Source organism: Alnus glutinosa, chromosome 6 (assembly GCF_958979055.1).
Source record: "Alnus glutinosa chromosome 6, dhAlnGlut1.1, whole genome shotgun sequence".
NCBI lineage: Eukaryota > Viridiplantae > Streptophyta > Magnoliopsida > Fagales > Betulaceae > Alnus > Alnus glutinosa.
The window spans coordinates 29,423,709-29,485,906 of record NC_084891.1 but is presented as its reverse complement, the minus strand read 5'-3'; the positions used below and the strand labels follow the sequence as shown (position 1 = coordinate 29,485,906).

At 36.3% G+C, this 62,198-nt stretch overlaps 7 protein-coding genes across 7 annotated transcripts in view; 3 read left to right on the top strand and 4 right to left on the bottom strand.

Moving 5' to 3' along the window:
- Positions 1–3,195: 3,195 nt before the first annotated feature.
- LOC133871326 (putative disease resistance RPP13-like protein 3) lies at positions 3,196–6,570 on the bottom strand. The gene is made up of 2 exons (XM_062308749.1): positions 3,515–6,570; positions 3,196–3,397 (listed from the first exon to the last, which is right to left on the bottom strand). Exon 1 carries the CDS (start codon positions 6,143–6,145, stop codon positions 3,548–3,550), a length of 2,598 nt encoding a protein of 865 aa, XP_062164733.1. The 5' UTR covers positions 6,146–6,570; the 3' UTR covers positions 3,196–3,397; positions 3,515–3,547.
- Positions 6,571–6,989: 419 nt separating this feature from the next.
- Positions 6,990–9,977, top strand: LOC133871132 (putative late blight resistance protein homolog R1A-10). Its single transcript, XM_062308509.1, has one exon. The coding sequence runs from the start codon at positions 7,132–7,134 to the stop codon at positions 9,751–9,753; it is 2,622 nt and encodes an 873-aa protein (XP_062164493.1). The 5' UTR covers positions 6,990–7,131; the 3' UTR covers positions 9,754–9,977.
- A 4,705-nt stretch (positions 9,978–14,682) lies between these two features.
- LOC133871714 (uncharacterized) lies at positions 14,683–17,086 on the top strand. Its single transcript, XM_062309128.1, has 2 exons — positions 14,683–16,299; positions 16,388–17,086. The coding sequence occupies exons 1-2, from the start codon at positions 14,683–14,685 to the stop codon at positions 17,084–17,086; spliced, it is 2,316 nt and encodes a 771-aa protein (XP_062165112.1).
- A 7,901-nt stretch (positions 17,087–24,987) lies between these two features.
- On the bottom strand, positions 24,988–28,480 carry LOC133871131 (disease resistance protein RPP13-like). Its single transcript, XM_062308508.1, has 2 exons — positions 25,527–28,480; positions 24,988–25,335 (listed from the first exon to the last, which is right to left on the bottom strand). The coding sequence occupies exon 1, from the start codon at positions 28,168–28,170 to the stop codon at positions 25,540–25,542; it is 2,631 nt and encodes an 876-aa protein (XP_062164492.1). The 5' UTR covers positions 28,171–28,480; the 3' UTR covers positions 24,988–25,335; positions 25,527–25,539.
- A 6,094-nt stretch (positions 28,481–34,574) lies between these two features.
- On the bottom strand, positions 34,575–35,122 carry LOC133871712 (uncharacterized). Its single transcript, XM_062309127.1, has 2 exons — positions 34,994–35,122; positions 34,575–34,907 (listed from the first exon to the last, which is right to left on the bottom strand). The coding sequence occupies exons 1-2, from the start codon at positions 35,120–35,122 to the stop codon at positions 34,575–34,577; spliced, it is 462 nt and encodes a 153-aa protein (XP_062165111.1).
- A 7,198-nt stretch (positions 35,123–42,320) lies between these two features.
- On the top strand, positions 42,321–46,153 carry LOC133871711 (putative disease resistance RPP13-like protein 3). Its single transcript, XM_062309126.1, has 2 exons — positions 42,321–44,864; positions 45,883–46,153. Exons 1-2 carry the CDS (start codon positions 42,321–42,323, stop codon positions 45,907–45,909), a joined length of 2,571 nt encoding a protein of 856 aa, XP_062165110.1. The 3' UTR covers positions 45,910–46,153.
- A 15,661-nt stretch (positions 46,154–61,814) lies between these two features.
- The window catches only part of LOC133870258 (catalase isozyme 3-like), a 5,392-nt gene continuing 5,008 nt past the window's right edge, over positions 61,815–62,198 (bottom strand). Inside the window, exon 8 of the mRNA XM_062307343.1 lies at positions 61,815–62,090. Within this exon, the coding sequence (XP_062163327.1) occupies positions 62,031–62,090 (60 nt within the window). The 3' untranslated portion in view covers positions 61,815–62,030. The remainder of the gene's footprint in view (positions 62,091–62,198) is intronic.

The window sequence follows — 62,198 nt, the reverse complement described above, 5'->3', positions numbered from 1 at the left end:
CCAAAAGGACTAGTCAATTTGAAGATTCCTTAGAATTCATTATAAAGCTCAGTTTCACCTAATAACTAGGCAATGTGGGACTTAACACTCATGAATATCTATATAAACTACTCACTCTATGTGAACTATTCATCTCTTCACAATATGAGACCGGAGTGTTACATTAATTCCACGACAAAAGAGATCTGTTTTGAAACAGATTTGTCCATCCATATGATATTCATCATCAATTGCACAAATTAGTGCATATATGCGATTTTGTTGTTGGCATCAAATCTATAACTAAAGACAAATAAAAAAGAAAGACTCACCGTTTTGACCCAAACGGTCTTCGTTTTTTCTCTGGGCACCCAACAAGTCTTTCTTCGTACGTAATTACTTCTTCGGAATACTTCAACGAGAACACAAGTGGCTTCTAAACTGTGTATATTTCTTCCACCGTTCTTTTGGATTATAATTTCTTAAGTAAAATGTGTAATTTTAAACTAAATTGTTAAAAATGAATTGTTTAAAAATTGTATTTTTAAAAAATTATGATTTGAAAACGCAGAAATCTTTATTTTCAAATTGTAGACAATATAGTGTTTTTTTGGAAATTCAAAATTTTAAAAGCAAATCTGCGATTTTAAAGGTCAAACTTCGATTTTGTCAAATGCTTAATTACGTTTTTAAAAATCACTTTTTCAAATTGCATATTTTTAAATCTCTATTTTTAAATCCCATTTTTTGAAATCACAAAACCAAATCAACCCTTATGGCATGTTTGGATGCACTGAACGAAGATTCTGGAAGGAAGAATTAAGAGCATTTGTAGTAAGCTCATCAAAGTTTAATCAAATTTTAGCTAGAAAATTTACTTTTGTTATTTCAGCTACCTACTTTTCAAAAGCTCTAAATACCAAATTCTCTAAATATTCTCTACTTTAAATAAATATTATTTTTTATTAGTTTTAAAATAACCACTTTTCAACCGACCTCCATCGACCCAACTTGTTCTCCTTCTCCAGACCCAACCCTCGACGACCGGCTTCCTGATAACAGCTGGCTTTTCCTCGATGGCCGGCTTTTTCTTGACCTTCGCCGACCCGCGAAAATGAAAGATTAGTTGACTATGGACCTCCTCTGCTACTAGATTCAGCGGAACCCTAATCCCTAGTGACGTGCCTCGGATCGCCGCAATTGTAACACCCGGCCCCGCCGTTGTAACTATCTCCAGACCCAACCCGTTCTCCAGCTTCTCCTCTGTCGATCTTGGCTTTCTTGGCGACTGGAAAGAGACGAAGGAAGTTGGCTTCGTCGAACCCGCGAAAATGGAATTAAAAACAGAAAAATAATAGGAGATGAGAGAAATTGACTCCACTGAAGAGACGAGGCTTTTTGACAATCGGCTGATTTACTGTAGCAATAGAGAGCTTGTTGTGGACGTGTTTTTGAGTAAACTTGACTGATTTTGGTGATTTCGCTGAAGAGACGAGCTTACTACGAATGCTCTAAGAAATCAGGTGACGGTGCTTAGCTTAGGTGCATGAAAAGTGAGTGAAAAGAAAACTGGAAAAGTGAATGAAAAGACGAAAAGTCGGAACAAGTGATTCACTGATTCGTGAAATTATGAATTAGGGTAAAGGGTAAAGATAGGTAAATTATTTTTTTAATATATATATATATATATATCTCGAGCTGGTTACCCGGTTATAATCGGGATTTTAAAAATGTAATAACGGGAATCGGCTCAGGGTGCCCGGTTACCCGAAGCCAATTGGTACTCAGTTGTGGGTTCCTGACCTATTATAACCGGTTGAATTTAAACCCATATGAATTATTGCTTCAATTCATTGTCAATTTGGTGCATCGGCTGTCAAGAAGATAATGGCAGAATATTAGACATATTGGCAAATCTCATTACAAATCATAAAGTAATGTGAATTATTGCTGGCATCAAGACTCAAGATAGTGGGCATGTTCTTCTCTTTTATTTTCACTTTTTCAAAAAATAATCAATTTTAAATTTTTTTTATTTTTTATTTTTTATATCACATTAACAATTTTTTTTTATTACTATTCAAATAAAAAAAAAAAATCCATTACAATATAAGTCTTTTTTTTTTTTTTTTTTTTTTTTTTTTTTTTTTTCATACAAATTCATTTTACTTTATATTACATCAATCACTTTTTACTACTAATTAAAAATTAAATTCAACTCAACAATTTTTACCAAACACCCCAATGATAGAGGAATTGGATCCTCTCCAATTGAGAGGAATTGGAAAGGAGCCAGTTAGTTATACAATAGAGTATTTTTGTAATTTTACATAGTCATATGGGAAAAATATATATTAGCCCTCCAAACTACTACCCTTTCTCCGGATGGCCCCCCGAACTACCAACACTTGCACTCCGACCCCCCAAACTACCACTTTCTGATTTTTTTGCCCCATCCGTCTATTTATACCGTTAATTCTAACAGAAATTGGCCAAAAACCTGAAAATACCCCTCCCTTAACCGTGAGAATTTCAAAGTGTAGGAGGGGTATTTTCGAAATTTTGTTTAGAATTGATAGCATAAATGGACGGATGGAGCCAAAAAAATTAGAAAGTGGTAGTTTGAGGGGCCAGAATCTAAGCATTGATAGTATTAGGAGGTCATCCGGAGAAAGGGTAGTAGTTTGGGGGGCTAATATATATTTTTTCCTAGTCATATAATATAGTCTACCGTAAAATATTGTCACATAATACCTAAGATATTTTTATTAATATATGATAATTTTAATTTTAATTATTATTTGTAAATTAAATTATAAAAATTTGATGACAACAATATTGGTATCAAACTGGAGTGCCCTACAATTGGAGATTTTGCCCAAATTTTCTTGTACGTTGTAATTGGACACCTATTTGTGAGGAGAATTTAAGGTAGAGCACACTACTGATACTCTGCCCTCTTACTCTTGAGTCCTCCAAAAATCCTTCATTCCACGGATTGAGCAGCGGCCGCAACAATTTACTGACAGTGCAGTATTCTACACAAGAGAACCTCCAACCTCTTCATCGACAGAGACACACGAAGAAGAAGACTCATCACAAGATTTATAATAAATATGGAAAAGGCTAGATTTATACAAACTCTTTTACAACTTACTGATATAGTTCTAATCAAATTCTGAAGTAGTTGTAAGTCCAACATTATGCACACTAACATAAGAGAATGGAAGAGAATTCCTTAGATCATAGTCCCTACTTCAACAATCACGGTAACAACAAAGTACGTGAAATCACAAAAAGTTACAAAAGTATGCAAGATTGAATGAGATAGCCTTGAAAAGAAAGAAAAAAAGGAGAGCCTTGCAACAGCTAGCAGTCGAAAGGAACAGAACACCAATTACGTTTCCGTCGAAGTTCTCTGTTATTAGTAATTATAACATTAATTGAAGAGAAGACAAAAGCAAGAGAAATTAGTCGAGAACTTTATCAAGACAAATTGGATTAGAATAGAAAGAAAAAGGTAGAGAAAGTATACCTGCAGCATGCTGGCTCTCTCCGAATGAAGTCATTATTTGATCAGTAGATTAAACCCACGATTCCTCTGCAATTCCTCAAGCATCGGTTTCAAAGATATGTTACTCCCTGACACCTCCACATCTCGCAAGGCATTCAAACTCTGTAGTTCGTCCCGAGGAAGCATTGTCAACTCATTGCATTCTTTGATAGCCAAACACATGAGGAGTGGCATTGCGCCTCTCCCCTGTTCCCAATTTTCAATTTCCAATTTTTCCAATTTCAAAACTTCGAGTACAGGAAACGAATCTGCAATAACTGTGAGTCCAGGAGGGGGTTCTGCATCCACTTCAAGGTTAGAAAGGAAGCAACTTCGTAGTTTGAGTATGTGAAGATTGGGAAGTTGCCCGAGCACCATCATGCCGCCACCCACTCCTAAATACACTTCTCGAAAGGTTATCTTGGTGATTGTCGATGGAAATGAACTTAGAAGTTCTGAACAATTTATAATTTTCAATGTTCGAAGATGAGCTAACCGGTGAAGACTTGCCAAAACATCTATTGCCCCACAGTTGCTCTCATTGGACGCAAACCATATTCCTAATTTCCTTATTGCAGTAGGGGCAATCAGGGGCACATTTTGTAGGTCGAGCGATACAGTGGAAAGGACTTGGAGGTTCCACATAGCTTCAACTTTTGGGTTCAAATCGTGAAGTAAACTCACTGGCCCAGACGTATACAGATTTCTTAAACGGCGCAGCTTCCATATCCCTCTTGGCAGCCGATTGAGAGAAGTACCTCTCATGTCAAGTGTTTCTAGATTCACAAGGTTACAAATGGAATCCGGAATAACTTTCAGTGCATCGGATTCTATACCCAAGTACCTCAAATGAATCAATTTTGATATCATTTTGGGAATAGAATAGAGATCTACATGCTTGAAACTAAGCACTCGAACCAACTCGAAGTTTTCATTGACCCATTTCCAATGGTTTGGATCAAAGCCGCTATATGTATCATCGCCGCGAAACAACAAAGAACGGGCAGATGTAGGGTGAGAGGGGTTAGAAGAAATATATGGATCAATGCTACCCTGTATGGAAAGTCTGCGGGATGCATTCGTGGATAAATTCTTAACATCACGAACCTCAAGAAACTTCTCTTCTACACTCTTAGATATGCAGAAGTCTCGTAGAAGATCATGGACACGACATGTCTTTGCTCTTCCATTTGTCCTTACGCTGGCCATTTGGACCAAGCTTCGATCAATGAGCTCTTTCAAGTAGTCTTCCGCAACTTTTTCTGAACTTACCTTGTGATCAGTGTGTTGTATGAAACCCTCAGCCACCCATAGGTTGATCAGTTGCTTTACAGGGATCTCAAAGTCTTCTGGGTAGACACCAAGATACAAAAAGCACGGTTTTAAGTGCCGAGGTAGGTGGGTGTAGCTCAAGGCCAATATGTCTTTGCATTCACTAAGGTGCCAATTTACATTGCCACAGATTTCAGACCATGTTCGGTGTGTCTTCTCTACTTTTGCTAAAAGGCCCCCTAATACTACAATGGAAAGTGGTAGGCCACGACAACCTATTGCCATTTGTCCCCCCAGTGTTTTTAACTCTCCAGGACAACCCCTTCCTAACGGGAACGCCTTCTTACATAAGAGTCTCCAACTTTCATCGTCTTTAAGAAATGGGAGAAGGTAGGGATCAGAAGACTGCCGTGCATCTAGAGCCACTTTTTTATTGCGGCTAGTGATCAATATTCTGCTTCCATTAAAGTTATCAGGAAATACAGATCTTACCTCATTCCAGACTTCAGAACTCCAGATGTCGTCCATGACTACAAAGTACTTCTTCCCTTGCAAATATTCGGACAGCTTGTTTTGTAACTCATTCTCACTCAAGTATTTGAGCCTCCTTCTCAACTCATCTGATATTGCCATCTCCTTTAAAATTGTAACCAACAGCTCTCTGATTCTGAAATCTTGAGATACGTACACCCATACATGGCAATTAAAGTGCCTCTTGACATGACCACTTTGGTATATTTTCATGGCAAGAGTGGTCTTGCCCAACCCGCCCATTCCGATGATTGAAATGACATCGAGCTTAGGATTCCTTCGATCAGTAAGTTGCGTCACCAATGTCTTCCAGTGGTGAACGAAGCCCACCACGTTATCTTCCTCAACTTCTCTCCTACGTCTGTTCAGTGACTTCTCTCGATCCGCCACATCTACTTTTCTGGCTTCAGTTCTTTCAATGTCGTACCTTTCTCTATTGTTGTAGATTTTATTCAATTCTCTGTTTATGGCTTCGATCTTCATTGCAACATGATGAAGCATATTTGCGTGGGTAACGCTATGGAATATCTTCCCCACCGTGCTCCTCCTCTTGTGTTTTGCAACGTTGAGGATGAATGTGTCAATAACATCGTGAGCCTCGTGAGCAACGTCCCTGATTTGGCTGACTACCTCCCTCACTATTGCATGCTCGTTCCGTTCCCCTTCTGAGTTCTCAAGGAAGATATTTATCAGATTGAGCTCCCTTTGAAGTGACTTGACTTGATCCTCCACTCCACGAAGGAAATTTGCTTCTTGTGCGAGTACCTCGGGCAAGTACTGTAGGAGGAAAGTAACAGGATTGTCTCCCATTTTTGCTTATCTTCGCTCCCTTAAATGTCTTTCAAACTCACAGATTAACCTGTGTTTTTTTCCCCATTAATTGTTGGGGAGGTGATGGCCGGGAGGGAGAGGAAAGAGAGAAAGGGAGGATGAAAGGAAACTGATTGATCAAGTCCGCGGGTAAAACACCATTTTTTACGTTTCGATCTTGGAAAGCCACTCAAAACTTTTCTTGGGCTTTTTCTTTTTGTTAGTTGAGGTGGTGGTAATGGATAGGGGAGAAAGAGATTAAGAGGGAAGGAAGGAAAAGTGGAAGAACTCAGTTCAGAAATTACAAATTACAATGACCGGTGGGTATGAAGAAAAACTTGTTGGTTGCTCATAGAGAGGACTCGTGGGTCAATAATTACGATGACTTTTTGAAGAAGAGAAATGATAAACTTCCCCAAAATCTTGTAAGATGGGTCATCTTTATCAATTGTGTGAAGGGAAATGATAAAAATACAATTAATACACAATTAGCACACAATTTTAAGATATATTGGGATGAAATTTATTGTGCGAGTCCTACTTCAATATATTTTGAGGTTGTGCACTAATAGTGCATAAATCACAACCCCTGTGTGAAAGCTCGTAGTGATTTCTCCTATCAACAAGGAGACAGAGGGCAAGACAAATTAAAAAAATCCCTGACCAAGACACGTACGTTGACAAAGACATACCGTTCTTTCCCTCAATTTCCTAATTACTTCTTCCACCGTTCTTTCCCTCATTTCCGTCATTTCTCTTCTTTAAAAAGACATACTGTTCCGTCTTTAATTACGATGACAAAGACATACCGTTCTTTCCCCCTCAATTTCCTTCCTCCCCAACAACTACCACCTCAACTAAGAACAGAGAAAAAAGCAATAAGAAAAAAAAATAAAAATTCCAAGGGTAAACAACTTACATCCTCCCTTCCCTTTCACCGTGTTTCTGAGTTTTTTAAAGATTCAAGGGAGGGAAGATAAGCAAGTATGGCCGACTTTGTTGTTGATTTTCTCGTAGAGCACTTGTCCCAGCTACTGGCAGGAGAAGTGAACTCCTTAGGTGGAGTTGAGGATCAAGTCAAGTCGCTTCATCGGGAGCTCAGACTGACAAATATATTCCTCAAGAACTCCGAGGGGGAACGGAGCGGCCATGAAATGGCGTGGGATAAATCCAAGGGGAAACGGAGTGGCCATGAAATGGTGGACGATGTAATCAGGAAAATCGTGGACGTTGCTTACAGGGCTGAGGATGTTATCGACGCAATCATCTTCGACGATGCAATACAGACAGACAAGCCGAAGAAGATTGATAATGCCACCCACGTAAGATTGCTTCATGGTGTTCACAAGAAGATAGAAGACCTAAACAAAGAAATCAACACAATCTACGGCAATATAGAAAGGCATGGCATTGAAAGAGCTGAAGCTAGCGTAGATGCAGCGACGGAGGCACTGCACAAACGTATGAGAGAAGTCGAGGAAGATGACGTGGTGGGCTTCGATTCCGCCTCGACGACATTGGTGAAACAGCTTACGGAAGGGATTAATCAACAGCTTGATGTCGTTTCAATCGGCGGCTGGGCTGGGTCGGGCAAAACCACCCTCGCCAGAAAAATCTACAATAATGTTGACATCAAGAGTCACTTTAATTTCCGTGCGTGGGTGTACCTATCTAACGATTTCAGCAGCAGAGATGTGTTAATTGAAATTTTGAAGTCTGTGATGTCAAAATCAGATGAGTTGGCAAGGAAGAAGTTGTTCAAATACTTGAGTGAGGATGAACTAAAAAAGAAGCTGTTCAAATGCTTGCAAGGGAAGAGGTACCTAGTAGTCGTGGACGATTTTGCGAATCTCGAATATTCCTTGGATAAGCTAAGATTATCTTTTCCTGATGAGTCGAACGGAAGCAGAATACTGAAGATCATCACCACTAGCACCCAAACGAATGCAAGCCTTATTGCTCCCTACTATCTCTCGTTTCTTAACAAAGATAAAAGCTGGGAACTCTTAAGTAAGAAGGTGTTCCGGGGAGGAACATGTCCTCCCGAATTAGAAACTCCAGGGAGACAACTCGCTATAGCTTGTACTGGCTTACCCCTTACAATTGTGTTATTAGCGGGCATTTTAGTAAACAAAGAGAAGAAATACGAAACATGGGCGAAATTTAATCGTCATGTACCTTGGAAACCCCAACAAATGCTGGAATTATGCTACTTTCAGCTGCCCCGACACTTGAAACCATGCCTTTTGTATTTTGGTGTATTCCCAAAATACTTTGAGATCCCTGTAAAGTTACTGATCAACTTGTGGGTTGCGGAGGGTTTCATACAACACTCTCGCAATATAGACCCAGAGGATGTTGCTGAAGACTACTTGGAGGAGCTCATTGATCGAAGCTTGGTCCAAATAGTTAGCAGAAGGACAGATGGAGGAGCAAAGACATGCCGCATCCATGATCTTGTGCAAAGCTTCTGCATACAAAGGTGCGTAGTTGACAAATTTCTTGACGTAGTTACCAATTTCAATTGGCCCATATCCCGCAGAGTTTCCCTCCATAGTACCGTTATTAGATTTTTTGATCTAAACCCCCGTAGCAAACCAACTCCAAGTGTCCGCTCATTGTTGTTTTTCAAACAAGATACATATGGCTTAGATCCGAAGCAATGGAAATGGGTCCACGAACACTTCAAGTTGGGTCGGGTGCTTAATTTCGGGTATGTAAGTCTCTACTCCATTCCCACAGTGATAACAAAATTGATCCATTTGAGGTACTTGGGTATCGAGTCTGATGCACTGAAAGCTATTCCACATTCAATTGGCAACCTTATAAATCTAGAAACCCTTAACATGAAAGGCACTTTTCTGAATTGTTTGCCAAAAGGGATATGGAAACTGCGACGTTTACGGAATCTGTACGTATCTGGGCCAGTGAGTTTACCTAACGATTTGGACCCAGAGGTTGAAGTTCTGGAGAACCTCCAAGTCCTTTCCACTGTCTCGCTTAAGCCACAAAGTTCACTAAGTATCCCTAATGTAAGGAAATTAGGATTGTGGTTTGCGTCTGACGAAAGCAACACCGAAGTAGTAGATGCTCTAAAAAGCCTCCACCATTTACATCATCTTCGAATATTGAAGATTCTAAATTGTTCAGAATTTCGTTGTCTTCCAATGTCACTTCCATCAACAATAACAAAGATAACCTTACGACGTGTGCGCTTAAAAGTTCGTAGAGACATGAAAGTGCTGGGGGAACTTCCCAATCTGCAGATATTGAAAGTACAAAATTGTTTGCTTTCTAGTAAGCTCCACGTCTTTGCAGGTTCGTTTCCTCAACTTCATGTCCTTAAATTAGAAAATTTGAAAATTAAAAAATGGAAACAGAGGAGAGGCGCAATGCCATGCCTCAAGCATTTGGTTATCAAACAATGCAATGAGTTGACCATGCTCCCTTCGAATCGATTGAATCTGACCGCTGTCCGAGAAGTGGAGGTATTATGGAGCAGCTCAGAATCAGCAAAGATGCTTCAGGAATTGCAGGTGAAGTTTGGGTTCAATCTACTGATCTGTCCTCCTCTAACTGCCGACCTTCATGAACAAACTGCCACATGACAGAGTAATTCGACGGAAGCAGAGATGGTGTTCCTTTCTATTGGTGTTACCTGTTATGAGGTAGTCCCTTGCATGGTCTTTGTTTACTGCTCAGTTGTTGTCTTTTCGTTTTCACGGAATAATTTTATGTTTGTTGCTTCTAATAATTTGTACTTGTATCTTCGTTATTCGAGGCATATATGCCACCACCAGACTGTTTAAATGAAATGTTAGTGTTTCTAATAGCTATCTGTAATTAGCATCTTGATTTGTATTTGACGATGGCATGGACATTTTTAACACATGTGACCTAGCTATTATATATTTAGCTGCTAAAATTTAACTAGAATTTTCTTTCTTTTTTTTTTTTGGTTTTTTAAGTTTAACTAATCACTTTTCAAAATACCTCACATCAAGCTAGCTATCTAAAACTTTATCTATTATATTTAAATATTTTTCGTTAATAGCATGTCTAATTCCACGATAAAAAGATCTGTTCCCGAACAGATTTGTCCATCTATTTGACATTCATCATCTTTTTTTTTTTAGATAATCTGACATTCATCATCAATTGCACAAATTACTGCGAGTTTGTGGTTGGCCCAAAACGTCTTCGTTTTTTCTCTGGGCACCCAACAAATCTGTAACTAAAGACAAATAAAAAAGAAAGACTCACTGTTTTGACCCAAAAGGTCTTCGTTTTTTCTCTGGGCACCTAACAAGTCTTTCTTCGTAATTACTTCTTCTGAATACCTCAACGAGAACACGCGTGGCTTCTGAACCTGTATATTTCTTCCCCCGTTCTTTCGAATTTCAATTTCATAAATAAAAAGTACAATTTTAAACCGACGTTCCTTTCGTTTGGACATATAATATTTTTTGAAATATACTTTTCAGGATTTTTCAATGTTTAGAGCAATAAAAAATGATGGTCAATAGAAATCATTTTCAATTTGATCGAAATTTTTTTTTTAATTTTTGAAAAATAATTTATGGTTTTAAAAATCGTAAATCGTTTTCTGAATTTAAACTCTTCATTCTTGATTCTTGTATGCACATTCGTGAGAATTTGCCACAGCCAAATATTGGAGTTTGTTGGAGCCTGAATTTGTGCCGAAGGTTTCTGGATTTTGGGATCCGGGCATCGAAATCTAGCTAGTCGGTGCCAGAATTGGGCCGTTTGTGCCGTATTTCGGCCACAATAGCCGAATTATGGCCATTCTGGCCGGAATCTTGCCAATACATCCGGATTCCAGCCAGCTGCCGAAATCTGGCTACACTGTGCCATATTTTGATGAAAGTGGCTGAAATTTTGTCTGTCAGTGAATGAATCTGGCCAGCGCTGCAAAAATATTTTACGTCGAAACAAACGGACCACAAATCGCAAAAAAATGAATTATTTGGGAATTGTGATTTTAAAAATTGCGATTTGAAAACACAGAAATCTGTTTTTTCAAATCGCAAACAATATGATTTTTTTTGAAAACGCGAAATTTAAAAGCTAACATGCAATTTTAAAGGTCAAACTATAATTTTACCAAACATTTAATTGCATTTTTTAAGATTGCACAAATTTAAAATTTTTATTTTTAAATCACAAATCCAAACGAGACTTAATGTCTTTCTCCCCTAATACTATCTTCAGTCTTGACGTCGGCAATAATTTCCTTTGTCTGTAGGGAAAAAGGCATGCTAATTAAGTAATGCTTCTTGCACACTTTGTACACAAAGTGTGTCCAGAGATTTTTTTTTTTAAATAAAAAAAAAATGAAAACCACACACTTTGTGTGTACACAAAGTATGCAAGAAGCATTACAACTCTTTGAGAATTTGTCTTATATTTTGCCATTATCTTCTTGACAGCCGACCGGCAACATGCGAACTATCTTGAGTCTTGACGTGCAATAATTTCTTTTGTTTGTAAGAAAAAATGCATGTCAATTGAGTAATGCTTCTTACACACTTTGTGTACACATGTTGTACATAAAGTGTGTCTAGATATATATATTTTTTTTAACAAAAAAGAAAAAAAGAAAAAGGCATGCCAATTAAGTAATGTTTCTTGCACACTTTGTGTGTCCTAATTTTTTTTTTTTTTTTTTTTAATGCACAAAGTATGCAAGATGCATTACGACCCTTTGCCAATTTGTCCTATATTCTGCCATTATCTTCTTGACAGCTGACAGGCAACATGCGCACTATCTTGAGTCTTGACATCGGCAATAATTTCCTTTGTCAGTAGGGAAAAAGGCATGCCAATTGAGTAATGCTTTTTGCACACTTTGTACACAAAAGTGTGCCTAGAGATTTTTTTTTTTTTTTTTAAATACTGAAAATAAAAAAAAAAAAAAAAAAAGAATGAAAACCACGCACTTTATGTGTACACAAAGTATACAAGAAGCATTACAACTCTTTGCCAATTTGTCTTATATTCTACCATTATCTTCTTGACAGCAGACATGCAACATGCGCATTATCTTAAGTTTTGACGTAGGCAATAATTTCCTTTGCCTGTAGGAAAAAATGCATACCAATTGAGTAATGCTTCTTCCACACTTTGTGTACATACTTTGTACACGAAGTGTTGTCGAGAGATTTTTTTTTTTTTTTTAAATGAAAACTACACACTTTGTGTGTACACAAAGTATGCAATAAGCATTACAACTTTTTACCAATTTGTCGTAATTCTGCCATTATCTTCCTGACAGCCGACAGGCAACATGCGCACTATCTTCAATACTCTTGACATCGGCAAAAATTTCCTTTGTCCGTAGGGAAAAAGCCACGTCAATTAACATTTTGTACACAAAGTGTATGTCCAGAGATTTTTTTTTTTTTTTTTTTTTAAAAAAAAGAAAAAGAAAAAGAAAGAAAACCCCACACTTTGTATGTAAACAAAGTATGCAAGAAGCATAACGGCTCTTTGCCAATTTGCCTTATATTCAACCATTATCTTCTTGACAGCCGACTGGCAACATGCGCAATATCTTGAGTCTTGACGTCAGCAATAATTTTCTTTGTCTGTAGGAAAAAATGCATGCTAATTGATTAATGCTTCTTGCACACTTTGTGTGTACACAAAGTATGCAAGAAGCATTACAACTCTTTGCCAATTTGTCCTATATTTTGCCATTATCTTCTTGATAGCCGACAGGCAATATGCGCACTATCTTGAGTCTTGATATCGGCAATAATTTCCTTTGTCTGTACGGGAAAAGGCATGCCAATTGAGTAATGCTTCTTGCATACTTTGTACACAAAGTGTGTCTAGAGATTTTTTTTTTCAAACAAAAAAAAAAAAAAAAAAATTGAAAGCCACACACTTTGTGTGTACACAAAGTATGCAAGAAGCATTACGACTCTTTGCCAATTTGTCCTATATTTTGCCATTATCTTCTTGAGAGCTAACATGCAACATGCGCACTAATTTAGGGATGTAAATAAGCCAGTCCGTTCGACAGCCCGCTCGATACCCGCTCGGTTTAGCTCGATCCGAACTCGAGCTCGATACTGTAGAAACTCGATCGTTATTGTTGAAACCCGCCCAATTAGTAAGTGATACATACCCGACTCGCTCGACAAAACTCGATAGGGGCTCGCGAGCTCAACTCGTTTAAAGCTCGACCGGATCGCTCGCCCTACTCTTTAGTTCGACTCGTTAGCTCATTCATATCTTACATATATATTAGTAAATAGTAAACATAGTATAATATATATAGTATTACATATTAATTATAATACTTTGATAACAATATTTAGTATGTTAAATTAACATATTATGTTATTAATAATTAGTATATAACAATATAACAATATTAAATAGTTAGCATATATATATAAGGGAAAACTGCAATTTACCCCCCTGATGTTTACACGAATTTTCAATTTTGGAACCAATGTTTAGATTGCTTTAATTGCACCCAAGAAAGTTGAAAAAAATTTCAATCCACCCCCTTCCGTCCAATTGCTCCGTCTGATGAGACGGAAATGGACCCACGTGCGCGGCATGTGACTTATATGCTCTTAACCGGACGAAAATACCCTCAAAAAATTGAGCCGTTGTTTTCTAAATTAAAAAAGACCGGTCCGCTTATGCATTTAAAAATTCAGAAACCAGTTTCAAGTGCAAAGTAAAAACCCGAAAAACATCTCCGGAATCAACAACAAATTTTTGAAGACAGTATTCCTTTGCGGATTATCATCACCAACGAATTTCAGCCGAAATCGACTTTGGGCTAAGGGTTGTCGTGATTAAACCGACCGAAGTGGGTGTTCGATCAAGGTATGTTCAAATAAAAAGACCCCTCTTTTAAATTTAGGGTTTTGTGCAAAAGTAGGTTACGTCGTTTTTGTGTTATGATATCTTTTAAATTCATTCGATAATTCCTTTATTTTGTCTTGAATGAAGCGAAAGAACCGAACTAAAATGTGCTTAGGGTTCCGTCGTTTTTGGGTTATGAAATCTTTGTTTTATTCGGAAGATGCTTTCAATGATTGGCTTTGTATATTTTTTATTGAGAAGTTGCTTTCTTACTGGGTCCGTGTGTTTTGTTGAATTTCAATTACCTTTGTGGCTTTGTATGATGATGGGACCATGTGCTTTGCTTTTACATGTGCATGATGTGCTGCTTTGTGTTGATTTGGTGTTTAAAAAACTGCAATTTACCCCATGAGGAGAAAATGGTACATGATTATGTCTGTGTGTGTAGTTAGTTGGTGTATTGTCTGTTTAAAAAACAACAGTGGTCAGATGAGAAAAATGGTGCCAGTGTGTGAAGTTAGTTGCTGTATTGTGTGTTCAAAAAAGAGTAGTGGTCCCCAGATGAGAAGTTGTGGTTGTGTATATTGGCTGCTGTGTTGTGGTCCCCATATGTCACTTAATGTGTTGTTGGCCTTTATTTAATTTTACAACATGTCACTTACTATGTTTTATTAAATTTACCTCGTAGGATGGCACACAATAAACTAGTGGTTGAGGTCCATTTTGGGGGTAGGTTTGACCGGTGTTTTGGGTGTGAGTATACGGGTGGTGAAGTTGAACTGCACAAAGATAGTGTTGACCTTGATGAACTATCTTTCTTTGAAATTGAAGATATATGTAAGGAATATGGATATAAGTTAGGGGATTTAATGTATTTTAAAGACCCCGTGAAGAGTCTTGCTGATGGGTTGCATTTAATTACTTCAGACCATGATGTGCTGAACCTGTCTGCTTGCCATGATGGGCATGCCATTTTGCAGTTATATATTGTGTCTTTTGGGGAAGGAGGAGGTGATGAAGAGGATAGTCAAGATGATAATGAATATGGAGGTAGGGCTGATTTGGATGATCCTTGGTGGGATGATAAGCTTAGTGATACTGAAGACGTATTTGATGTTGGTGTTGATGTTGATAGTTCTGGACCCTCTAATGTACAACATGATAATCCTAGGGTTGAACAAGGTAATGTAGAGGATAATGAAGGGGGTAATGATGAGAATAGTGAAGAGGGTGGTAATGATGAGAATAGTGATGAGGGTGAAGAGGGTGAAGAGGGTGAAGAGGGTGATGAGAAGTGTGAAGAGGGTGGTGATGATGAGAATAGTGAAGAGGGTGGTAATGGTGATAATGAAGATGAAGTTGGTCATGATGACGATGACAATAACTCTGATATGGCTAGAAGTGACATACTTGTCTCACCAGTAGCTAGTGATGAAGAAGTTGAAAATTCTGAGTCAAGAGGGTCTAAGTTCCATGCAGTTGACCGAGAGGATCCAAGTTTGGAAGTTAAGATGAGATTCCCAGATATACAGACATTTAGGGAGGCTGTTAGGGTGTTCAATCTTAAGAGGGGCAAGGACATTACCTTTAAAAAAAATGAGAGAAGAAAGTGTATTGTTGTATGTAAAGAACCAAAGTGTAATTATAGAGTGTATGCTAGACAGGTGGATGATGAAGCTACATTCCAGATAATCAGCCTTCAAGGTAGACATGTGTGTGGCAGACAATTTAGGAACTCAATTGTAAACTCTACATGGATAGCCGATAAACTGATTGATAAGTTTAGAGTTCAGCCCGACATGCCATTACATGTGATACAGAATGAAGTGAAAGAAAGATGGAGGATAGATGTGAATCCGAGCATGATGTATAGGGCAAGAATCAAGGCTAATAAAAAAATATATGGCAACCATGGGGGTCAGTATGCGGCCTTGTGGGACTATTGTGAGACCTTGAGAGCAACCAACCCAGGAAGTTGTGTTGTGATGAAAGTGGATAGGACAGTACCCGAGGCGAATCCAAGGTTTCAAAGACTGTATTGTTCTTTGGCAGCCATGAAGAAGGGCTTTTTAGAAGGTTGCAGGCCTGTGATAGGGGTGGATGGGTGTTTCCTTAAAGGGCCATTTAAGGGGCAACTTCTAGCTGCAGTTGGACGCGATGGCAATGATAACATGTATCCGATTGCATATGCCGTAGTTGAAGCTGAGACTAAGGACAGCTGGATCTGGTTTTTGGAAACCCTAGTGTCTGATCTTGGGAACCATGAGCGGCATGGCAGGCCAACATTTATTTCGGATCGACAGAAGGTAAGTCATGGTTAGTGCCCCGTGTGATCTCATTTTATTTTAAAATGTCTAACATTCTTAATCTAATGTTGTGGTTTTTTGATCGTAGGGTCTAATGCCAGCCTTTGATTATGTCATGCCAACCGTCGATCACAGGATTTGTGTAAGGCATCTTTATGCGAACTATAGGGACATTGGGGGGCATAGAGGAATTGCCCTAAAGGAGAAGTTATGGGCTGCAGCTTCTGCATACACTGAAGGGGATTTTCTAAGGGTAATGGGTGAGCTGAAGAGAATGAAGAGTGATGCCCATGAGTACTTGGCCAAAATTGATCCTAGTACATGGTCAAGAGCATGGTTTGCTACGGATTCAAAGTGTGACCTTCTGCAGAATAATATATGTGAGTGTTTTAACTCATACATTCTAAAGGCTCGCAATAAGCCTATCTTGACCATGCTGGAGCAGATACGAAAAAAGTTGATGAGGAGATACCAGGCTAAGAGGGATGGCATTCAAACTTTGACAGGGAAGTTAACTCCTAAAATCCAAAATAAGTTGGATGCAATCCGGAATGAATCAATGGACTGTATTGCCCTATATGCTGGTGATGACATGTTTGAAGTGACTGGTCCAGATGGTAGACAATTTGTAGTCAACATGAGGAGAAAAAGTTGTGGTTGTAGAGTGTGGGAAATGTCTGGAATCCCCTGTGTGCATGCATGTGCTGCTATTCAACATAGTTGTAAGAATGCAGAGGATTATGTTGATGAGTACTTCACTGGGTTGGTATCCACTGCTCTTGACTAGGCATTGGGTATATAACTGGCGCATATGCTTTCTTGTATCAAGAGTGGCCCCGGTATCAAGAGTGGCCCCAGTATCAAGAGTGGCCCCGGGTAGACCAAAGAAGGTAAGAAAAAGGCAAGTTGATGAACGTAGAGATCCGAAAAATCCAAACAGAATGAGAAAATTTGGTGCTAGGATGAAATGCTCCATGTGTAAGGGTAGAGGGCACAATAAAAGGGCATGTCCAATGAGAAGTACCCAAGCAAGTGTTGTGCTGCCTACCCCACCTCCAGACAGTGTGCGTTTATTAATCTTTATTATCCTTTATTTTTTTTTTTATTATGTACTATATGCATACTGATAGTCCCACACCTTATTTGACTCATTTGGAACAGACACAAAGTACCACCTCAAGAACTCCTACACAGGCTACAAGAACAAATCCAGTCCCACCACCTCCACTAGCAAGAACAAATCCAGTCCCACCACCTCCACTAGCAACAACAAATCCTGTCCCACCTCCTCCAAGGAGACGGAAGACACAAAGGGTCGCGGCTATTTTTGGGAAGTCCAAACCGGGTCCCACCACACCTATTGATCTAACTCAGGGTGATAGTGATGAACGAGGTGGCCCTGCAATCCGAGGTGGCCCTGCAATCCGAGGGGGCCATGCAATTCGAGGTGGCCCTGCAATCCGAGGGGGCCATGCAATTCGAGGTGGCAGTGCGGGAACCAGTGGGACAACAACTAATCCGGCATCCAAAAGCAAGGGCAAACGTGTGGTGGCCACTGTTGAAAAGGCAATTGAGATTGCTGAAGCGAAGAGGAAGAGAATGAGGCCAGAATGGAAGCGTTAATTAAATATGTGCTTGTATTTAATGCACATGTGCATAATCTGTGTTTGACAATTGGTAGTTGTGCGTTTGACAGTTGGTAGTTGTGTGTTTGACAGTTGGTGGTTGTGTGTTTGATACAGTACATAAAATGCAGGATTGGTGGTTGTGTTTGATAGACAGTACTAGCAATGCAGAATTGCTTATTTTTGTGTAATGATTACAATGTGTTTTATGATGTTGGAATGCATTGCAGGTTTTGACATTTGTGTAGTTTTGGAATGCATTGCAGGTTTTGATATTTGTGTGGTTTTGGAATGCATTAACAATATGAACAGGTCAACACTGATTTTGGAGAAATAAATTTTGGGTGTGTCATGCGGTTGATATGGGACAGGGAGAATTATGTAATTACGCTACTTTGAAGAGAATGCTTGAAATTTATCTTTTGGACCCAATTGACAATTGTGTGCTTATATACTTCTGATTATTATATCTAATGTTAATTATGTGTATTGGGATCGGCTTAATTTGCTGACCAAATTGTAGCCAATTTATGAAACTAATGAGAAAGGGTTTCGAATGGGCTGTTTGGACAATGAGACTCCATTGAAATTAATCCTTCTTCATTAGCTGCCCAAATCGATTGCAATTCGGTTAGCTAAATTGCAATCATTAGCATTGAATATAATTTTACCTTTTGGGTCCAAATTGTGTGCTTATATACTTGTATTGTTATATCTAATCTGAATTATACGTATCCGGATTGATTACAATTAGTTAAAAATTGAAGACAGTTTAGGCAACTAACAAGAAAGGGACTCGGGGTTCATCGGCCCAAACAAATCGACCCCGTATTTTAAGATGCTCAAGCACATGAACTCCATCAATGATAGTGTGAAAAATATAATGGGATAAAATTCTGTTACTTTATAAATACAAGCAGCTCCAACTACAAACAATCCCACTTAAATATATGCAATAAAGCAACCAAAATACCACAACACAACTTAGTGCACAAAAAATGGTTCACTTCTAGCTTCTATGGCCCCATAGAAGTGCACAAAAAATGTCTAACAATACAACTCAAGGCAACCTCAAATAACCAACCCTATTGTCCTCCTGGTTTTTGGCTGCATGTCCGAAGAAGAAACACAATGCAAATAAAATCCACGAACACACAAGCATTGTGTGGTAATTCTTCTTCACTGCTTCAAATTTGATCCCCCAAATCTCAATTTATTTACGGTATTGTGCAATTTCTGCGTTCCTCTCATTGTCAACTTCGGCCTTCACCTTCTCAATCTCTTTCTCCATTTCGGCCTTCACTTTCCCAACTTCTACTTCAACCATGGTTTCACATCGTCTAGTTTCTGCCACCAAACTTTCGTGCCACTCAACCAATCGACCAACAACCCTCTGACCATGTGCACACATTTTGGGATCAACCCACTCAAAGAAACCACAATCTCTGTGGATCTGCAAAACACAACAAATAATGAAAAAATTGCAACTTGTCCAACTTGTCTGGAATGCATTCCAGATTTTGCCACTTTTTAGCACCAACAATCCAACATCGAATGGTATATATGCAAAAAAGCCAGATTTCAAAAGCCGACTATAAAATTGCAAATTTGAACTCCCAAATACAAAATGAAACCCTAAAATCGATCAGAATAAGTACTACTTGCCTTCCAATTTTCACACCCCATAAACCTTTTTCCGAAATTTTTGCTCGTGTGCGCCGTTTTCACATTCATCGGCCACTCGCAGTAGCATACTCGTTGCCGTGAAAAAGTGGCAACACTCTGTGGGGACTCCGACCTTGCTTCCATCCTCTCCTTCGAGTGCCCAATCGATTGCCCAGAACAGACGGGTATCTGGCCAGGGGTCGAGTCCTGTGTCGAGGCGTCCATCGTCTCCGTCAGCCTTCAAATTCGAAACCCTTGTTTTTCCTTAAACAATATTTGAACCAAATATACATGAAACAAAACGGGTGACTTAGAAAACAACGGCTCAATTTTTTGAGGGTATTTTCGTCCGGTTAAGAGCATATAAGTCACATGCCGCGCACGTGGGTCCATTTCCGTCTCATCAGACGGAGCAATTGGACGGAAGGGGGTGGATTGAAAATTTTTTCAACTTTCTTGGGTGCAATTGAAGCAATCTAAACATTGGTTCCAAAATTGAAAATTCGTGTAAACATCAGGGGGGTAAATTGCAGTTTTCCCTATATATAAATACATATATCACATCACACATGGTTAACAATAGTTATATATTATACTTATATTATAGTTACTTAGTTATATAGAATATATTAGACTTACCATATGTTCACATTATACATATACCATTGTTTATACTCTGTAGTTATATATAATAACATATTATTAATTTGTTACTTATAAACTATAGTTATGTAATATATTTTATAATATGCCTTATATACTTACATATTATATATTTATGTTATTAATAAATATAATGCATAGAGGTTGTTCATAAATTTGGGCTTGAATTCTGCTTTGATCACTCATTGAAAAATTTAATAGTTTACATCGAGCTCTAGTTGAGCCGAGCTTGTCCAGTAACCCGGCTTGGCTCGAATGTCATTTTCAACGAACTCGAGCTCGCCCGAGTTTTAAACAAGCCGAGCTTGAACATGTAATTTATAGCTCGGCTCGAATTCGAACTCGACTATTTAGGCTCGACTCATAAACGAGCCAGTCTTGAAATTTTCGAACTCGACTCGGCTTGGCTCGATTACATCTCTACGCACTATCTTCAATCTTGATGTATGCAATAATTTCCTTTGTTAGCAGGGAAAAAGAATGCCAATTGAGTAATGCTTGCTGCACACTTTGTGTACACACTTTCGTACACAAAGTGTGTTGGAGGTTTTTTTTTTTTTTTTTTAATATATATATATATATATATATATATATATATAAACATAAAGAAAAAAAGAAAAATGAAAACCACCCCTTTAAATTTGTGTGTACACAAAGTATGCAAGGTAAGCTAAGAAGAATTACGACTCTTTGCCAATTTGTCCTATATTTTGCCATTATCTTCTTGACAGCCAACAGGCAACTTGCACACTATCTTGAGTCTTGACGTCGACAATAATTTCTTTTGTCTAGGAAAAACTTGCCTTTGAAAAACAGCCTTTAATATCTTCTGTAATACAACATGCTTTTGAAAATTATGATGAGCTTAATGTTAAGCTTTAGACTAGTGATGGGGTTCCTAAATATCCTGCAGTATATTCTGATGCCAATGGTACATAATTCTCTCAAAGTACAAGAGCGTGCCCTTTTATAATTTGAAGCACTGTTGATTAGGATGATGATAGATCTCCTTAACTTAGGATTTTGGGTGTCCCTAAGGAGTGGCTCAATAAACTGGAGATCACGTCTCATAAAGCGAAAGTTACTACTTTGAATCCTTCATCTCCTTTTGTGTGGACATGTTTTTTAAAAAAAAAAAAAAATACTTAGGATTTGGGGTGGAAAATTGAAAATTGCGATGCCTTATCCTGATTTTTAGGGTGAATGGCCCATGGTTTGAAAAAAAGGTGCTATTTTTAGGCATTATATATGGAGAGAAGCTTTTTCTTTCTTTCTTTCTTCATTTTTTTTTTTAAAAAAATAAAAAAGTAATACTATTCCTAACTTTCTCTTACTCTCATTTTGAAATTAACTATTAAATTTGTAGGATTTACATAAGAAATAATTTGCACATCTCTTTTATATATATATAAAATGAAATAATTGAGAAGGTCAAGAGTCACTGAGTCAGGATATGCATGATTAATTGATCCTTAATCATGTTTTTTTTGAATTTGAATCCTCTCCATTTGTATCATTTCCATTTCTCTCTATTTAGTTATAAAGGAGAGGCATAGTTATCTTTTCATATTTTATGAAAATGTAAAAAGACAATTATACCTTTCATTTATAACCAAATGGAGAGAATCCTCTCCATTTGATCCTGATTCCTTTTTTTTTTTTTTTTTTTTGGTGTTTTGCGACAATATCTCACCCACGTGAGGGAAGCATTTGGCATAGACCATGCATCGACAAGTTAGTAAAGGTACGGCATAGCCGCATAAACGCATGGTAATGGTATAAGTCTCATTGTGTATTATTATTATTTTTTTAAAAAAAAAAATAACCTGATTTTTAAAATTAGAGAAATGTTAACTGCATAACTATTACACAATATTTGTTCAACAATACTGATGTTTGTAGCATTTTATTTTTTTATTTTTAATTATTGGACAAATGTTATGCAGCTAATATTTTTCTTAAAATTATTATTTGATTCATATAGATAAAATAATAATTTTAAAATCTATATCATTTATTTTAGGAATACAAAAAAGATACGAGTTCTACTCGATCGTAGCATCACTCATTACCGCAACACTGACTTCAGGGCCCATAAGTTGTGTTTTACACAATCGGTTGAATCAATCAAGACAAACTCACTGAATGGAACTGCACCGATGATTGGTTCCTCACAGATTTGGCCAGCAGAATTCCTTTTACACAGACGACGTAGGCTAAGAAAGTCTTCATGCAATGCACTTCCTGTCCTGTACTAACGAAAGTATGGTCGGAATAGCTTCCACTAACGGTTCGTCAAATTTGAACTCCGCACCATCAGGTAGACTGAGTATCACTTTCTTCTATCCACAATCCTTACTCACAAGTGTTTCCATAACCCATCTATTGTAAGAATCACATCAAAATCGAGCATGTTAAATAAATTCGAGTTCGTCGGAAGTGTCCATTTGATGTGGTAATATGCTTCAATGACGACCCTACAATTAATTGTTGTTATTGAGATGTTCTGACCTAGAGTTTCAATGCTAATACTACACAACTTTACTTCTGTAGTTGTCAAATAAAAAGTAGCGCCCCGCTACATCCGAATCAAATAAGAGAAATGATACACATAAATCACTGAATGTAACTGCACCGATGATTGGTATGGTACCAATCACCACGTACCTGGCTTCCTCTACCTTGGTATCTATTTTTCTGAGGTAAGTGCACAAATCTACTTTTATGTGTTCTTGAGATTATTCTATTTATTCTTCATAGATTAATGATTAAATTCAGTGAATGATTTTTATTTGATAGTTTCATGTAATAAGTTTATTTTAAAAAATAAAAATAAAAAATTATATTTTTTTTTAAAAAGTTAAATTTTATTTTTCCTTTAAAAAAACTAATTTCTTAAAATATATATAGAAGATTTTTTTTTTTTTTAATTCTTCTTTTAATTTTTAAGTTTTGCTTCCCTTGGTTTTATATATTTCTTTTTTAATTTTTTTTTGTTTTAGTTTTTTTTTTAATTAATATTATCATTATTATTTTATTTTATTAAGGGTATTTTCGTCATTAGGGAAACTTTGACAAATTTTTGTAGTTTGGGGAGACATTGTCCAAATTAAAAGTTTTTCGGAGGATATTGTTAATTGAGTGATAGTTTAAGGGGGGTATACGGACTTTAACATTTTTATTATTTAGTCAGAAATAATATTATTCCCGCCAATTTTATACTAGTTGACATAATGTATTTAAAATGATTTTTTTAAAAAAATAATTGAAATAGGAAGTCACTTAAAACACTAAAACTTGTCAAGTCAATCGATGTGAAGTAGGTGTGAAGAGTAGTATTAGCAGTAGGGGGAAGAATAAGCTAAAAGTACTAGATCAAATAGTCACTTCGATTTTAAAACGTATCATGAATAGTGCATGTGGACATCTTATTAACACTGTTTCTATTGGTCACTTTGTCTATGTTTCGTCTAATAATTTAACGTTGTGCCATGTGAAGGCCTATCAACGTTCGCCACATATACCCAACACCACGTTATTATGCCACATTAGAAATTACTTAAAAATAAATAATAAAAAATATTTTTTTTTTATTTTCTTAAAAAAACAATATGGGGAAACTTCCTCGCCTACCAGGATGGTATCTTCTCCATGGTGGATCGCGGCTATGTGTTTTTTTGTTAGAATACATTTGGATTATCCTGAAGTTAGGGATTTGATAAGAATTGTATTGTCTTTAATAAATATTAGATTACCTTAAATTTAGGGATTTGATGATATTGAATTATCCAAAATTAAGAGATCTGATTAGGATAATGTTCATCCCTAAGCTCTATAAATAAAGCATTTTGTATTGTAAACTCATAAAAGATAGAGGACAAAATTTTTCTACAAAGCGTTGTCAAACGAGCCTACTACCTTCATAGGCTTATTTAACGGCAGCCAACTCCTCCGTCCACCGCCAGTGGAGCACGCTTGTTTGGGTCCAGATCATCGACGAGTCGAAACGTCTTTTGGGTGTTGGGATGTAAGGATTCGCTTTGCATATTAAGCATAAAAAATTTACAACTCTTTTATGATTTGTTAATACATAATCGTGTTAAATCTTTTTTAGTGGTTAATGCATGTGATTTCAATCATAGGCTGACACGTGTTAACAAATTATAAACCAGTTTGAAGTCCAACATTACGCTTCCATAATGCATGTATTCGCACTAACATATATATGAATTCAAAGTCCTCCGCATTAGTGCGATGAGAAACATAAATGATATTTCGTATTCTCTTGTTTTTCTCATATTCATCTCTAATGAAGTGATACTGTCAATCCATCATTGATTTTTTTTTTTTTCTTTCTTTTTAAATTAAGATTGATTTAAAGGTAACTTAATAATATTGGGCTTGTTATTCCAAAAATAACTAACTTCAAAACATTCCAACTTTATATCACATCAATAATTTTTTATTATTATTTAAATAAAAAAATTCACTACAATACAAATTTTTTTTCACTTTTCTATACAAATTCTTTTTACTTTATATCACATCTATCAATTCTAACTCCTACTACCAATTCCCCTTCCCTTCCCCTTCCCTTACCAAACAAGCCCATTATGTCAGCAAATATTGATAAGATAAGCTGATAAGGACAAGAAATATTAAATAACATTTTCCGATTAGAAATGCTAAAATCTACACTTTTATTGAAAGTTAAATAAAAGCAAAAACACTGTAGTAGATTACTGAAAATTCATTCAAATCTAAAGGAACAATTCAATGTTTCCATCCCCTTTTGTTTTTGTTAGGAACCCTTTCAATTACGGAAGAGGAAACCTTGGATGATAGTCTTGCTTCAATAATCACCGATAACAAAGTACGTACGTGAAACCACAAAAAGTGGGAGGAGAATACAAATGGAGAAGCAACAGCCACACAGGAAGCAAACCAGAAAAACAAAAATTGAATGCAGAGAGCCAACCGCCGGTCATGCTATTCAATGCATGAACCTGATAACAGCAATTATTGAATGGGAAAGCCTGAAACAGCGGTCGAAAGGAACTCCATTTTCGTATCCGTCGAGGTCCTGTGTCATCATATAATTAACAATTGTAGAAATTAAAGGCAAAGTAAGAGGGTAGCTTTATTAGCATAATTGTATTGTTCAGAAAAGAAAAAAGGCAAAAAGCAAAACCCTACATACATTTGGGCTCCACAAAAGTATAATGTGAGGTAATTGGATCAGAATCGAAAGAAAAAGATCAAGAAAGTATATACCAGCATGCTAGCTCTATGATGAAGTCGCCGGAGGAGATGCCGCGGTTCTTTGATAAAAGTTGTCACCAGGGAGAGGATCAATCACTAGATTGAATCGAAGATTCTTCCGTGATTTCTTCTTCTGCAATTTCTGAAGCGTCATTACCGATTCTATGTTGCTGTGTAACACCTCCACATCTTGTAAAGCACACAAACTTTCGAAAGGGAGCACGATCAACTCAATGCATCGATTGATAACCAAATGCTTGAGACATGGCATTGCGTCTCTCTCCAGTTTCCATTCTTTAATAGTCAATTCTTTCAATTTCAGGACTTCGAGTTTAGGGAATGAACCTGCAATGAATTCGAGATTACTAGAAAGCGAGCAACTTTCTAGTTTCAGTATCATGAGACTCGAAAGTTTCCCCAACACTTCGATGCTGTCACCGACATCTAGGTACCCTGCTCGTAAAGTTATTTTGGTGATGTTTGATGGAAATGAAATCGGAACATTAGAACGCTCTTTATAATTTATAATTTTCAATTTTCGAAGATCAGGTAAGTGGATGAGGCTATTCAAAACATGGCTGTCGCTATCCTCCGCAAACCAAATTCCTAATTTCCTTAGCTTAGGAAGATTGGCCTCTAAAATTAGCACATTTTTTGGGGTAAGGGATACAGTGGAAAGGACGTGAAGGCTCCGCAGAGGTTTATCCTTTGGGTCAAAATAGTTAGGAAAACTCACTGGCCCATACATATAGAGATTCCTTAAGCGTCGCAGCTTCCATATCTCTTTTGGCAAAATACTCGGAGAAGTATGTCTCATGTCAAGCGTTTCTAGATCAGTAAGCTTGCGAATGGAAGCTGGAATAGCTTTCAATGCATCAGATTTTATACCCAAGTACCTTAAATGGATCAATTTTCCTATGCTTTCGGGAATGGATAGATTAATCAAATGCCCGAAATTAAGCACCCGAATCAACTTGAAGTTTTCGTCAACCCATTTCCAGTGCTTTTTATCAAATTCATTTGTATCTCGGCCAAGAAACAACAAGGAACGGGGAATTGTAGGGTAAGAGGAGTTTGAAGAAATATATGGATCAACGATACCTTGGATGGAAAGTCGGCGGGATTTGTTGGCAGATGATTCTGAATAGTTACCTTCTGTATGGACATCGAGAAACTTCTCTTCTGCACTCTGTGATATGCAGAGATCTCGCAGAAGATCATGGATACGACATGTCTTCACTGATCTTCTGTCTGTCCTCCTGCTAGCTAGTTGGATCAAACTTCGATCAATAAGCTGCTCCAAGTAACCTTCAGCAACATCCTCTGGGTCCATATTGTGAGTGTGCTGTATGAAACCCTCAGCTATCCATAGGTTGATCAATTGCCTTACAGGAATCTCAAAGTCTTCCGGATATGCACCAAGATACAAAAAGCATGGTTTCAAGTGCCGGGACAGGTAGGTGTAGCTCAAGGCCAATATGTCTTTGCATCGAGTAAGCTTATTATTTATAACTTCAAATTTTGACCATGATAGCAATTCCCGCTTTTCGTTTGCTAAAATGCCTCCTAATACCACAATTGAAAGTGGTAAGCCACGACAGCTTTCTGCCAATTGTCTCCCCGGAAGCTCTAACTCGGGAGGACATTCTTCTCCTCGAAATACCTTCTTATGAAAGAGTTCCCAGCTTTCATCTTTATTGAGAAATGGAAGAATGTAGAGACGAGTACTATGGCTTGCATTTAAAGCTACGGCTTTATTACGACTGGTGATCAATATTCTACTTCCATTGGAGTTATTAGGAAATACAGATCTTACCTCATCCCAGAAATCAGTTTTCCAGATGTCATCCATGACTACCAGGTACCTCTCCCCGTTCAAGTATTTGGACAGCGTCTCTTTCAACTCGCCCTCCCCCATGCCTTCGAGCTTCCTTCTCAACTCATCTGATATTGGCATCTCCTTCAAAATTTTAAGCAACAGCTGTCTAGTTTTGTCATGTTGAGATACGTACACCCATGCACGGCGTGCGAAGTGCCTCCTGGAGCGAGTAGTGTTGTAGAATTTCCTGGCAAGAGTTGTTTTCCCCAACCCACCCATGCCGATGATTGAAATGACATCAAGCTCATAACCGTTTGCAATGAAAAGCTTCGCCAATGCCTTTGCGTTATTGTTGAAGCCCACCACGTCATCTTCTTCGACTTCTCTCCTACTTCTGTGCAGTGCCTCCTCGGACTGATCTGCATCTACACTAGCTTCAGCTCTTTCACCGGCGCCGTACTTTTTGATATTTTCGAAGATTTTATTGATTTCTCTGTTAAGGCTTTCTATCTTCTGTACTACATCGAGAAGCGTTTTTTCGTGGGGAAGCCATTGGATTATCCTCCCAAACGCGTTCCTCCTCATGTGTTTTGAGGTGTTGAGGATGAATGTGTCGATTACATCCTCAGCCTTGTAAGCCATCTCCCTGACTTCATCGATTGCAGACTTCAATACGGCATTCCGCTTGCCGTCGGGTGGATCCAGGTAGTCAGACATTAGACTGAGCTCCCGCTGAAGTGAATTGACTTGATCATTCAATCCACCAACGAGTCTTACTTTCTCATCGACTAGCTGGAGCAAGTACTGTACGACGGGAGTAAGGAGACCGGTTGCCATTTATGTTATCTTCCCACCCTCAAATCTTTTACGAACTCAGAAACGTTTTTTTTTTTTACATTGTTAGAGGATGGTGAGGGGAGCGAGAGGAAAGAGGGAAGAGAGGATGAAAGGAAAATGATGGATTAAGTTTGGTAAAACACCATTGTTTACGTTTCGATTTTTGAAAGTCACTCACAAACTCTCTCTCTCTCTCTCTCTCTCTTTTTGGATTTTTTTTTTCTTTCTATTTTTTGGTTGAGGTGGTAGTGGTTAGAGGAGAAAGAGATTGAGGGGGAAAGAACGGTGGAATAAATATACAGAGTTCAGAAGCCACGCCACGGCTGTTCTCGTTGAGGTATTCAGAAGAAGTAATTATAAATTAAGACTAGCTTGTTGAGTGCTCGGAAAAAGAAAGACTTGTTGGGTGCCCAGAGAAAAAACGAAGACCTTTTGGGTCAATAATTCCGATTACGTCGGTGGATAACTTCAGCCATCCAGCGGGCCAAAAAATCAGGAGAAATCTTTTTATATTTTTTGAGTAATGCTACGCATCATCTCTTTGTCCTCTTTTTATCCCTTTAAAATTGATGTAACTCTTAAAATCACTATTAAATTTTTGATATATGACTATTAAATTTTGATTCAATAATAATTTTAAGAGCCACGTCAATTTTAAAAGGATAAAAGAAGAACAGGAGGATAATGTGCAAGTATCATCTCCCTTGAATCAACCGGAAATGCAGGTCTCGAAAGTTATTGACATCATCGCAATTATTGAACCAAAAAGTCTTTCTTTTTTATTGATTAGAAAAAGAACTCTCTGAAGCGAAAACAATTTCACACTCGTCTCTACTGACCTTGGTGTGCGCGTTTGTTTGGCTAATTAAGCCGATAATGCTACCATATATTGATAAAAGCCCAAAGGCTAAATATATTGATAATGAGTAACATTAGCTAAATATAATTAAAACGAAAAATTTATCTAATATGTTGGAGTTGTTCTTAAAAACTGTCATGCGACGGTTCTATAAAAGCTAAATATAACTAAAGTAAAGTCTACATAACCTCTTCAAATTATCACTTAATTGACAATGTTTTTCAAAACTTCTAATTTGGATAATATTTATCTCAAACTACTAAAAATTGTTAATATTTTTCCAATGACAAAAAATACTCATAATAAAATAAATAAAATACTAAAAATTCAAAAAATAAAATAAATAAATACATAAAAACAAGGTGTGGCCAAATTTAAAAATTAAAAGAAAAATTAACAATTTTTTTGTTTTTAAAAAATAATAATAAAATTTTTGCTTTTTTCAAAGAATTTTTTTAAAAAATCGGTTTTTTTAAAGGTTAAATTGTTTTTTTTTTTGAATTTATAGGGGTATTTTTGTCTTATTGAACAAATTGTAAGGGCACTTTTGTCTTTTTGCTAGCCTTGGGGGAGACATTAACAACTTTTTTGTAGTCTTAAGAGACATTGTCCCAATTGAAAGTTTAGAGGGGGCATTACCAATTAGGTGGTAATTTAAGGAAGGTACATAAACTTTTGTGACTTTTCTCATACAATTAATACAAGGAATTTATTATTATTATTATTATTATTATTATTATTATTATTATTATTATTATTATTATTATTGTTGTTGTTGTTGTTGTTCATTTTAGGGACAAGGAATTTATTTAATACATTGGAGATTGTTAAAACAGATTCTGGTTTGGTGGCTTGTCGATCTACAAGAGTTAGGTACCACAGAGTAAGTGTAGTTATAAAACAACTAATAGATCCAATTTGTTAGAGTTAAGTGGCCAAGAATACAAATTCTATTAAGTGGATGCTCATCCATACATTCACTACTAAGTAGCACCTGTTAAATAATGGATATTAGATGTAATGTGTAATATGGTGTGCTAATTTGTTACCTAGTATTGCAATTAGAATATGCTCATTAACTTTCAACTTTTTGATAATTGGGAGACTACAATTTTTCAAAAATTGAAACTTGTTAGGACATTGTTAAATTACTGCCGAATGAACTGTTTATGTATTTCTCTCATTGTCCTTGTCTTAGATTGTGTTTACTATATAAAAGTGTGCTAATTACTTTTTAACTTAGTGCTGCTTCAATTTTTCATAACATAATTTTTGTACTTTGTGCAGAAATGGATCCAGTGTTTGATCTAATCATTTACCATTATGGGTCCCTGTCCAGACACAGGATAGAGTATATAGGAGGAGACACTATGGAAATTCAACACTTGGATGCAAACAAGTTTGCTAGTTGGGACATTATAAATGACTAGAAGAATATTTGGGGTACCGATACAATGACATATCGTCAATGTACTACAAGTACGACAATCAAAGCAACGAAGATATACATGGTCTAAATTCAAGCAAAGATTTTGAGGATATGATAAATGGGATCATAAATGGTCGCAGAAAGAGGTTGCATGTGTTTGTAGACCATGAAAAGGAGAAACTAGTTGAATCAGTCCCGATTGAAGTGGTGACCCTAATGTTGCTTCTCTCTTAGACTCCTTCAGAGGTGGAGATTCAATATTCTGAGGATGATGTGCCAAATCACAATTCACAACCAACACAATAGCCTGCTATACAGCCAGCATAACAGCCTACCCAAAAGTCTGCCCGGGAACCTCAGAGGCAGTCAGTCCGGCAGCCTCGATAGCAACCACAACAGCAGCCTCAAGATGAGAAGGAGGAGGATGATGAGTACCTTGAGCTGAGTGACCTTGAAGTCACTGATAGAGAAGAAGAAGACATCTTCACTAAAAGTGAAGAATATGTTTTACGCCAGGCGATGGAAGAAACTAGCAAATGGTATTAGTCATGGGATAAAGCATCTACATCAAATGAGGGATGTGATGCAATAAATAACCCAGATGACATGTCCTCAAATAGTGAGACATTTGACAGTATGGACAGTGAGGAGGATGATGAAGGTGAACATGCTCCGAGAAGAGTGAAGAGGTATCCCGAGTGGAAGCCGAAGCAGGACCTAAAAGAAATAGTGCAATTATCAGTAGGGTTGAAGTTCAGCAACCCTACTGAGTTCAAGAAAACCTTACAAGTGTTTGCGGTACTAAATTCATTTGACTACAAATATCAGCACAATGAGAAGACACGGGTCTCCGCAGTCTGCAAGAAAAATTGTCCATGGAGAATACACGCAAGCTGGTCCAACTGCAAATCATTCTTCCAGATCAAAACCTTCCACTCAGTTCATAATTGTGGCAGCCATCACCACAACAAGCGGGCAACAATACCTTCGGCTGCTAATAGATATATAAACAGTTTTTAAGACCAAAAAGACTTGAAACCGAAAGCTCTGAGGGAGATGAAACTATTGAGCTACCACCGTGCAAAAAGAATGGCACTGAAGCTCTTGGATGGTATAGATGGTAAGCAATACAACCACACTAGGGAGTACGCCAATACATTACTGCATTGGAATCAGGGTTCTTCAATGTACATTCAGCGGGATGGAGTGTTCTTCTAGCGGATGTATGTCTCGTTGGCTACCTGCAAGCAAGGCTTCTTGGCTGGCTGTAGGTCGATGATCTGTGTAGATGCTTGTTTCTTGAAGGGGAAGTTGGGAGGTCAGCTGCATGCAACAGTTGCAAGGGATGCAAATGATGACATCTTTCCGATAGCATATGCTATATGCGAGTCTGAAACCAGGGGCACATAGACCTGGTTCTAGCAGGCACAGTTGGAAGATATTGGGTACCCTCTTGAGCATATGTGGTCATTCATGTCCGACGGTCAAAATGAAATATTTAATAAAATTGTCTTGTGCTCCTACAAAATGTATTCAAAAATATTTTAACATGTCTTTACTGAATATTATCAAACTGGGGTTGATTCAGGCTTTAGAGGAACTGATGCCTGGCATGGAGCACAGATACTGTGTCAAGCACTTGCATGCCAACCTCAAGAGGAAAGGCTTTAAGGGGAAGGAGTACAAAGATGCTCTTTGGGGTGCAACCAGGGCACCCAACGAGATACAATTCAAGTATTACCTTGAGGTAATCAAAGGAATGGACCAGAAAGCATACAACTACTTTGAGAAGGTTGACCCCAAAATGTGGTCACGCCATGCTTTCAGAACGAGCAGCTATAGTGACATATTGCTAAACAACATTGCGGAGAGCTTTAATGCATGAGTGATGGAAGCAAGGGACCAACCAATTCTATATTGTTTGGAGGCAATACAGAGGCAGCTGATGAATCGGTTTAATAAGAAAAGGGCTGGAGTAGCAAATGCAATTAATATAATGTGCTCTGAGATCATGAAAAAGCTGGAGCGAAATAAGGAGGCTGATGATTACATATGTCACTGGAGTAATAATCTCCTGTTTGAGATTGACCACAACCATGAGCCTAGGAGGATTGTTGACCTTGAAGCAAAAACTTGTGGATGTGGCCTATGGCAGCTGAACAGTATTCCATGCTCTCATGTAATTTGTGCAATATACAGAAACAGGCGATAACCTAAAGAGTGCATCGGCAAATGGTACTTAATGGACACGTATAGACTGTCATATGCCCCCAGTATTCATGCAATGTTTGGACCCAATGACTGGCCCATTGACTGTGATGTAGATCCTATAGAGCCACTGATTCCAAAGCTACATCGCGGTAGGCCAAAAAAGCTCAAGAGAAATAGCATTGATGAGACGGAGCCAAATGAAAGTGTTAAAGTCACTCGAAAGGACTACGATGTATGTTGTCGAAATTGTGGTAAAAAAGGTCATAATGCTATAAGCTACAGCCAATCTGAAAATCCAAACAGGAAGAAGTATCCCAAGAGGATTAGGAAGCCGAAGCCGAAGCTAACAACTGTGAGTTATAATATAATTTTTTTCTTCTTAACTTTATGAAATAACCATAAATTGATTTATAATTGAATGTTATGTATTTTTCATGTCTCAGGGAGGACCCTCGGAAACAGTATTTACCCCTGGAAACACTGCCCCTAGAAATACTGTTGGTCAACCATCTACAAGTCAACCATCAAACAACCCTCAGACTACAGGTCAACCATCAATCAACCCTCAGACTACATTTCAACCCATCAGCAATAGAGAAAGGCGGGTCTCTGACCTATACCGGAGGATGGTACAGGTGAGCTTCTCATAAAGTTTGTGTGAATTTTCCTTTAGGGACAAAATATTAATTTGTTACTTATTACTTGCAGCTTCGAGAACAAAATTGAAACCCAGTGCATCAGCTGCAAGGAGGATTGCAGCAAGATTAGAAAACTGATTGTGTCTTTGACATTTGGTCCATTAGTGGTGTATGTAAATTTTGAGATCTAGACATTGAATGATTGTGTTTGATTGTGGAGTTGTGAGAGATGTGCATATGTAGAGTAGTGCACAGGTTGGTCATTTTCTGAACAGGTTTAAGTGTAACAGGTTGAGTGTGTGTAACAAGTTGGTCATTTTTTGAACAAATTTAATTGTAATAGGTTATTATTGGTTTTGGTCATTCAAAGCGGTGTATGTACATTTTGAGATCTAGACATTGAATGTGAATGAATGTGAAGTTGTGAAACATGTGGACATGTTATTATTGTTTTTGGTCAATTTTTGAATCAAGATTGATTGTGTTTTGTTCAGATTTTTGTTTACAAATGAATGAATTGTTTCATCAGGTTAGTTTCTGAACAGGTTATTTTGTGTAAATATGTACCATTTATGATAAAAGTAAAAAACCGAAGTACCATTTGTTGTACATTTGCAAAACCCATGTACCATTTGTCACTTTCAAGTTTTGTTTCAAAATGCTACTGTGATACAAATTTTGTTTCAAAAATGATATTTTTTTACACAACATCTTGCAAAACATGCATATCAAATGTAAGCAAATAATTTTGTGTAAAAATGTACCATTTATGATACATTTAAAAAATCGAGATACCATTTGTGATAAATATGCAAAACCCAGGTACCATTTGCGTCATTGTCATTTTTTGTTTTAAAATGCTACTTTGTTACACAACATGTTGCAAAACATACATACCAAACATACGCAAATAATTTTGTGTAAAAATGTACCATTTAAGATAAATGTACCAAAACTAAGGTATCATTTATGGTAATTTTTAAAAACCAAGGTACCATTTGTGATACATTTGAAAACCCTGGGGGCCATTTGTGATACAAAATGAAATACTTTTGACCATTTTTTTTTTGTATAGAAATACAATTAAGTGGCCACACATATTACATTGTGTTCCCAATTGGATGTAGTTGATTGATTGTGTCTTGTTCATTTTTTGCTTACAAATGGATGAATTGTTTTGTTTCAAAATGTTAGTTTGATACAGGACAATTCAAACTTAGACAATTCAAAACTTACATGATTCACATACATATGTCAAACTACCAAGTCACTTTAGAAGTGCAACACAAGCAACTAACAACATTGTGAACCATGATAACAACAAAGCATACATAAAAATTTTCTCTCTTGCCCTATATATGCAATTTTCCTTCTCTAAACACTTGATGATTTCCTTGTGTTTATCATCTGCCTTCTCCAATTGCTTAGCCCTTTCCATGCAACTTTCTATTTCATTCTCCAAGTCTTTCATCTTTGCCACCAATGTACCATTTTCATCCTTCAGGTCATTAACCTTCTTCATAATCTGTTTAAAGACCTCAACACCCCTTGCACAAGTTGGTTTGTTTAGCCATTTGAAAAATTTGCATGCAGATTTTGTCTACATGTTGAAGTATAAAAAGTCAATAAGAACTCACTCAAATTATCTTGTGGAAGTTCTTCAATCATAACAACAACAAAGCATACATGAAATTGCTTGGAACTGCTTACTCTTGAGTTGTAGGTGACGCAACCCCAAAATCTTCTTCCAGGGTTTTCCTCAGTCCATGAGGTTTTTAATGGGGCTAGTAAATCACAATAACATATGTACGACATCCCAGCACGCCCCACCGAAGAAGATCCAGTTGATAACTACGTTTGATTCAAATGTGAAAACAACAAAACAAAAGATAATTTTTTTTTTTTTAGCCTAATTCAAAAAAAAAATAATCCTAACTCATAAACAAACCAATGGGTTAAGAACACACCATGTCTGAAGAACGGAAAACTTCTTTCCCTCCCGAATCTCGTAGGCGACTTGATGATGCGATTCGTCCGATTGTGAGCTAGATTCTGGGAGAAACGGTAGTGCATGACCTATGGGACGCCACGGAAATATGCGTTGGCCTTATCTATTTCAGTTCCTAAGCTTGATTTGGGGAGATTCGTCGGGCCAGAGCTGGTTAGGATTAGGGGTCAGTGTTTTCAGACATTTAGGGAAACAGAGGAGGAGGAAAACGACTTGTTCAGTTTTTAAATTTCCCTCTTTTTGAAATAATATTATGTGATTATGTGGATGTTCATAAGCACGTAGGATGTCTAAGGTGTGCACGAGTACATGTGTCACGCCTATACGCCGACACCTGTAGGATGACATGGCTAGACGTTAGTTTTGGACGGGAAATTGGATGGAGGTACAATTTCCGTATTTCCTATACCACATGTACCGCCTTTGATAAAAAAGAAAACTCAAGGGACAAAAAATAAAGTTTGCAAACCACAGGGGTGTGTAGGGTATTTAACCCTAAACTAAAAATAGAAACCTACAAAGTACAGACCAAAGAGATATCTTTTTCCATTCTAAGACTCCAACAGATTTACCCGTAAACAACCCACTGCCGGACTCTACCAAACGCCGTCGCAAGAATCAAATTGTGTTGATTTGCTAAGGCGTCATCCGCTATCATCAGCACCGTCTCATGGAGCCCTCAATGTGTTTTGCTTCATCGGTGTCCTTTTGAGAAAGTGACTAGAGCATTATGGGTTTCCTCATCTCGGGATGAGATTGGATCTTGATTGTACCAGTGATGTTTTCATTTGTCATCTTTCTTTGTTGAATCTTTTGATTTAGGACTTTTCGCTTTTTATATCCCATCAATAATTTTTTTTTACTATTCAAATAAAAAAATTCCACTACAAAACAAAACTTTTTACTTTTTTATAAAACAATTTCAATTTTTTTATACTTTATATCACATCAATCACTTCTTACTACTACTCAAATAAAAATTTTACAACACAAATTGTGACATCCCACATCGCTTGGGAATGAGGATGTACTTATATATATAAACGTACCCTTCATGACATAATGCGTTTTAAAGTCGTGATGGCTATGAACCTATCAGAACTTCGCAGTTAAGCGTGCTTCTGCGAGAGTAGTACCGAGATGGATGACCTCCTGGGAAGCCTAGTTCTGGAGAGCCAAAAGTGGACAATATTGTGTCATTGGGGGTAGGTCGTTATAAATGGTATCAAAGTCATTTCCTAGCCTGAGATGGGGGGACCGTGCACAAGCTTATGAGGGTTGTTAGACGCCAAGAATGGGGTGATCCCATGAGGGTTGCTAGCGGGGACACCGGGTCCCAAGAGGGGGTGATTGTGACATCCAACATCGCTTGAGAATGAGAATGTGCTTATATGTATAAACACATCATTCATGACACAACGCGTTTTAAAGCCGTGATGGCTGTGAACTTATCAGAACTCCACAGTTAAGCGTGCTTCTGTAAGAGTAGTATTCGGAAGGATGACCTCTTGAGAAGCCTGATTCGAAGGAACCAAAAGCAAACAATATTGTATCATTGAGAGTGGATCATTACAAATTGTGTGTGTGTGTGTGTGTGTGTGTGTGTGGAGAGAGGGAAACTTGGGCCGCCCCACATGAGAAAAACAAATGAAGGGCCAAATGGCCCTTCACCTGATGCAAAGGCCAAATGGCCTTTCAATAAAAAATAAAAAAAAAATAAAAAAAAATAAAAAAGAAAAGAAAAAAGAAAACCAAAACATAAAGAAAAGTCAAAAGTAAATAAGCAAATAAATAATAAAAAAAAAAAGGATGTGAGGTGCAGACTTACACCTCATATGTGCCCTGCGAAAACTAATGAAGGATCGTGCAGCCCTTCACTAAATAAAAGAGGTGCACTGCCAATTTTTAATAAAAGAGGCAGTAGCCTATTTGGTTAAAAGGGTCATCCTTCTATTTTTCTTAGAAATCCTTGTATATGAAAATTTAACTGTTCAAATTTAAATCCGATTTTGGAAACGTAATCTACGAAGCTTTATACAGATCACTACCTCGGGGAAAGCCCCATACAGAAAAATTTGCATAAGCATGTATAGCATTATTTTTATAAGTGTGATGTTTTTATACTATGAATAGTTTTGCTAGACGTATTAGTATGCTTAAGAGTCTCCATGAAAAAGAGCTATATATTTCTATCGGATGGTTGCATGATTTAAATGTCATTGTTTTCCAGCTTAAGGTCTACGTGCATGCATGAGAATGTATGTAGTTGTTTCAATAATTGAAATTTTATGTATAATCTCAGCTGCATAGTATGCTAAAATGTTTTCTATTAGTCGGTGTTTGCTATATCAGCTATAAGGGGTTTTTCAAACAAAAGTTTATAAAATTGGTAGCTGTTATAGTGTACGCAAGACTAAAAAGGAAAAGATGGTTCTTTCCGAAAACTCAGTCAGTTTAATATTACTGAGGTCTCGGTATTATGCACTTAGACGGTGAACTCATCATTTCACCTATACGGATGTGGCAAACCCCCACAACTATATAGATGATGTTCCTTTGCCTACAGGTACTCTGGTATAGTTGATGGTCTTGTAGCAGTGTACTTAAGATGTTATGACTGAGGCTCACTGCGACAGTCGTAATTGCTGGACCACGGGTGTCCACCGTTTTATAGGTTTGGTATATGATTTGTGACGCCTGTGGCACTTATTCTTTGTAAGTCATTCTTGTTATGTAAATATTATGTTGATAAGACTTAAATAAATAGATGTTAAATGGCTCTTGCTCTAATTATTTTGTGATAGATGTATAAGATGTGATTTTCGCTATTCAGGTTTATGTTTCTGTTGCATAATTAAATAGACGTTACTCTGATTAACCAAGTACATATTAGGGTATGTACCATATGTTGGCTGAGCGACAAGTAGTCGTGCCACTGTGAAAATTCGTTTATATTTTTAAGAGATTAATGTTTATGCAAATGATTTATAAAAAAAAAAAAAAAAAAAGGTCGTCACACAAATGCTTGCCAAACACCTCAAGTCTCTCTTTTTCCACTAGAGCAAAGATATTATTAAGAAAGACTTGCTAAGTTTATTAGTATAATTTTGAGATTAAAATATAAAATTGTGTGTCTTTGACGCTTGGTTTTAGGTGAGAAATTAGTGGGGATGCCAACAAAATATTTAATGCCTATAAGCCACTGTTAATGTTCACTCCAGACTATCATCTCATTGTCAATGTCAATTTTAAACTATACAATATACCCCTCAAACTACAAAAAATTATCAATGTCTCATTCAAAATTTTTGTATATTAAGTTTTTAATATATATATATATATATATATATAGTTTTAATATTATATATATTATATTTTTTATTATTATTATAGGTGACACATATCATACTTTCATTGAATCTGACATGACACACTAACAGAATTCATCAAGTGTTTTGACGGAATTTGATAGTAAAAATTAATTTGTTATTTTTACATAGCACAAAGAACTCTCAAAAACATTTTAGAACCACGTAAACTCGATTTTACATTTTTTTCATTTTTCTCTTAAGTTATGGACGTAATCAATTCGTTTTTGCACCCAACCCAACAAAATGAGGGATAAAGACACCCACTTTATGTTTCGTTGCAAAGAGACTAGCTAGACTCTCATGGATTTCTCGTCTCAAAACAAGGGATAGAGACACCCACTTTATATTTTAATCTCAAAATTAAACTAAACCGACTTTTTTACAAAGTCTTTTTTAATATTTCTTGGTTGTTAAGGATGTAAAGCATTCCTAGTAGTCTCACCAAATTTTACTCATCAAAATAACTAAAAATTACTTTTTTCTATTCTGATGAGCCACTTTATTAAAATTCCCCCAGCAGCCTCACCATTTTAACTAGTCAATATTCACTATTCCATTTAAATAATAATTTTTTCATATTTCTTTATTTTTTCTCTATATAATATTTTTATAAAAAATCATTTATATCCATGAAATAAAGACATTATCGTGTGAGAGATGGGAGATGTAAGAAGAAAATGAGAGAAAAAAGGAAAAAAGTGTAGTAATCATGTGAGAGAGAAATGTGAAACAAAATTTGGTGAGTGGGTTGTTGAGTGAAAATGCCTAGTCTAATTTGACTAGTAATTTCAGTCATCAAATTTTTTTGGTTAAAATGGTGAGGCTGCTGGAAGTGGTTTTTAAGAGTTTTCATCAAATTGGCTCACCAAAATAGCTAAAAAACTAATTTGGTGATGCTACTAAAAATGCTCTAATCAATTCTTTTTTGCATCCAACCCAACAAAAACGAGGGATAAAGACACCCACTTTATATTCCAGATCCACTATCCACCAACAGCCTGCCCAAAAAATATTAAGAAACAGTTGCAGAGTCAATAATTACAATTTTTAGAATTCTGAAAGATTTTTTTTTGATAAATGGACGTGAAGAGCATATGTTTCAGTGAAAAAAGAGACCAGCTAGATTCCCTCGGATTTATCGCCTCAAAACAAGGGATAAACATCGATTTTTTTATTTTAATCTCAAAATTGAACTTTAATTGACTTTTTTACAAAGTCTTTTAATATTTCTTGATTGCTGTCATTGGACGGCAGAAGTTATTTATGGACGTAATCAATTTGTTTTTGCACCCAACCCAACAAGTCTGTCTTAATAAAATTACAACCCTTGAATAACTATTTCACAACTCTAAGATATATTGAGGGGAACCCACCACATACATAGGTTCCACCCAATGTGTCTTGGTTGTGGGATAGTCGTGCAATATGAGTTGTGCATGAATCACTCCCCTAAAAAAAAATACTTCTACTGAATGCCTCTAGACTGGAACAACCGTGTCTTCTGAACTCGATCTCTATGGGGTGTTTGGCTGTGAAATTTTTGTTTGAGTAGTAGTAAAAAGTGATTGATATGATATAAAGTAGGGATAATTGCATCGTTGGTCCCTGGGGTTGACCATAATTATTTTTCACTCCCTGTGGTTCATGAGAGGTCCTCGTGGTAAACAATAATTACGAATTACTCCCTAGACCAATTTTTCATTCATTAGATTAACAGATTCCATTAGTCAGCCACGTCACATCTAATAGGAAGTCGACACGTGTTTATTACAATAAAAAATTATAAAATCTAATAAAAATATAAATAAGAAAGATATTTTTCATAGCAAGCACACACTTTTGACTTTTGAGTGCTATAGTTTCTCTATTGTCCAAATCGACCATGAATTGAAGCAATAATTCACATTACTTTATGAGGTGGGGTGGGATTTGCCAATTTGTCCTATATTCTGCCATTATCTTCTTGACAGCCGACAAGCAACATGTGCATTATCTTGAGCCTTGACTTTTGATGTCGGCAATAATTTCCTTTGTCTATAGGGAAAAATGCTTTTGAAAAACACCCTTTAATATCTTCACCAATGCAACATGCTTTTGAAAATTCTGATGAGCTTAATGTTAAGCTTTAGACTACTGAAGGGGTTCCTCTGCATCATCAAATTAAAAAGATGTATAAAAAGTATAGGTGTATTTTTTTATTTTTTTTGCTAATTGAATAGGAAAAGGTTATAAGGGTGGATCCTTCCCATTCCTGATCCGTAAGGAAGAAAGAATAGGAGAACTAGTGGGGATGCTACCAAACATAAGGTGAGTAGCGGCCCATTTAGCTAAAATATGGGCCCGAAGATTGGCACTTCTAGAAACCTTTATTGCACTCCAGCTATGAAAGGCAGCAAGATCAAGTCTAATATCTAAAATCAAAGGAGCAAAATGCCAAGATGAAAAAAGATGAGGGTGATTCACAGCTAATATTACAAGAAGAGCATTCCATTCAAGCAAAAAATCACCAGTACTCATAGAAGCAGCAAGCCGATCATGAGTGGGATCCATGCATGTGTGTCCTACATGTGGATCTCACCTAATGTGTCTTGGAGTTGTGCAAGGTTTATAATTTTATCATTTCTCTTCTTAATAAATACTACTGCTTAAGGAAAATGATTTTTGCACAATTAATGCTCTGTTTGTTTCGGTGTAAAATGATTTCTGGAAAATGATTTATGCATTTTACGGTGTTTGGTAGGGGCGAAAATAATGGTCAACGGAAATCATTTTCAGTTTGATCGTAAAAGTTTCTTTAATTTTTGGAAAACGATTTACGGTTAAAACCGCAAATTGTTTTATGAAATTAAACTTTTTGTCATTGCATGCACGTCTGATATCCGATTGTCAAAATTTAGCAATTATCGGTCGTTTGATTTGGCCAAAACGGCTAGGATCCGACTGGATCCGAAAGAGTCTAATCGAAATCAAGCCAAACTTGCTCGCTGGAATCCGGCAACGGCGACCGGACATTGCCGGATTCCGGCAGTATTTGCCAAACTCTGATTTTCACATTTCGTAATTTTTTCGTGCGAGCCAAACGCCGAAGAGTATTTTCGAAAAAATCATTTTTTCTGAAAATAATTTCGCTAAAAATATTCTACGATGAAAATTATTTTTTTTGAAAATGATTTCGTCAAAAATATTTTACAACGAAAATCATTTTACGTCGAAACAAACAGAGTATAAAAGTGCACAAATTTTATACAACCAAGAGATATATTGATAGAATTCATCCATGTAAATTCCACCATACGTGGATCCCACCATCCATAGGTCCTACCATGTATTTTGATTGTATAAAAGTTCTTCACTTTTGGTTGTGAAGTAACACATCCCTCTACGGCTCTACTGAATGCCTCTCGACTGGAACAACCGTATCTTCCATCGTCTCTTCTCTCCAGCCACTACCACGTCTACCAATAAAAACAAAAAAGTCAAGAAAAGAGAGACAAAAACAATTTGTGTGTGGCTTTCAGAAATTATCCTCCCTTCTCTCTTTCGTCTCCCTCCCCTCCCCTCCCCTCCCCAAACAAGAGGGGAAAACACACGTTTGTGATTTTGGAAGAGATTAAGGGAGGGAAGATAAGCAGAAATGGCAGACGCTATTGTTACTGACCTCCTACAGTACTTGTCCAAGGTACTCACACAAGAATCAATTTTGTACGACGATGCATTGGAGGAGGAAGTCAACTCAATCCATAGCGAACTCATACTGATAAATATCTTCCTGAAGAACTCCGAGGAGAAACGGAACGAGCATGAAATAGTGAAGGAGTTGGTTAGGAAAATTCGGGACGTTGCTTACAAGGCTCGGAGAGATATCGATGCAGTCATCCAGGACATCGCAATACCGAGGTCCGAGCACAGAATGATACTTCACAATGTTGAAGGGGATATGGAAGACCTCAACATAGAAATCAACGAAATCTACGACAATATAGAAAAGTACGGCATTGAAAGTGGTGAAGCTAGTGCAGATGCAACGATGGAGGCACAGTACGAACGCGACGTAGTGGGCTTCGATGATCACTCAACTACATTGGTGAGTCAGCTTACCGAAGGGAATCTAAAGCTTGATGTTGTTTCAATCATCGGCATGGGTGGGTCTGGGAAGACCACTCTTGCCAGGAAAATCTACAATGATAGCGTCATTAAAAGTCACTTTAATTGCCGTGCGTGGGTGTATATATCTCAAAATTTCCGAACCAGAGAATTGTTTCTTAAAATTTTAAAATCTGAGATGCCAAAATCAGATGAGTTGACAAGGAAGAAGCTGTTCAAATACTTGAGTGAGGATGAACTAAAAAAGAAGCTATTCAATTGCTTGCAAGGGAGGAGGTACCTGATAGTCTTGGATGATTTTCGGAGAGCTGAATACTGGAATGGGCTAAGATCGGCTTTTCCTGATGAGTCGAACGGAAGCAGAATATTGATCACCAGCCGCATAAAAGAAATAGCTTTACATGCAAGCCTTACTCCTTACTTTCTCGGGTTTCTTAGCAAAGATCAAAGTTGGAAACTCTTTAGTAAGAAGGTGTTTCGAGGAGGAAAATGTCCTTTCAAGTTGGAAACTCTGGGGAGAAAAATTGCAGAAGAATGTTGTGGCTTACCACTTTCCATCGTGGTATTAGGAGGCCTTTTTGCAGGCATAGAGAAGACACACCTAGCATGGTCCAGATTGATCCGCAGTGTAAATTGGCAACTTAATGAGGCTGATACAATATGCAAAGACATACTCGCCTTGACCTACACTTTTCTGCCCTGGCGCTTGAAAAAATGCTTTTTGTATTTTGGTGTATACCCAGAAGGCTTTGAGATCCCAGTAAGGCAATTGATGCACCTGTCGATAACAAAGGATTTCATACAAGACACTTTCCATGGATTACGGGTGGATGTTGCTGAAATATACTTGAAAGAGCTCATAAATCGAAGTTTGATCCAAGTGGCTAGCAGGAGGACAGATGGAGGATTAAAGACATGTCGTATCCATGCTCTTCTGCGAGACCTCTGCATATCAGAGAGCTCAAAAGTGAAGTTTCTTGAGGTTAGTACAGATGTTAATCTTCTATCCGTGAACAAATCCTACAGACTTTCCATCCAGGGTAGCCTGGACTCATATATTTCTTCAAATTCCTCCCACCCTTCCCGCTCTTTGTTTTTTCATGGCCTAGATACATACGACTTTAACCCAAACCACTGGAACTGGGTCCTGAAAAACTTCAAGTGGCTTGAAAGCCTTCATTTTGGGTGTGTAAATCTCTACTCGATTCCCACAAGGATAGAAGATTTGATCCATTTGAGGTACTTGGGTATAGAATCTGATGCACTGAAAGTTGTCCCAGCTTCCATTGGCAACCTTATAAATCTAGAAACACTTGATTTTAGAGGTACTTTTCTGAATTATTTGCCAGAAGGGATATGGAAGTTGCGATATTTAAGAAATTTGTATGTCTCCGGGCCGGTAAGTTTACCTAACCATTTAGACCCACTGGAAAACCTTTGTGTCCTCTCCACTGTATCACTTAACCAACAAACTGCCTCACGTGGGATCCCTAATCTAACGAAATTAGGAATATGGTTTGCGTCCGACGAGAACAACAGTGAAGTAGTAGATGTTCTGAAATGCCTAAACGATTTGATTTATCTTCAAACATTGAAAATTATAAATTGCTCAGAACGTCCTAGTCTGCCAATTTCATTTCCACCGGCAATCACCAAGATAACACTACGACATGTGCGCATAAAAGTCCGTCGAGACATGAAAGTGCTGGGAAAACTTCTCAATCTTAAGATACTGAAACTGCAGAGTTGTTTGCTTTCTAGTCAGTTGTACGTCTTTGCAGGTTCATTTCCTCGACTCCAAGTCCTTAAATTGGAGAATTTGCCAATTAGAAAATGGAAACAGAGAAGAGGCGCAATGCCATGCCTCAAGCATCTAGTTATTAAAAGATGCATCGAGTTGATCATGCTCCCTTCGCGACTACAGAGTTTGGCTGTTTTGCAAAATGTACAAGTATTATGGAGCACCTCAGAATCTGCATTGATGCTTCAGAAATTACAGATGAACGTTGGATTCCAGCTATTGATCTATCCTCCCCCTTACAACGATTCAAACATCAAACTTTCCAAAGAGATGGTACGTAGTATGTACATTGTTTTCATGTTCACTAATAGAGTTGTAATTAATGCACAACACGTACAAGACGTATTGATGCAAAACACAAGACACATAAAGTAGGTATGGTGTTGTGCAAAAATATTTACCCCCAACAATATAACCACACTTGTTAACAATATTGCTTTTTCTGATGGACAAAGATTTCACTTGTCCTTTTGCACGCTAAATGCACGTACTTTTTTTAATTGCATGAACAAAGTTAAAAAATAAATATATTAAAAATGCATTTATTCTTTTTAATGTTTTCCTTGTAATTAAAAAAAAAATTGCTTTTCACATATAAAAAAAAATAAACAAATAAATAAATAAATACATGACATTGTTATAAACTAGATTAAAAGAACTTTTTTCATTCCAATTTTATTTTTTTTAAAAAAAAAAAAGAAAGACTGTCATTTATTAATTTTTGTTTACTGTTTGTTTTTAGGAGACAATGACCGGGTCGACCTCTAGTACAAGGGAAATTTTTGTGGATAGTCACTAAAAATGATGGGGAATGCTAGAGTATCTTCTGGTGCTCTCTTGAAATGGTATAGATGTAATTTTTTAATTACATCTATGTCATTTCAAGAGAACACCAGGAAATGTTCTAACATTTTAAAAAAATGATGGTATCCACATCAATCTAGAGACTCGAAATAAAATTGTAAGTACTAAACACTTATTTTAAGGGTCATTTATTGTGTTATCATATTTAACGGAATGCATGCAATAGGTGTAGTTTTTAATTAAAATAATTGTTGTATAATTTTCGTATAACTCTTAATAATTTTTTTTAAGATTAATTATCAAATCTGTTTTTTTATATGTGAGTCTTAAATATTCAATAATTAATCTTAAAAACAAAAAATTATTAGAGTCATACAAAAATCGCAAACATATCGGATCTCTTAAGCAACTATTAGGTGGACAACACTTTATATTTTATATGATAAGGTTAGGAGAAATTTTATATCATGTTCGTGTGTGAGTACAGGTTGGCCGGAAAGACGAAGGTTTATGATGACGGGCGCGCAAAGGCTCGCGATTTCAACAACCAGTTGGAGAACTTGAAGTTGGAGTTTCCCTAGCGGCCGAATTCCATTGTGAGGTACGAGGATGTGATGAACAAGTGCAACGTATCAAAAAAGGATGTGATCAACTGGGGGGTTGCAATTTTAATTTTTCTGGTGGCATGCTTTTTCTATTTGTTATAAGTATTTCGGGGTGGAAAAACTTATTGTAATACCCAATAAATTTATTTTCATCCTGGGAAGATTTTTTTTTTTTTTTTTTAGTTATAGTGGTATTAAATTATGTTAGAATGACTCATATTTTATTAGTATAGAAAATAATATGAAAGTATTAATAAAGTGGTCCATATGATAAGATTTTATTATAAATATGTTATATTATAACTCTAATTCATACTGTGGCAATTTGCCATCTAACTAATTAGTGATATGTCAAATTTAACATGTCCCTAATTTTATTTTATATATATATATTGGACTTTTCCAAATCTGAAACGCGTAGGACTAGGGCTGGCAAAATGGGTCACTCGACGCGATCAGTTAAGACCCGCGACCCGTTTAGCCTAAACCCAGACACGACCCGTTTATGTTAACGGGTTGAGGTTCCAGACACGACACGAACACGGTAATTTCACGGGTCACCCAACACGACCCGTGAAACCTGTTTAACATAATGGGTTAAATCGGGACGACCCGTTTAACCCATTTAAAAAATATATATATATCTGCAAACATATATTACGGAAAAGAAAAAAAATATCACCCTACTTAAACTCAGCCTCTTCCAAAATCAAGAGAATAAATGCAAAATCAATACAACAATCGAATGCAGCCAGAACGAAAATCAACTATAAGTTTATCATTGAAAGTTAAAGGACCATGTCATCCAATTACTTAGAAAAACTGCAGGTAGAGTATTGTCAAGATTTAAGTGAAAATCATCAAGCTCGAATATTTGACTAAGAATCAGGTTGTTAGCTGAATAAAAAAAAAATAGCAAATTAAGTAAATTTAGACTCTAAGACAATTTTGATTTCCAATTTATGAAAAACTTAACAAGGTTGAGCCAAATATTTATCCAAAAAAATTAGTAACATTCTCCTTTCTTGACTCCCAAATTATTATCCACAAGTTCTTTTCATTTTAAACACACCTCCCTATCCAGGTGCAAATATTTCTTCAAATGAATCAAGCTCCCGTAGTTAAAAGCTCATAAATAATACAGCCTAGAATCACATTTAAAAACATAAATTATTAGCAACCAATATTTAAATTCCTTCAATTTCCTATACTTTCTCATCAATCAAGCACACTTGTTAACCTTCAAACTCAATTCCACTGCCGTGATTTGCTCTCAGGTCCAAACCCATTGGATCACTCCCTGAAACGTCCCGATTCGTACCACTAACGTCCCCGAACTACGCACTCGCGCTCCCCAGCCCCAATCCCCGTCCAAACTCTCCCACGCCCCCGCTGCCATTCATCGGGAACTGAAAAAGAAGGGGCGACGTTGAAGAAGACCAAAGAGAGAGAGTGTCGCTTCGTCGAGCGGGTTTAGCGAGAGGAAGAAGAAGAGGGGGTGGCGGCAGTGGTGGCGCGGCGCTGAAGAAGAAGAAAATGGAAGAAGAGGGGGCGGCGCAGAGTGAAGGAGAAAGAAAAGAAAACTGAAGAACTGGAGAAGTTAGGGCAACCTAAGGTCCTAAATTACCTAATAATCTAAAATTCTAAATCAGTAAATCTAATCCCATTTCCTCTTTTTTTTTTTTAATAATATATATGTATAAATTAAATAAATAAAAAAAAAAAAAAAAAAAAAAGAAAGAAAGAAAGAAGAAGAAGAAAAGGTAATCGTGTCTGGCCCGCGACCCAACCCGCCAAATTGAGATAAACGGGTCTACCCGTTTAAGGTAGACCCAAACCCGCTAATTTCGTGTCGTGTTCGTGTTGGGTTGTCGTGTCGTGTTAAAATTGCCGGCCCTACATAGGACAACGCTTAAAAATATTTTTTCAGATCTTTTTTATTAAAAAGTTTCCCCTTATAATATATAGCATTTCCCTTATTATCTTCCGCCATCTTCTGGATTCTTCTTTTCTTTCTTATTATACAGAGAACCGGCGAAGGAGATCCCGCGGTGGAGATCGATATCAAGAAAGACAGATCCGGCAGTGAAGTTCTGGCAATCAAAGTCTATTAGAGGATAAAATATGCTCGGCAAAGGATCCTCAAATCCTCCAGCAACCTACAACCTACAACAGCCGACTCCCTCTCCCTGATTTCCTCCAGATTTTCGTCTTCAATGTTTCCACGTTTTCCTCCATACACTACAAAAAATACCACAATTGGCTAATTACTGTAGACACGCGTCCAACTAACCACGTGTCTTTCTGACAACGTGGCTAGTGGTATAAACAACCCATTTGGACGCGTGTAAAAATACACACGTCCAATTGGACACGTGTATTTTATACACGCGTCTACCTGGACACGTGTATTAAATACAGGTGTCCAATTGGACGCGTGTATTTTTACACGCGTCCATATGTTGCCACGTGTAATAAATACACGTGGCAACTATTATTTTTTTCCAAATATATATTAAAAAAAAAAATTGTTTTGTGTTCATTTTTGTTTTTTTTTTTTTTAAAAAAAAAACTCATTATTTTATTAACTATATATCATAATCTTAAATTTGTGCTATATATATATATATATAATTACGGTGTACATAGTATATACACATAAGGTTAGGTTTTAAGGCTATATACTATATGTAAATTCTATACTTGGAGTTTACATGTTGAGTTCCTTATTTATATATATATGGTATACTGATAAGTACGTAAACCCTAACCTAATTTAGGGTTTAGTTTTGTACACCATCTACGTTTAGAAACAAAAAAAAAAAAAAAAAAAAATTAAAACATAACAAAGTTAAAAAAAAAAAACCTATAATTAATACTATATATATAGATATGCATGCATGTAAACGGTTTAGAAACTATATACATTTATAATTACTTGTATATATATACCATAACCTTGCTATTTATGGCTATAGATAGTAAATGCAATTATTTTGAGGGTTCCGGGCTACATAATAAATTAAATACTTATGGTTTAGTCCCTTATATAGTACATACACTTAGGGTTAGGGTTTATAACTATATATAGTATATACACTTAGGGCTAGGGTTTATAGCTATATATAGTATATATACTTAGGGTTAGGGTTTATTGATATATATATATATATAGTATATACACTTAGGATTAGGGTTTATAGCTATATATAGTATATATACTTAGGGTTAGGGTTTATCGATATATATAGTATATACACTTAGGATTAGGGTTTATAGCTATATATAGTATCTACACTTAGGGTTTATAGCTATATATAGTATATACACTTAGGTCAATGGCTATATATAGTACATACACTTAGGGTTAGGGTTTTTGGCTATATATAGTATATACACTTAGGGTTAGGGTTTATGGCTATATATAGTATATACACTTAGGGTTAGGATTTATAGCTATATATAGTATATATACTTAGGTTTAGGGTTTATCGATATATATATATATATATATATATATATATATATATATATATATATATATATATATATATATATATATATATATATATATATATAGTATATACACTTAGGGTTAGGGTTTATAGCTATATATAATATATATACTAAGGGTTAGGGTTTATCGCTATATATAGTATATACACTTAGGGTTAGGGGTTTTAGGGTTTATAGGTATATATAATATATACACTTAGGGCTATGGGTTATAATTTAATTGATTTTACATTTTATGAATAATAATGTCAATATATTTTTCACGTGTCATTATTGTACACTTTTAAATATAACATTAAATCCTAGATTGATTATAATTAGATTGTTCCGATATTATAGAAATTCGAATGAATTTTGCTTATGTGCTGTTACAAAAAACTACAGTATATTTACTCTAATTTTGTATGAGAAAGATTGTGATATTAAATCTAAACAGTTGAAAAAATGAAAAAAAAAAAAAAAAAAAAAAAAAAAAAAAAAAAAACTATAGTGTATATCTTATAGTTTTTTTACGGCATTTAAGTCGAATTTTATTCAATCAAGTTAAAGAGATAATCTCCTCAAACAATTAAAAAATTAAAAATTAAAAAGCTAAATGTTGATTTTTCTCATTTTTTAAAGAGAAATGTTTAATTTCATTCTCTTACACATCTCTTATCCATGTTTGTACAAGAGATGTGTAAATCGATCATTGAATTTATGTACTATATGTGGGTTTTATAAATACAATATTAAATTTTCCGAACAAAAAAAAGGGGAATAAAAATGATATAAATATATATATATATATATAGCCATATACACTTAGGATTAGGGTTTATGGCTATATCAAGTATATGCACTTAGGGTTAAGGTTTATGACTATATATAGTCATACACTTATGGTTAGGGTTTATAGCTATATATAGGGCTGTCAATTTTGACACGACCCGATAATCCGACACGAACACGATACGAAATTAGCGGGTTTGGGTTTACCTTAAACGAGTTTGGGTCTTAAACGGGTCGACCTGTTTATCTTGGCTTGACGGGTCGTGGGTCACCCGCGGGTGACCCGCCAGACACGATTATGTTTTTTTAAAAAAAATTATTATTTAATTATTTATTAATTTATTATTATTAGCTAAAATAAGAAAAAAAAAAAAAAAAAAAAAAAAAAAAAAAAAAAACTCTAACTTCTTCTTTTCTTTTTCATTCAACGCTGCCCCCCCCCCCCCCTCTTCTTCTTCTTCTTCTTATTCTTCTTCTTCTTCTTCCATTTTCTTCTTCTTCTCCCAGTCTCTCTGCTGCGCCGTTGTCCTCGTCCGGTTCTTCGTCCTCGAAGCCCCAATGCCCTACGGTCTCCCCAGTGTGTCCGTCTTTGCTAACTCCCTTCGCCGAGTCGCCGGTCGTGGTCTCGTTCAAGCTCGGGCCTTGGTCTTCAGTCCCCGACTCCCCACGCCTGAGTCCGATTGCACCATGAAATTGAAGAGCTTGGAGGTCAAACTGTCAGAACCACCTCTGTGCCCGAGAGCTCCGGCGAGAGCGCAGAATCCAATAGCTTGTTCAAGACGTTGGAGACTTGGAGGCTGGAGCTCAGAGCACTGTTTGGGCTCTAGTACGGGTACCTTTAGGTCCTCTTCAATATCTACTGATTCTAATTTCTACTTCAATATTTGCAAGAAGTAGGTAAAGTTTTTGATGAATTTTGCAATCTGAATATTTGATTGTTGATTTGAATCATTTGATTTTGTTTTGATTACTGAAAGTGAAACATTTAGTTGAAATTTGAGGTTCTGATTGTGGATTTTGATTTGGTTTTGAGATAATTGCTTACCTTAGCTTTGAATGTTCAAACAGGTCGTGTCGACCCGATACGACCCATTATGTTAAACGGGTTTCACGGGTCGTGTCGGGTGACCCGTGAAATAATCGTGTTCGTGTCATGTCTAGAGCCCCGACCCGTTAACATAAACGGGTCGTGTTTGGGTCTAGCTTAAACGGGTTGCGGGTCGTAAACGGGTCGTGTCGGGTACCCGTTTTGCCAGCCCTAGCTATATATAGTATATACACTTAGGGTTAGGGTTTATAACTATATATAGTACATACACTTAAGGTTAGGGTTTATGGCTATATATAATACATACACTTAGGGTTAGGGTTTATGGCTATATATAGTATATACACTTACGGTTATTGTTTATGGTTATATATACAACATAGACTTAGGGATAGAGTTTATAGCTATATATAGTACATACACTTAGGGTTAGGGTTTATGTACATATATAGTACATACACTTAGGGTTAGGGTTTATGGCTATATATAGTATATACACTTAAGGTTTGGGTTTATGGCTATATATAATACATACACTTAGAGTTAGAGTTTATGGCTATATATAGTACATACACTTAGGGTTAGGGTTTATAGATATATATATAGTACATACACTTAGGGTTAGGGTTTATAGCTATATATAGTACATACACTTAGGGTTAGGGTTTATGTACATATATAGTACATATACCTAGGGTTAGGGTTTATGTACATATATAGTACATACACTTACGGTTAGGGTTTATAGCTATATATAGTACATACACTGTCGGTTAGGGTTTATAGTTATATATAGTATATACACTTAGGGTTAGGGTTTATGTACATATATAGTACATACACTTACGGTTAGGGTTCATAGCTATATATAGTACATACACTTAGAGTTAGAGTTTATAGCTATATATAGTACATACACTTACGGATAGGGTTTATGTACTATATAGTACATACACTTACGGTTATTGTTTATGGCTATATATAGTATAGTATATACGTATGATGAGTGCCAAACATTGTATATTTGGACCCCTTGATTTACACTAGTTAGACCTTTAACCTTATTATTTTCTGATGTTTTGGTTAGTTTTTGTGTTTTGTAGGTCAATAAGAGAGGAATGGCAAAACTTCATGAGGAAATGCTTGGAAATTCAGAAGTCCTGAAAAGTCGATCGATCTAAATTTTGCCCGAAGTCGATCGATTGACTAAAAGTCAATCGATCGAAATTCCACAGAACCTGCTTTTGCAGAAGCGCACCAGAATGCCCAATCAGGGGCTTCTCCATGACAAAAAGCAGTCATCCCTCTGATTTTTGCAGCAGAACACGCTGGTTTCATGACCTTGGTTGTCTCTAGCAAGAGAGGAACCCTAGAGGGGGGTAGAGGAGTCATTTACATAGGTTTCTAACCCTAATTTCCCTTCTATAAAGCTATAGCCATGCCTCCTTGTTGGAGAACACTTCTCAGAGCAGTAGCTAGGATTAATTTCGTGCATTTTGTAGTTGATTTCAGTAGCTCTTTTCTTTAGACATTTGTCTTTGTAAAGCTTTTCTTCTATTTTCATGTTTGTTCTTCAAGTTTTTGTGTTGTTCTTAGTCATGGTAGGCTAGAACTCTCAACTAAGGTTGAGGATGAAACCTCTCCATTGATGACACTCACACTCTTGTAGTACTACTTGCACACTTAGTGTTATATCATTATGTTATTCAAGTTCCATTCATTTAATGCTTTATCTTTTGCAATGAATGTGGTTGGTGGTAGAAATAGGACATTTGATGTGTTTCAACCGATGGATACATTGTTTTATCGGTTTGAAAGATGATATCCATTGTGATTTATCTTTGAGTTTGATTCATTTAATGGTTCTAAGGTTTATGTTTGAGAAACTTGAATGACACATTAAGCTTAATGTTCTTTGGCTGTTCAAGTGGAAACCAAGAATGTGAGTTGTTGGATTTGGTTTGGTGAATTCCTTAACCTTAGTCCCTTTTTTTACATATTGCATTTCTTCCTCTTTAACTTAGCATTTTTTGTGCATGTTTAACCCTCAAACTCTTGAAACTAGGTTAGAATAAGGTTGATTAAGCAAAACACTAACTTTTGACCATTTCCCTATGGATTCGACCTCGCACTTGCAACACGCTATATTGCAAACGATTCGTGCACTTGCGAGTACATTTAAAACACACTTCAACGTACACTTAGGGTCGGGTTAGGGTTTATATATTTATATGTATAATTTTTACTTTTTACAAAAAAATTAAAAAAAAAATAATTACAATTGGAGACATGTAATAAAATTACACGTCTCCCATTAGGGACGTGTATATTATTACACGTTCCTAATTGGCCACATGGCCACCTGCCTCGTGGCCAATATTTGGCCAAGTGCACAACGCGGGACAATTCCCCTGCGCCACCTGGCCATTTCTTTTTTAAAAAAAAAAAATTAAATTAAATGGGTAGCTTCCAGAGGAAGCTACCCATCGATCATCTCTCTCTCTCTTACTCTTACTGTCTCTCTCTCACCCTCTCCGTCGACGTCACCGACCTCCGTGCGTCCAGCCAGCTCACTCTCTCTCTCTCTCTCTAACCCAAACACGGGCCCTTAACTCCGACCGGCGATTTAATCACTCCGGCCGTGACCTCTCTCCATACATTATAACAAAGTCTCCCTCTCTCTCCCTCTCTCTCTCTCTGTCTCTATCTCTCTCTACATCTCTCTCTCTCTCTCTCTCTCTCTGAACTCCGGCCAGTTCCAAACACTCCAGTGAGCTTCAGGTCCGGACCTCTCTATCTAAATATCTCTCTGTCTCTCTCTCTCTCTGACTTGTGTTTTTCTTTTGTTTTGTTTTATTAATTTTTTTTTCCAACAATGCAGGTACAAAATCCTTAAGAAGCATAAATTACACCACAACAAATATAAGGAGCATAAATTGTGAGTAATTTTCCCTTATTTTTGTCCTTGATTTTTTTGCTATAATAAACGTGGTACATTTAAATGTATTTGTTTAAAATACGTTCCTATTTGTTTTAATATTTTCTAATAATAAACGTGGATTTAGCAATTAATACTGGAAAGTTTTTTTCTCCATGCAATGCTACTAATTTTGTTGGGTTTGTATATATATTGTTGTGTTTTTTTTTTTTTTTTTTTTTTTTTGTGGTTTTGCATGTGAAATATGCGTACATTTTTTTGTCTTTTTTTTTTTATATATATTTTACTGTACTACGAATATGGTTTTGCATGGGAAACCAACGATTACAAATTGACCGTCCACTTTTTACGTCATTAATACTCGCAAGCGCACGAATCGTTTGCAATATAGTGTATGTACAAGTGCGAGATCGTATCCACAAGGAATTGCGTTTTTGCAAACAAAATTTAAATCCAAATTAATTTAATCCTAACCTAGTTCCAAAAATTAAGAGATTGTTTTTGTGAATAAAAATCCAAAGCATAAAAAAAATTAACTAGAGTGAATGTAATCAATCAAACAAAGCACTAAGGTATCGGAATCCGCACTCACAAACTCATAGCAACGTATTCCCATGATCAATAATATTTTTCAAAGTTCTCACAATAAAATCTTAAGTATGTTTTACTTTTGCTTCAAATAATTAATCAAAACTCAGGCAGGTTGGAATGTAACCAGGCTTTTGCCTTACCATGTAGGGAAAAAGGAAATAGCCTGAGACGCACTAACTCATCTGAGAAATTTTGAAACTTGAAAGTATTGCACCTCTCCAAAAATTCCTTCACGTGAGCATAATGATCTTCATTCTCTAAACCATTGAAAGTAGGAAGGATTTGAATTACATTCGGCTTCAAATCAAAATGAGTAGCATTAGTAGCAGGCAACACTATGCATGATGGAGTGTTGGTCGTGATGGGTGCAAATAATTCCCTCAGGGTCCTCGGTGGATCCACATTCCGAAGCGGTTCTCCCATCTCAATAGACTTTTCCGACTCAGACTCGGAATTTTTCAACGAGCTTAGATTCTCTCGAGCTGTTCTTTTGATCTCAGGATCAAAATTGGTAAGTTCTAGATTTAAAGATCTCCGCCCAAGCATAAACAAAATGCCAAAAAAAAAAAAAAAAAACTAAAATAAATTAAAATTTAACTAAAAACAAATGCGAGTAGGGGAAACAGAATTCTCCAAGGACCCAGGGTCGTTCCCAGGAACGTGAGGGGGGTTACACGGACACTCTTAAATCCCAAGACTTTCCTAGCCAGAACTTGCCTAGACACTTGGATATTGCCGTAAGCCCACACTAGCAAAAAAAATTTTAAAAAAAAAAAATTTAATTATCACAAGATAACATAAACAAAAATAACTAATGAAAATACACTAACACACCAAAAATTAAAAACAAAAACTTATGACTTGACCAAAAATAAACTAAAACTAAAACTCACAAAATCGACCAAAAATAAATTTGGTAAAATTTTGCAGCTACTGAACTTATTGATGATGCCTGTAAGCAGTGGCGTGTCCGGATAGTACTACAGCAAAAAGCTAAGCGGAAGCTGCAAAATAGGCCAAAGACAAAAAATTCTATCTCTTTTTTTTTTTTTTTTTTTAATTAGCACAAGGAATAAAACAAAATTAAAAACTTGAAAATAGGAATAACAAAAACAAATTGCAAATAAAAATTCTAATTATAACTAGTAGAAGAATAAAATCAATTTAGAAATAAATTATTTGCAAAAATCAAACAACTCCCCGGCAACGGCGCCAAAAACTTGATGTGCAAATTTTAATACTCGCAAGCGCACGAATCGTTTGCAATATAGTGTATGTGCAAGTGCGAGATCATATCCACAAGGAATTGCGTTTTTGCAAACAAAATTTAAATCCAAATTAATTTAATCCTAACCTAGTTCCAAAAATTAAGAGATTGTTTTTGTGAATAAAAATTCAAAGCATAAACAAAATTAACTAGAGTGAATGTAATCAATCAAACAAAGCACTAAGGTATCGGATCCGCACTCACAAACTCATAGCAACATATTCCCATGATCAATAATATTTTCCAAAGTTCTCACAATAAAATCTTAAGTATGTTTTACTTTTGCTTCAAATAATTAATCAAAACCATCCCATGTATCCATTCTTTACACAAATCACAAAAGAAATCCAATTTAAATTAAATCATCAAGTGTATCCGTAAATCACAGCAAAATATCCAATTTAAATCAAAACATCAATTGTATCCGTAGAATAAATCACAAGGGATATCCAATTTTTTTAAACAAAGAAAACCAAGCACAATCAATTCTATGGAACTATCCTAAATCATCAAATGTATCTTTGAATCACAAAAGATATCCAAGAATCATTCCACAAAATTGAATTGAAGTAGAACAATTGAAAATCAAACTCATTGAAATTGGAAAATATTACATCACATGAGAATATTGTTGCTAATCATAAGTGAGTCTTCATCCTCAACCTTAGTTGATGGTTTAGCCTCTCATGGCTAAAAATAACATACTAACTTGAATTAAAAACATTAAAAATTAAAAGAACTTACAAGAAAAATTGTTGCAAGAAGACACCAAAATTATGCTCTAGCTTCACACACTTTTTTCTTGAAGCTTAAAGCATAATTTATAGGGAGAAAACAAATCCTAGAAGCCCTAGAATTTCTAGTAAAATCGGAGGTTAGTCTCCTAGTTTGAGTAGGAAACTCAAAACACAATCCAAGAAGGAAAATGACTCCAAATCCGTCCAGATTTACGGTCTTTTATTGCGGGATAATTTTTGCATAGCAGAAGTCCGAATTATTTCACAAGGATTTGTAGAAACTTGAGCTAACTTTCCAACGCCGCTTGATTCACTTCAATCGGATATTTGAGCTGAAAGTTATGACCAAAATACTATGACATATGCAGAATTTGAATTCTAATCCGATTTTGACTCCAATTAGAGAAATTCCGATTTAGTCATCTCCTTGATTTGGTTGAATATAACCACATCATCTAGGTCTTCTCAAAGTGTGCTTTCTTTCACCATAAAGCTATTGTTTTCTCTCAATGACCTGCAAAACACTGAAATACCAAAACTAACAAAAAACATTAGAAAATAATAAAATTAAAGGTTTAGTAAATGCAAATTAAGGGGTCCACATATGCAATATTTGACACTCATCAGTCGACATATACAAATTCATAAAAAATCAAAATATGAAAAAATGAATTCTAAAAATAGTTAACATATACAAAATCACCTTAAAATAAATTGTGGAATTGTTTAAAATAAAATTTCAACAACTATGTTGTACACTTTATTTCAGCATTTTTTTCTAAAAAAATAATAACATAGTTTAATTGTATATTTGTGTTGCTATTATCCTTTTTGACAAATTTTTACAAAAATGATTTTCAAAACAAACTTTCCCTCATTTAATAATAAAATGATCGCACCCAACGATTTCAACGAAAATTAACCTCAATAATTATAATCAATAAAACAAAAACAAATTTGCCACCGTCTACCATTTACAATAATATATGTAAATTGAGCAATTCATAACAAAGGTCTAAACCCTAAACCTTAAACCCTAAAAAAATACAAAAAGCCTAAACCTATAAGAAAAAACAAAAACCCTAACCCTAAACCCTAAACACTAAAAAAAAAACCAAAAAAACCCTAAACCCTACAAGAAGAACCCAAAAACTATAAACCCTTAAAAAAAAAAAAAAAGAATTACAAAAACCATAAACCCTTAAGAAAAAACAAAAACCCTAACCCTAAATCCTTAAGAAAAAAAAAAAAAAAAAACCCTAACCCTAAACCCTAAACCCCAAACCCTACACTTTCTAAAAATAACAAAAATCATACACTTTCTAAAACTAACAAAAACCCTACACTTTCTAAAAATAACAAAAATCATACACTTTCTAAAACTAACGAAAACCCTACACTTTCTAAAAATAACAAAAATCCTACACTTTCTAAAACTAACAAAAACCCTAAACTTATAAAAAAAAAACCCTAAACCAAATACCCTAAACCCTAAACCCTACAATTTGCCTTAAAAAAAAATCCTACACTTTCTAAAACTACCAAAAACCCTAAACTTATAAAATAAACCCTAAACCAAACACCCTAAACCCTAAACCCTAAACCCTAAACCCTAAAACCAAAATAATGAAACCCTAAACTCTAAACCATAAAACAAAACAAAAACCCTACACTTTCTAAAAAAAAAAACAAAAACCCTACACTTAAAAAAAAAAAAAAAAAAAAAAAACCTTAAAAAATACAAAAAGCCTAAACCTATAAGAAAAAACAAAAACCCTAATCCTAAACCCTAAACACTAAAAAAAAAAACCAAAAAACCCTAAACCCTACAAGAAGAACCCAAAAACTATAAACCCTTGATCAATTTTTTTGCCATGATAACATGTCATATCTTTAATATTTAACATATTTCACATTATTAGATATAAAAAAGGACATGAATTCACATAATTTGATAATGTAAAATTTAATTGAAATTGTAGATGATTCAAATCTATACAATGGATACTCCAAAGTCCAAAGTGTTTGGATAAAATCGGCCCAAATAAAGGCACAGGTCAAGTGGGCTTAAGCCATCCTGAGCAAAGATGAGTGGTGCAATTGATCAAAAATTGGCCCGATCAAAAATCACGAAGGGAAGTAGGGAATTCTTGGCACGTAAGCGCAGCAAGCAGCCCATAACTTGTAACTTTCAAACGGTAATTTCCTTCTTCTTCTTTTTTTTTTTTTTTTTTTTTTTTTTTTTAGATACATAGAAAACTGATTACCTCAAAAAAATAAAAAACGATTGGGCTGGGCAACCCAAAAACAAACCTAAGAATGAAATTACGTGGGGGCAATGCTTCCGAAGGTGCGGATCCTTTGGCTCAAAGCACGGATGTCACAAAGCCTAGGTCATCATTGAAGGTAATTTGAAAAGTATATTGAGTCACAATGACCCAAACACCTCGATTATAGGGGTGAGTATGAGGAGAGGAAAACAACAAATAAGCCAAAAAAAAAAAAACAAGAATACAAAAACAAACATAATGGAGATCCAGTAGTAGAGGCGGGGCGGGACTCTTCCCTGACGATGCGTGGGTCACACGCGTCGCCAAGGGAAAGCCTCTCAACGGCTAGAAACGCGCAAACCCATTAAACAATGATGGTTGTCGTGGTGGAAAGTGGGGAGACCAACCATGGCAACCATGCGCCGATGAGAGTAGAGGAACTCTCTAGAACGTGTGTGCCACATGCGGCCTTGCAAAAGGCGGTGGAATGAACGGAGACCGTTGGTGGATGATAGAGAAGCCGATGAACCCGGTGGTGAGGAGCGTGTCATGTAAACGCTGGAGGAAGAGCATAGATCTAGAACGGAAAAATTGAAACGAAACTCTAACCCAAAATTTACAGAGGACACAGTGGAAGGTAGAGGACAAGTGCTGCTGTTGTGAAAACTCAAACCACGAAAAGGCAAGGAAATTGTTGTAAAAATAGGTGGGTAGCTGGAGATTGGGCCTTAACTCCAATGGCCCAAAATACTGAAAAACTATAGGAAGATAGGTGGGTAGCCGGAGATTTGACCTTAACTTCGATGGCCGAAAATACAGAAAAACTATAGGAAGGGCGGAGAGAAATATGGCGGAAGGTGAGGAATATGGTGGGTTTTGTGGTAGGGTGGATGAAAATGGTAGGGAATGGGTAAGGGTGTTGGGGAGGGAAGCAAAAAGTATGCTTCCATGGACATTCAAATGCGATAATCAAAACTGCAAAAAATGTTGTTTGTGATATACAATGTTTGTTCGTTTTTGCGATTTAAAAAATAGTGATTTCAAAATGCGTTATTTGAAAATATGATTTCCAAAAATACATTTTAAGTGTTTGGTAAAATCTTAGTGTGACCTTTAAAATCGTGTGCTTTTTAAAACATTCATTCTTTCTGCAATTTGAAAATATAATATATATATATATATATTCAAATTGTCAATTTCTAAAAATACACTACTAAATGAAACATTTATACGATTTTGTTTAAAAACTTACTTTTAGCCTACGATACTAAATGAAACATTTTTCACTATTTTGTTTGAAAACTTACTTTTAGCCTACGAAATAACAGGGCAAACAAAGTAATAGTATGAAAAGCATATAGGATACTTTGTCCAACTCAATTATACGTGTTTTAAAGCATGTTAGATGGCTTTAGCCTTTAACTTATGAAGACATGAAGTGCATCAGGTTAAAGTATATATTGTTGTTTTCAAAGGGAAGTTCAATCGGTTGGGGACCACGCCTCATGAAGCGGAGGTCACTAGTTCGAATCCCTCCTCCCCTATTGTATGGACATGTAAAAAAAAAAAAAAAAAAAAAAATATGTATATAGTGTCAACCAAGAATTATTCCAAGAAATGAACATTCACATTTATGCCGTAAAGCACACCTTGTTTTTCAATGTTTTATTGATCAATAAAAGCCTCACCGCATCTGTTCTTTGGGCTTGAACAGAAAGATGTAGTCGTGTCCACCCATCCTGAATTAGACAAATAAAAACAAACTCAAAAATAGGATCGGAACTCATTGAGAAATTAATGCACGTTAGCAAGAAGAAACATGTTGATTGTATATATATATAGGCATGCATATTATTGGAAGAAACATGACCACATGACCACAGACCAGGATCTCCTTGGGGCTATTCAAATGCTCTATGTTCTGTAGAAGCAGTGTGAAGAAGTACTAGGTTAATGGCCTGCTTTTTTCCAATTATTGCTTTGTGAAGAGCAGTCCAACCATCCTGGAAAGGACATAAAATTCCAAGGCCCAGATTAAGAGCAGAAACGCACCAATTAGAACTACTTCCAAACACTTTCTTTAGCGCCCCAGATATCAGCATTATGCTTCAATGAGGTACAACTCTCCTGGTGCAAATAATGCTTCAATGGTGAAAATAATTTTGAAAGTTTTGCGAGTGTTTTGAGTTATTTGTTAATATTTTTGATTTTTTAAAAGTAAAAAATTATCCTAAAAAGCGTTGTCAAACGAGCCTACTACCTTCATACGCTTTTTTAATGGCAGGCCGGTGGCCAACTCCTAGGTCCACCAACAGTGGGGCACGCTTGTTTGGATCCAGATCATCGACGAGTCGGAACAACGTCTTTTTGGGTGTTGGCAGGGTCTGGTACTCTTCCTGAAAAGCTCGTTTTCTTTATCTTGGACTTTTTGGGGGCGAAGCCGAAGAGGCGTTGGAGGAAGCCCATGGGATTATGGGGCTTTTTCAACAAAATACCTTCTCAAGCACAAGCGAGTTTGATGCGGGAGGTATTTTAAAAGGGCTAACTAAAATTTGCCTAAAAAGTTGTTTTAACTAGTTCAGAATGCCATAAGGCTTGGTGTATGGAAGGATTCGCTTTGCACATTAAGCATTAAAAATTGAAGGAAATGACAGGGAAAATCAAGTCAAGAAAATGTAAACAGAAGTTGCACATACAACCGGCATTTATTACATTGAAACATCAGGTTGAAGAGTCTCACAACATGTAAAGATTATAATATATATGCGACACTACACAGCAATTACAGGATTAACAGGGATTTATCCTTTCCATATCGCCTGCAATCTCTCACATTTAGTCTTCTCTCTCACTCGATTTATTCTGCTGAAAACATCCACCTTGTATCACCCTTCACATGGTTGGCCTCACATTAAGACGAGATGCTACCTTCTGACCCAGATTTCTGTCAGCCTGTACCCAATGCCAGCAAGAACATCAAATCAGCAAAATATTCCATTCAATTTTTTAATCTTTCAATTATAACGGCTATAATTTTTGAAGCAACATTGGAGAGACGCT

What these genes read in the sequence shown, in the direction of transcription:
- LOC133871326 (XM_062308749.1), bottom strand. Translation starts at nt 6,145, where the DNA reads ATGGGAGACAATCCTGTTACTTTCCTCCTACAGTACTTGCCCGAGGTA.
- LOC133871132 (XM_062308509.1), top strand. Translation starts at nt 7,132, where the DNA reads ATGGCCGACTTTGTTGTTGATTTTCTCGTAGAGCACTTGTCCCAGCTA.
- LOC133871714 (XM_062309128.1), top strand. Translation starts at nt 14,683, where the DNA reads ATGGCACACAATAAACTAGTGGTTGAGGTCCATTTTGGGGGTAGGTTT. An exon ending in TTATTTCGGATCGACAGAAG is followed by an intron (nt 16,300 to 16,387) that starts GTAAGTCATGGT and finishes TTTTGATCGTAG; the next exon opens with GGTCTAATGCCAGCCTTTGA.
- LOC133871131 (XM_062308508.1), bottom strand. Translation starts at nt 28,170, where the DNA reads ATGGCAACCGGTCTCCTTACTCCCGTCGTACAGTACTTGCTCCAGCTA.
- LOC133871712 (XM_062309127.1), bottom strand. Translation starts at nt 35,122, where the DNA reads ATGTCGTACATATGTTATTGTGATTTACTAGCCCCATTAAAAACCTCA. An exon ending in GCAGTTCCAAGCAATTTCAT is followed by an intron (nt 34,908 to 34,993) that starts GTATGCTTTGTT and finishes TTCAACATGTAG; the next exon opens with ACAAAATCTGCATGCAAATT.
- LOC133871711 (XM_062309126.1), top strand. Translation starts at nt 42,321, where the DNA reads ATGGCAGACGCTATTGTTACTGACCTCCTACAGTACTTGTCCAAGGTA. An exon ending in TCAAACTTTCCAAAGAGATG is followed by an intron (nt 44,865 to 45,882) that starts GTACGTAGTATG and finishes GTGTGAGTACAG; the next exon opens with GTTGGCCGGAAAGACGAAGG.